The sequence below is a fragment of the Gymnogyps californianus genome, chromosome 1, assembly GCF_018139145.2.
Source record: "Gymnogyps californianus isolate 813 chromosome 1, ASM1813914v2, whole genome shotgun sequence".
In the NCBI taxonomy this organism is placed as follows: Eukaryota; Metazoa; Chordata; class Aves; order Accipitriformes; family Cathartidae; genus Gymnogyps; species Gymnogyps californianus.
In genome coordinates this window covers 115959775-116031863 of record NC_059471.1, presented here as the reverse complement: position 1 = coordinate 116031863, position 72089 = coordinate 115959775, and the positions used below count along the sequence as shown (strand labels likewise).

General features: G+C 40.1%; 2 protein-coding genes across 4 annotated transcripts; one reads left to right on the top strand and one right to left on the bottom strand.

Moving 5' to 3' along the window:
• Nucleotides 1-30385: 30385 nt before the first annotated feature.
• Nucleotides 30386-42209, top strand: POU1F1 (POU class 1 homeobox 1). Of its 2 annotated transcripts, none has more exons than XM_050911137.1 (6): nt 30386-30527; nt 33351-33416; nt 35450-35695; nt 37525-37689; nt 39166-39226; nt 41996-42209. In XM_050911137.1, exons 1-6 carry the CDS (start codon nt 30386-30388, stop codon nt 42207-42209), a joined length of 894 nt encoding a protein of 297 aa, XP_050767094.1. The 2 variants fall into 2 exon arrangements, with proteins under 2 accessions (XP_050767094.1, XP_050767089.1); XM_050911132.1 differs by having other exon boundaries at nt 33267-33416.
• Nucleotides 42210-49208: 6999 nt separating this feature from the next.
• Nucleotides 49209-61637, bottom strand: CHMP2B (charged multivesicular body protein 2B). 2 transcript variants are annotated; one of them, XM_050897025.1, is made up of 6 exons: nt 61564-61637; nt 58198-58289; nt 55042-55236; nt 52408-52510; nt 51251-51357; nt 49209-51093 (listed from the first exon to the last, which is right to left on the bottom strand). In XM_050897025.1, exons 1-6 carry the CDS (start codon nt 61595-61597, stop codon nt 50980-50982), a joined length of 645 nt encoding a protein of 214 aa, XP_050752982.1. In that variant the 5' UTR covers nt 61598-61637; the 3' UTR covers nt 49209-50979. The 2 variants fall into 2 exon arrangements, with proteins under 2 accessions (XP_050752982.1, XP_050752991.1); XM_050897034.1 differs by lacking the exon at nt 61564-61637 and adding an exon at nt 60210-60234.
• Between the last annotated feature and the right edge of the window lie 10452 nt (nt 61638-72089).

The window sequence follows — 72089 nt, the reverse complement described above, 5'->3', positions numbered from 1 at the left end:
GGAGAGATTTGGCTGACCATATCTGTTAGTGTGCCATGAGTCCTGATTTCTTGGCTAGTGGGTAATGGCCAGCTCATTCCCTGTACAGCTAGAGGATTTGCTGTAGCGGCTGAGGTGTCTTGTGCATAGGCTGAGGTACCTGCTGGAAGGTACATGCACTGTTCTGTATGTCCTCATGGCTGTTTCCCTGTGTCTTAGGCAGCCTTTGGTCCATAAGTAGTGAGAATTATTTTTGTAATTAAGTTCCCGATTCACAAACCTGGTTATTTGTTTAAGAGTATTCATTTTCTTTCTCTCTTTCTTTAAAGCATTCTAGATTCTGGTGCAACTCTCTGGAATTTTAATTATTTTCTTCATGAGCTGGTCACTTTGCTAAATCACTAAGATTCAGAAGATGTTCTTAGGGTTTGAGATACTCGGAGTCCCTGGTATTGCTACTACAACATGCACCTTTATTGTACTATTTTTCAAACTATAAGCACATCAATGAATTTCCAGAAGAGTAATTTCTGTTGAAGATCTATTTTCAATGCTCAGAAGAGATGATGATTTCTCACTGTGGAGCTGGGAGATCAGGCAGGAAGGAGATCACAGTGTTAAGGAAAGCAAAAGCAAAACTGATCCCTTATGGAAAGGGTCGGGGAAAATAGCCAAGGTTCAGGAGCTTTCAAGTCTAGGGAAATCCTCAGCAGGGGAAACCTGAGGATCAGAGTGCTAGAAGTAGGACAGATGGTCTTCCTTGTTAAAACCCTGGGAAGCTGTGAATTTCCTAGCATCTGTGCTTTAGTGATTATTCTCTTCTGTGCCTAGCAGTGTGTAATGTTTCCCCGCTCCATAACTGGAAATCACCATCCATCTTAGATGTAGTATCCCTCCAGTAGAAAGAAAACCGACCAGCCTTGCTTGGGAAAAACAGCTCCTTCAGCTAGTCATGCCCTTTAAAATCATAAAGATAGCCATCTGGATGAATAGTCCAAGGAGCAGAAGCTTAGGAAGTTGTCACGTACACTCACATACTGTGTCATCTCTTCTGATTATATAGAGTCAACCCTTGCTGCTCCTATGTTTTATATTCTGGAATTGAATCAGGAAGTTATGGGTTATTTTAAATCTATATGTAACTTCTTTCAGTGTCATCATCTAGCCGAGATGGAATCGACTGAAATATATTTAGACTACAGATCCTGGCTTATTGAACCTTAGACTGATTAGGTCACTAACAATAGCTGCTTGAAGTATAGAAGTTTCTCTTTTTTGATGTCTTTCTAGATGGACAAATGTCTAAATCAATAACTGAATATCAGATAAAGTATCAGTGGCAAGAAGACAGATTGTATTAATACGGATGCGGTCATGCATAAGAAAAACATTACAAAATAATGAAGGTAAATGCAAAAACAATTGAGGTGATCACAGGTTTATTGTCTCTTACTTATGGGTTTTTTTACAGTACATAAATTCTGTTTTCAGTTCTGCCGGTGAGATATCATACTAGGACTAACCATTTTCCTGTGACCATCAGATCCTTTCAGCAAGTATCTGTAACTTAAACATACCTTGATGGGTTTTAGACATATTAATAGTCAACATGACCCACAAACTGATTTGATCTGATGGCCTAAAAAATAATTTAAATGAAAGAGTATATTTAGGAACTGACAGAAGGAAAGTTCAATGTTAATCTGTCCATTTTCTGGAGGAAACTCCTTCATTATTAAGGGTAATACTTCCCTCCACCCCCACCCTGTCAACTTTCTGTTCAGATACTTACTGCAAACCTGATTCTCTGCTTATCATTGTCTTTGGAATGATTCCCCACCGTCCAACGCTCAATTTTTGTATCTCTCGCTTGCAAGTCCGGGCCCCATTGACTTCTCAAGCTCTGGATTAGGCCCTGAGTAGCTTTACCTGCTTCTGAAGAACTTGGCTGAAAATTAAAATCTTCATTATATTATTAGGATTAAGTGTGGGTCTAATTTTCTCCATGTATGCCTAGACTACAGAGCATTTTTAAAGTTTTGGTTATTCTTATGCAGAGAAGGGATTCAGTTGCTGAACACCCTCCTCTCAGCCCTCTACCTTGAGAATCTGCAGAGGAGGAGGAGGGGGGCCAGGAGTCAGCATCCCTAAATGGTCCTGCACCAGGGCCAGCCCTTGCCTGTCAATACAGTGCCTTTGGGCACCCTCTGTTGGGTTGCTAGAAGTCTCTAGTTAATGGCCCGTTCTTATCAGATTTATCTTCCCGACCTCATCCCTATTCCAGCTTCCTCTTTCAGCTGATATTCTGGGAAACCCAAAGAGGCTGTTTCCTGAATGTCGCAGTAGATGCAGGGAGAGCTGTACCATACTCCCCATTTCCCCACTACATAGACGAAACCAAAGCTTTACTTGTTTTTTCGGCTCTGTTTACAAACTAGGGTTGGCCATGAGAGAATAGTTAGTAACTGGTAACTGCTCTTCCCACCCCCCCCCCACCCCCCCCCCTTCCCTGCCCCCAATCCATCTCTGGTTACAGTGTCATTTTGGAAGGAGAATGTTTTCTGCTTCTTCTGAAAATTCCCTATACTTGTATAATTCACAAAATGAAAAAGCCATTTGACGTTTTTGAGCTTATGAGAGCCATGTTCTTCTTAAAATCCTAGGGTTTGATGTTATTTTATTGCCACTGAACTCGAGTGAACACCATGAATTTTAGGTTGTCATTTCTCTGGTAACAAAGAAAGCACACAGAATTTTGTGCATAAGAGATTCACTTAAGAATAAGTTATTGTGGTTAAAAAAAGTCAAATCAGAAAAGAGTGGTCCAGCTCTAGCAGTTAATGAATGTTGCAATACCTGATATATTATCTCAGACCAGTGATGTTTGCTATGGCTTATTATTTGTATTACAGGGCTGACAAAAGGATTGCAAATTATCCTGGATTTTTATTGATGCAGGCATTATTTAGGAAGGTAGAAAAGTTACTACCTTGTAAAGTCTGTAAATCTACTGGACAAGAAAAAAATGAAAGATTATTAATTTTGATGAAGTAAGGAAAATTAAAGGACTACCTGTAGGTTGCATAAGAAGCTATGAACTGAAGTGCAATCTGTCAGGCTAATCCAGATTTGAATATTCTCATTCCAGGTGCTTTCACATCTAATATTCTGGCATAAAAGAATGGAAAAATGCTTTTTAAAGTGTGGCTAGGTAGCTGGGTTTCCTAAAGAAATGAGAGTTTGCAGTCCTGCTGTTTTAGTAGTTTTTAAGCTCATTGGCCAATTTCAGTCCAGTTTGACAGGAGGCTGGCAGTCTTACAAAGCATAAGATTTAATGAAAATATTCATTCAGTTGAGTAAAATGAAGCTGCAGAATGAGCTTATTTGGTGTTAGACATTGGGAATCAAGGGAGGAAAAAAGAAAAAACTACTATTGCAGGAAGAGCTTCACACATAAGCAGGTAATCCATGGGAAGCCAGACTTCATTTGTCTTGTACAAGGAATGACTTGTTTTTCTGGAGAGACTGTAGTTGTTTGGTGCTGCTTGAACTGGTCTTCTCACTTTATTAAACTTGTATTTGAAAAAACTCAAGGGTGCGTTACTTGACCATGGTGGATGAGGGGGAAACTCAGGCCAGGCATGAGATGAGCCCCATGCTCTGCTCCCCCATATTTACTCCATGAGACTGTGTTGGGGCTACTGCAGTGGAGCAGGTCCTTCCCAAGGACACCCTGGCAGAGTGAGGGGACAGTACAGAGGAGGTCCTTGCTCAGCCCCAAGCAGGGAGTTTCAGTATTCACTGTGTCATTCAGTGTAACCTGTCCCTCAAGGGTCTCATTTTAAAGAAACGTGTGGGGTAATTTATTTTCTAAACCCCAACAGGCAGCACTTAGTGTTAGGAAAAAGGACTTTGAGAAGTATTGGTGACAAAATCTATGTGGCTGTTATACCTTAACTTACATTTTCAAAGTTGTCTTTTTAAGGAGAGGAAAATTAGTGGTGTCAGAGAACTCAGAACTATATTTCTAGGATCTCCAAAATTGGAGGGAGCCAACTACGACTGCAGGTTTCATGGTTTGATGGCATCCCCTTAAAATAACTTTGTTACTCTCTCCAAATGATTAACCACCTTCCTCATTTGATACAAAACATCTTTTTTTCCTGACAGTGTATTTCTAACACCTAACAGTGGAGATTTAGACTTCTGGGTTCCAGCCACTGTGAGAAGAATCAAACAGTAAAATTGCTGCTCATTGCTTTGAAACTGTGCTTTGTGTATTCTGTTATACCAGTGTCAGATCTGTGCTCAGATACTCTGTCACTATCACCCACTTCTCTGCCACAGACAGCCAAACACAGAGATGTATCAAGAGCTGCAAAACAGATCTGTTAACAGTACAGAGGTTTCCCTTTATTTGTCAAGTCCTTCTTTATTTCTTACCATGAAAGTCATGATTGACCAAAACAGCTCTTTTTCCCACGTGAAAAATAACAGTACATTTGCAATTTAACCTGGTAAACAACTGTGTGTGTGGTGGAAGCAATTGCAAGAAGGTCTGTGTGATCAGAGGATAGTTCAGAACTGATGTGAGAGTGGGCTGATTCCTTTAAAGAGAGGGTCAGAAAGGAAATTCTTGGACTTTTTCCCCTCAAATTAGCACACCCTAATCTTTGTTCCCTTTCAGTGGAGGAGGTTTACAGAGGGGGAAAAATGGAGGTGTGGAGAGCTTAGTCTGGTAACAGAATCAAGAACGGTATCTAGCTGTCTTGAACATTAGTACTGACCCTTAAATTAAGACATTGATTCAGCATGAATTTAGCAACGTGACACTGCAACTGTTGAAGTTTGAGTTGAACACGCACACACACACGCTCTCTTATGTGACACCTGGGTTGGGGTGGCTTTTTCCTACAAGTTGCTTGCACAGTCTGTAAGTTTGGAAGCACTGCTACAGTGATGTAGTGATCGCTATAGTGATAGTGCCCCCTTTTTGGCCATAGTTAAGTTTTATTCAATATTTAAAGTTCTCTTTCTGCCATGGGTCTGCAGAACAAACAATCAGTGCTGACCAGTGCTTGTTCATGTTTGTAACAGCTGTCCTACTGCTTTTAGAAAGTGAAGAATTGTACACTGTGCAAAATACCACTCTCTCCTTGCCCTTGACTCTACAATATGAGAAGTCTTTTGAATGGTTCACTGACACTTCCGTGACTTGGCTAGTTCTAAAGCATTTGATTCCTTAAGCTCTCTCCTCGCAAAAAGAGTATTCACAGCGACAGCACATGAAATGACAGTGTGCGTAGAAATCTGGTGGGGAGCCAGAACCATATCTGCCAACAGGTGTTTGGAAAGTCTCGCTGGTTATGGCTAAAAGTCTTGCTAAAGTTCTCTAAGGGAGAAGCTAAAAATGTACAACTCCCTAGCAGAAGTATCTTTTAGTGCCCTCTCCCCCATACCTTTCTAGGCAGAAAATGTGGAAGAAACTACCATGTAACAGCTTCCATTCACCAACTGAACCTAAAGGAGAAGCTAGAGCTAGCAAAAATTTGGCTAAGTTAGCTCCACTGGGGATGGACTTACAGATACACATTGATTAGGAGGAAGCCATAACCCACATGTGCAAATTGTTCTTGGGAACCTCTACCTTGAAGTGATGATCCTAGCACAATGGACAAGATTTTCAATAACAATAAATGTGAATGTCCCTGACTGCATTAGAGCTGGGACTGCCTTGGATCAAGAGTTTCCAGAACGCTTAGCTCATCTTAAAATGATGTTGCTGGGTGCTACTGTGATTAGAATAAATACTGTATTGAAAACTGGATGGACAAAGAGTTGTAATTGTGGTGTGATTAATTGAGATGGATTAAACTATTCCCACAGGTTTATTGGCTTATGCTCAATGAGATAGAAATGAATGTAATTAGCTAAACATCATGAACAAAGAAACTTTTCTTCTCAGTGAGCAATATGCTCTTCTGAGAGCAATCATGAGTTAGTTCTGCAAGACACCAAATAAATATAGCTTTGAGACCACTGGTGATGTTTAAGACTTTGGAGGATTGAACCCTTTGTATTCAGAACATCGTCAAAGGCTTAGAGTTTAGCCCACGAGAAAAATCAGTTCATCCTGTTGTTCTTTCACTACTTTTGCCATAGATATGTACATGAGACACTTCTATCAAAGGATCAAGTCAAATACTTAGAGGCTAATTCTCTCAGCTTTACTGAGGTAGTCAACTTGATTAATTGTTCTTGGCTTATACAGATAGCAATTCTCACCAGAGTTAACTTATTCTCTCAACAGGTGGTCACATACTTAAACTGGATTTTTATTGCAATTAAGTACTCCATATAAAGCATCAAGCTTTTCCTGTTTGCCAGGAATCGTTCATATTTTAAATCAGTCTATGAGAGCAGTAAAGTTATTTGGGGGTGGTGGTGGAAATGGCTTAAGAGTGGTGGCGAGATGTTTTTTTCCTTGGAGAATCTGACCTCTGCACATGGGCAGTCCCGGTTCTTCGACAGTCTGTCACACTGAAGTCTGAATGTTGGTTCCCTCAACACCTCACCATCATCTCTGCTGAGATGGTGCTTCCATTGCATAGATAAAATCGTGTTGCACTACATGTTTCGCTGCATTATTACCCCTTCAAAAGTTACAGCGATGAGTGACTGTTTGCACTTACAGTACCCATGAGGGAAGCTGGTAAAGAAAGGATCAGTGCCTATTGTGCTATGCACTGTGTATTTGTACAAATAACCTTTTAGTGCATTATGAAGATTTCATGGAAAAGCTCTCGTAATCTGGGGAAAGGAGGGAAATCACCACCTGCAAGAAGTGCCTCTGAAAGAAATTATGGAAAACAGGCCTGGGCCACTTCAGGCATGTTGTAGCCTGAGACAGTTGACCAACAGTAGGCTGGTATACCTTGAGTAGCTTCCAGAAATGCTGCGTTCATGTCCCAAAAAATAGTGCTAGGTTCACGCTTTCTTGCTTTAAAAATACAGATGGTGTTTTCATATGCCTCTCTTTCCAACACTGCACCTTTTAAAACCTTAACTGAAGATGCTTGTTTTTCTGGGGAGATGGAGAAACACTTCATAGGCATGTGGCTGAGTTGCTTCTGAACTGATGATGTTAATGGTGCAGAGAAGTGTTAATGGCTCTTCAGAGCTCCAGGGGAGGGAAGGTTTCACTGATAAAATGTGTATATAGGCCTATTATGTCTGACCTGGTTGTCCTGGGTCTGTTTTATGGCCAATGGAGAGAAACAGGCAGTTCTTGCTGCAATTCATCTCATCTGGGAAAAAAAGTAGTCTAAAACGGGTCAGATAATTGGTCTCTGAAGTACTTATTTCTCAATGTTGATTATGAAGAGAGTCTAAGGTGACAGGCTCAGCTGCTGACATCTTCGCTGTAAATTTCTGAAGTGAAATAAATCAGCCTTGGAAATAAATGGAAAATGAATCCCACTTTGGCCACAAACATCATTTTATTCCTGTTCTTGATTCTTTAGACTTTAACAACTAGGCTGTTTTATGTACTTCCCTCCACCCTGAAGTATCCACCCAACATTAGCCAGAGGATTAAAACCAAGCAAGCTCCGATAACGATGAGTCTTTCCACTGACTTCTCTGGCTTTGTATCTTTCTTATAGTCTGTTAGGTTTTTGTATTGTAGGGGGTATTTTTGGTTGGTTGGTTTATTTGTTTGAACAAATGAATCCTCTTGACTTTTGGTAACATTTTAGAATGAAATGGATTTGGAGGTGATGGTTTTGCCTCTGTGGTCAGTAGGCATTAGCATAACCCTCGCCTGTCCTGGAGGCTGGGGACCAGGAAGCATCAAATGGTCCTGGGCACAGCCAAAACAGTGTGTGCTGAAGTACGGATCGGTGTCTGGCATTCGAGACTCCAAGACCTGAATGAACCTGCCACAGTCCTGTGGCTTGTCAGGTCTCTAATGGGCTGAGCTCACACTGCACCTTCTCCCCTGCTGAGTTCTATGCTCAGCTGCTTTTATTTTGTAGTCAAACCTGGAAAAATACATATCACCGAGAGAGAACTTTTGATGTCCAAACAGATATGTACACATGCGCATATGCACGCACATGAAATGCAACTGCAGAAGCCCTATCTTACTGAAAAACCAAGATAGTTGCTTGCTAGCTTGTTATTTTTTTGGTTTGGGGGGTGTGTGTGTGTGTATGTGTTGGGTTTTTTTTTCCTAGGAGTAAGACGGAAAAAAAAATGCAAAAGTGGTAGTGCAGTAAATGTAATCACGAGGGGGATGCAATGCCATAGTGCTGTGCCTGTTTTCTGAACGTGACCCTGCGAAGAAACGGCATGTGTCCCTGCAGCATTTTGCCCTGTCTTGCTGGCTGCCTGTTTGGTGTTGCCACCTGCTGGTAAAAATACTGCATAGCTTGCTTTTTCATCTTCCTGGAAGGAGACAAAAGTACAAATGAGTTGCAAAACTACATGAGTATTTTTTTCTGATTAAATTATTTCATTTTTTCTTGGAAATTTATTTTGAGTGTGGCTATAGTTATTATTTTTCTCAGATATAATTTATGTGGGTTTACTGCTCTCTGTTTTTTGCAGATTATGCAAATTGCCAAATATTTAAAGAGCAATGCTTAAATTGTGTAAATTGCCAAGGCTCAGTTCTCATTTATTGCAGTTGTTTTTAACCACTATAACAATCCGTGTTTCAAAGGGACCTAAAGGACCTGAATTTAGCAATCTTGTTAAGGGTTTCAAATTGCCTACAGCAGCTTTGGAGAGCTCATCCTGAAACGCATTTCAAAAGCTGGTCAGGACAAAAAAAGCATTTTTGTGTCCACAGTTGAAGTCAGCATGCAAAGACACCGTATATTGCACAGCCTTTATTTTGTCCAAGGAAGATGCCTTTCTTGTTCATTTTTCAGTTTTTCAGTGCAACATCCTCCAGAGCATGACTGAGATGACACGAGGAGGTAGGTGCCCTGGATTTCCTCCTGGGATAGTAACCGCCTAACAGCCCATGTTGTTTCTGTCTCAAGCTCAAACTCACAGCTTGTGGTGATTTGCAAGTTGTCATATTAATAGTGCTACTGTAGTAACTGCCCGTGCATGTGTTCCTGCTCTGTTGGCTCCCTTTGTGTACATGATCTCTGCTAGCTTGAAGATCTTACGCACCACATAGATTTAAAAGCTTGCATCTCTGCTGTTCGAATGCAGAGATGTGTAGCAAACGTCCCAGAGGGGTGAGGAGATGTTCTTTGCTCAGAAAGGTGTAAGGACCCCATGGGAAACGCTGCTTGTGTGCACTACAGTTCTGTGCTGACCGCTGCCAGTCAACACGGACCTGCTAGTTGAAGTAGGTCAGATTCGACAAACAAGTGACTGGGAGCCCTAGGGAATGGGCAGTGGTGGTGATGGAGTTTGGTGGCCCTTTGCTAGGCCCCAGCGAGGGGGGTGTGCATGGGAGAGGGGGCCTTGAGGATCGTATTGCTATCTAAGTGATTACTCTAAGTAAGTCCCAGCTTAGTGTTGCCAGCTCATTTCAGGAACTAATCTCATTGTCTTCTGCATAACATGTACTTTTGCACAGTACAATAATTATCAGCTATCTCCTGGCAATTAATAATTTAAAACCCTGCAGAGTGTGTGCCATTTGCTGCTTAAGCAGCGACTTGATGACTTGTGAAGTGGGAGCTGGGTATGGGTGAGGTCTGAGAGGTCCTGTGGCAACGACAGGGAAGGGGAGACATTTCAAATGACTCATGTGAGGACCTGCAGGTCAGATGCTTGAAGGGGACTTGCCATAGCAGGGTGGTTTTATTGAAGGCCACGAAGTCTGTGCTGTCTGGTCCTGCTCCACATCATTGTACATGCCTGTCCTTTGCCCCTAATCGGCACAAAATTAATTTTCAGGTAGATTCAGCTGGATCTGTGTGTATGGGCTAATGGGGTGCTTCTGCAAGGGGACCTTCTTTCCCTCCTCTCTGCGTGCATATAGGGACAGGGCAAACATGGAGTTCCCTCTGCCTCTTTTTTTTTTTTGGGGGGGGCCCTCCCTCCAGTTCATGAAGGGGTTGTTTTCCACTTCTCTCTCCACTTCCCCTGTTGAGGTGTGTGGGGACTGGAGGTGGGGCAGGTGACTCCTTGGCCTTCAGCTTTGTTTCTTTCAAGGCATTATAAAAAACATCTATTCTGTTCCCTGATAAAAAATGGGTTGAGTTATAGCTAGGGTTGCCTGTTGTTAAGGCTGCCCAGCCCTTTGTCTGATTGTGTGTTGCTAGCAGTTATTTATAGCTGTCAGGCTTTGACAATTCAGGATGAAATTTTTCATGCTTAGTGGGAGTCAGATGAATTTTTATGGCCAGTTTTACCAGTTCCACTTTTTATGAGAGAAGAGCAAAGGAAATTACTTTGATCATATTTAAAAAAAGCCACCAAAACAAACAAAAAACCCACTTTTGAATTGTGTCTATTTCTTCCCCATGGTTAAAATTTGGAATATGGAGGGATGTGTTTTAACATCCCTTTGAAAATTGGCCTGTGCTTGGTCAATGAAATAGCATTGAAAAACTGTAACTTGCTCCAAAATAGCAAAAAAATTCTGGAGGTTAAAAGGATGCAATAATTGTCGTGGTTTAACCCCAGTCAGCAACTAAGCACCACACAGCCACTTCCCCCTTCCCCCTCCCAGTGGGGTGAGGAGGAGGAAAGAGGAAAAAAAAAGTAAAACTTGTGGATTGAGATAAGAACAGTTTAATAACTAAAGTAAAATATAATACTAACAATAGTAATAATGAAATATAATAATAATAATAGTAATGAAAGGAATATAACAAAAAAAGGAAGGGGGAGAAGGGAAAAAAAAACCCAGTGATGCACAATGCAATTGCTCACCATCCACTGACCGATGCCAGAGCTACGATCCGCCCCTCCCAGCCAGCTCCCCCCTGTTTATATACTGGGCATGATGTTCTATGGTATGGAATATCCCTTTGGCTAGTTCAGGTCATCTGTCCTGGCTATGCTGCCTCCCAGATTCTTGCACACCTGCTTGCTGGCAGAGCATGGGAAACTGAAAAATCCTTGGCTTAAGATAAGCGCTACTTAACAACAACTAAAACATCGGAGTGTTATCAACATCATTCTCACACTAAATCCAAAACACAGCACTGTACCAGCTACTAAAAAGAAAGTTAACTCTGTCCAAGCCGAAACCAGGACAATAATGAACATTTATGAATCTTCCCTCTTGAAGAAGGTGATGAGCAGTGATGATGAGCTGGAGGTATGAGGGTAAATATGAGATAGGGGCAGACTAGAGAAGACAGGATAAAAAGAGGTCAAACATATAAAGAATCAGCAGTGAAGACCGTGTATGTCTGTGCCACTAAAGCATTCTCCAGGATATGTTTATTTTGAAGAGGTTAGATGAAGGCATCCTTAATTTTGAGATATCCTCATTGTGAGTATTTGACTTTGCAGATAGGGTATGTGCCTAGACTAGAGCAGATAATTGTTTTGATTTGCTTATAACTAGTAGGTCTATGGTAAACAATAGAAGCTGACCTACTAACATGTCAGGAAAGTTACTCTGAAGATAGGACTTAGAATTTTTTCTTAAATATTTTTACTCTTTTATAATACAGTCGATACCACAAAGATTACTGTTCTGCCCGGAAGAAAATGCAGGTGCATATGACGAACCGTACACAGGACTGTGCACAGCCCTAGCAGAGCTGGAGGTCAGAGGCTGTATGTTAACACAACTGCATCGTGTTATAGTAGCATCTATCGTAGTAGCCGGTGCTTTAGCAGAGACCATAGACCCCTTACACTCCTCACTGCTTTGCAACTAAGGAACATGTATGACTGTATTGGGTTTGCGTGGCAAGGTTTTGGTAGCAGGGGGGGCTACAGGGGTGGCTTCCGTGAGAAGCTGCTAGAAGCTTCCCCTGTGTCCGATATAGTTAATGCCAGCAGGTTCCAAGACGGACCCGCCGCTGGCCAAGGCCGAGCCAATCAGCAACAGTGATGACTACAAAATGTTTCAGGTCTAGCATATGGCATTGACTTTGGATAGACACCGAACATGCTATTTGATCGAGGAGGAGGGGAATTGAAAGGAAGGGGTCAGGAAGACCTTGTTGCTGGCTACAGGAGAATGTTATGCACTCGCACCTGTATTTTAAGGGTCCGTGGGGAGGCAAATCTCTCTCTCCTTCACTGAATGCAGATGAGATACTGTTGAAAGCAGTGTAAATAGCTACCACTGAAAGCCTAAAGCTTTCGAAGATTATACCTTGGTGCCCCCTAAGAACTGTAGCTCACCAGGGAAATACACTCATCCTCAGACTCCAGTCCCAGGCCTCTAAGCTCTGAATATAAATGGCCCAATTTTAAAGTCTACAGTGCAACGAATGAGACTGCTGAGACCAGAAAGGTGATGCTTTCAGCAGCTTGCTTGTGGCTCTGGGGCTGCCCTTGGAGCATGCTGGAACAGCTACCAATTTCTCAGCTTTCAGAACAAATCAATCGCTCCAGGCATGGGCATTATGTAGGCTCCTGGCTTGATAGATAGGAGAAAAGGCATACGTGTTTTATCTTTCTTAAATAACAACTCACTTGAATTTAAAATCAAAGCTTTTCACCCTAAGATCAGAAAAATGAATAGAGATGGTACTTTACTCGTTTAGGATGTCAGAGCCCACTGTGGTGAGCAGCGCTGCACAAGAACAGCGGTGGCATGGTTTAGTCTTACTCACTAGTGACATGTAACTTAATGTAAGTCTCTGCTGTCAGTGGTGAGGTCCAAATCAGGAGCTGCCCCTGGTGAAGCAGGTGAACTTGAGCTATGTCAACAAGCCTCTTCACCTGTGCTAGTAGCTCATAGCTCTACTTTCTAAGAAGTGGATCTGCATATTATGAGAGAGATATTCAGACATACTAGCTTAAGTATGTGTGATGTTAGGAAAGAAAAGGTGTGGGACACTTGCTAAAGCAAGAGGTCAAGTGTTGAGTGATCTGAGTTTTCATTTCTGACTACCACTCATTATTTTGTGAATTGTGATCTAAATTCTGTAGAGAAGCTTGCAACAGCTCTTGGGTACCAATTCCTCAAATTGTGGGGTCAGCAGGTGCTGGCACAGCACAAAGAATTTGTTGCTTCTGCCTGAAGTGTTAAGCTGACATAAAATTAGAAGAGAAGGAAAGGAGACCGACCTATAATTAAGTTTTATGGTATCTGAGTTTGAGCACTGAAACCTTGCCAAATTATTTTATCCCCTGTGTTCTAAAATGAAAAGAATAATGGTGCAAATGTACACCTAAAATCTCTGGGGCAATTTTTCTGGCCTTCTATAGAAGAACTAGATGAAGCTCACATAGAATTGAACATTGGATTGACTATGAGGGGGTTAATTTATCCACTGTGCTTTAGTTTGAATATAGATATAAAATGCCTGCTGAAACAAAGAAACCTTACTTTTGTTTTTGATGTGCCAAAAATTCAAGCCAATGCTATGGAAAGAGTACAACGTAGAGATTTGTGTGTGTGTGCATGTGCGCATGAGCACACAGCTTTTCGTAATTGGTGTCTTTGTAACATCTGATTCATTTTTATGCTAATTTTTTCTATAGAAAACATTCAGTGTGTTGTAAAATCTGGCATTCAAGACATACTGAATGCTGCCAGCTAGTTCTTTTTATGAAAGACGAATCTCAAATCTGTTTCATTGCTCCTTTATTTTTCAATTACTAAGAAAAAAATCCAAGCAATTCCTTTTTATTAAAGTTTTAGTTTACTTCATTTAACCCTAATTAACCCAAGTTTTTTCCTAGGTATTTGATATGAAGGTTTATCTGTTACATGTGTCCACATGTCTGTACTCTCTCTAGAGGTGATCTTGATATTGCAGTATCTGAGCATCTTCCTGTATTTTATTGACCACTGTGGCTAACTGGTGGTGTTAATGGTGATCGTGTTTGTAACTAGTTCATTTAAAAAAAAAAAAAAATCTTGCAACAATTTAAGGTGTGGGGGAGTGTTTTTGAGGAGCTAAGAGGGAGTTTAAAAGTATGTGTAGTTTACATTAGAAAACTGAAAGTAGAAGTAAGTAGAAGTAAACTTACGGAGATTTGTGATCATTCTGTGTTGAACCAGTTGCTAAGGAAATTCTGTATGTTACACAAATAGCCTTTATTCCTTGGCGAATTTCATTCAAAGATTGTACTTAGAGATCACGTTGAACCTCAACTCCTGGTGATTTTTTTAAAGTATATTTTGAGGTATAGTATTTAAAGTATGCAATAGCTTTCACTACCAGAGAACACAAAAGTATTGGCTTAAATCCACATTCACACACATACTCTTATATGACTTTTTACTTTCCAAATTCCAGTTAAGAGAAGGTTGTTGTATTTAGACATTCTCAATAAAAACAGACAAATGCTCAAAAATGGACATGATACATTTCAAAAAATTTGACCTTTATTAAACTTTTTCCTCTCTGTAGGAATTCAGGTTGGCAGCTGAGGGAAGTGGAAGTAGCTGATATGTTTGAACAGACCCATAGTCCAGCTTTCACGTAATTCACTTTCTTCCAGTTAAGGAAAGCGAGGATAATCCTTTCCTTGTTTATATACAGGTTTCAGTGTTAACTTTCCAAAAGTGACCTGTATGTAGGATGGTGTTTGGGCATGCATGAAGTTTGGAACAGAAGCTCTAAAATCCCCAAACCAACTTGCTAAAGGGTGGCAAACTTTCAAAATGGAATTTTTTAACAGTATTTTCTCTGAAAACAGTAGTGAAAATCATTATTTCAAATAGTATTCCAGATTTAATTTGCATCCGTGTAAGAACAGTAAAAACCCCTTTCATGACAGTTAAGTACAAATGGATATTTATATTCTGTACCAGTTATCGTACTGCCCTGACATGCCCTGGTATCTCAGTGCTCTCAATACTTTTCAGTCCTGTGCTTAATGATATGACCAAAATGTGTCAAAGCATTTTATTTTATTGCTCCTAGTATGCCATTTTTGCTAATATTTTGGTTTCTTCAGCTTTTCTCAAAATGGTTAATATTCATGAAAACTATGAAATTATTAGTTCAGAGTGTCCTTTCATGGAATTAAAAAATATCTTAATTTTGAATGAGGCTGTATGGGTATTAAACAGCTTCTTTATTTCAGCTATATTTGTGACATAAGCACACAATCAGCTCTATCTCTCTGTCCAAAGCAAAGCTGTGAAGTATGTGTATGTATTTGTATATAAATAAATATATGTTGTAAACTTTTACCATTTTTTCCCATAGATTTCCTATGCTTACAAGATGATTCTTGATCATGGAAAAACTCTAATCTTGCAGACGTTACCTTCTGAGAGTTGACAGGCCTGCAGTGAGAGCTAAGCATGCTGCCAAAACTACTATTAGAATAGTAGCCTTATTTTTAACATGTAGTTTAATGTAAGAACATGGAAAATCTTACTGGATTATTTATGTGTTTAAATCCAAACTCACATTAAAATGGTGTCTTGCCTACCTCTTTTATGGCAAATAGTTTTGTGTCAACATATACCTCCTTTCTAATATCACTCTAGTATCTTTCACCGCAGAGGTGATACTTTTGAGACAGACATGACTTAATGTGATATTTTACTGGTTTATATCAGTTTTAACCATTGAGCAAATAGTGAAAATTAAATAAGCAATCTTTACCTAAGAATGATTATTTAAAGCTAAGCTATTAATAAAATCCTCTGACAGGTGGAGGCACTTAGTAATATCAATTAGTTCTCTCTTTAGAGATGAAGTATTCATTTTATAAATTTATTTATTCTCTATATAAAGTTTGTTGCCTCTTGAAAAATGGCTTGCTATTGGGAATACATCATGCTATTCATTTAGAAGAATATTCTGTAGATGATATGGACGTGCTTTCAACAGTTTGGGGAAAAAAGAACAAGTGGTTATGTTTTTCAAACATGAAGATGAGTCTGAGTGTTGGATTAAGAAAAAGATTAAGAGATGGCTTTGTGGAAATCTTCCGCTCAGGTACCGCGTTTGCTATGTGGAGACAATAGGCATTACTAGCAACATATGTTTTTTCTATAATGCCATATTTCTTAGTTAGCTTTCTCTGTTAAAGCTTTTGTGAACTCAAAGGTAATTTGTTTCAGGCTAGTATAAAGCAGTCACTGAGAGTGGTAGAATTTCATCATAAGGACTTAATTCATCATTCAGATTGCTCGGCTGATGATCTGCATGAAAGCTGTATAGCAGAACAAATAACAATAGCTGTGAATCACGTCAGCATGGGGATGTTAAAAAAATCAAATGTGTTTTTTCCCAGGAATTTGGAAAAGTCATTATGCTCTCAGTGAGCTGGAATAGAGACGAGCTATCTGATTTTGTGTTCCTTTTGCTCTGTGTTGGAGTGCGCAGTGCAAACAGGGGGGCAGACGCCTGCGTACTTTCTGGCAAGGAGCAGTCAGGTAGTTCATCAGCTTTTTTAAACAGCTCCAACAAGACTGAAAATCAAAAGCTGGTGTTTATTCAGATCTAATGAAGCCTCTCTCCTGTGGGGAAGGTAGCTATTTAGTCAGTTTGAGACAATCCAAAGGGAAGTTCTGGAAGAAATCAACTTACTGTTTATAAAACTAGTGTTAAATAAAAGTCATTGGAATATGGTGGTATTACTATGATCTGCTTCTAGTAAATGCCAAATGGCAGAGAAAATAGTGGTGGGTTTTACCTTTACTATAGTTTTGTGACAGGGGATGTACTGGGGTTTTTGTTACTTTCTTATTTTCATTGAGGAAACAATAATATATCTCCCAAATTAACTTCCAGTTAAATATAAAAAGGTTAGACTGTATCTAATCGCTGAACAATTGTGCTAAAACTGGCTTTCTTTCAGACATGCCAGCTCTTTTTTTAATATATTGTGTATTTTTGTTCAACTTGTAGTTTTAAATTTTACTGAGCAACAAGAAAAAGGTGGTGTCCTCTAATGCAAGTGATTTTGCACCATGTGATTCAGTCAACTGAGTAGTTGGAGGGAGCTTAGAAAAGGGAATTGTAGCCAGTTCCAAGTCAGGGGGGAAGCAGGGTCTGAAAAGAGGAGGAAACAACAAAGAGAAGTAACAAGGTGACAGAAAAAGGAAAAATTTCCTTATCTGTTTGGTCAGTCAGAGGGTGTTGGGAAGATGCACTCAGCTAGATTACATTTGGCAGGGTAACATGTTTCACGTAGATGCTTGGCTTGAGGTTTATCTTGTGGTTTATAATGGATTGTGTTATGGAACAGCTAGTAAAAGTGGCCTTTTCCTTCTCTCTTTTTTTCTTTTTTCTTTTTTTTTTTTTTTATTCTTCACTTGAACTGTTGAAGTCCACAACTGTAAATATATTTCATAGTGCAATGCTGGGGATATAGCACCATTATCAGTGTAGACCTCGAGACCATGCCGAACTCAAAGACGCCGTTAGCAAACCATCTCCCTGTGCTTGCTTCCCCTTTGCTTCTGAAAATACTCATTTGTACTGATCTGAACCAGAGAGGGTGAACAGGGAGGGGAATTCTGTTAGTGCTTTTCCTAGGCTGTGTTATGTAGATAAAAAGTTTCTTTCTTATATATTCACACCCTTTGTCCAGGTAGCGTGTGTAGGAAAGGGTAGTATTTCCTTGTGTACAGCCCTTTTGGAGTATGTAGTCTGCACAGAATCCTCTGTATTAGTGACTTGTTATTCAGCATCACACATGCATAATTATTATTCTTGTGAAAGAAACCCAATAGTTTGACAGTGACTTATGAAGAATGCTATTCGTGTTTCTTGGTGTTAAGTTACTGCAAGGGTTGGCTTATGTGTTCCTTGCGATAACTTCCTTACTTCCCCTCATCCACTGCAGTATTGTGGTAAAGGGTGTAAAAGGTGCAGAGAACAGCGGTCAGCTTGTGCGCCCTGTTCCTTCCCTACCCCATCCTTGCTATGCAGGGGAGGCTGCAATGGTGAATGGTGGAATTTCGCTGTGGTAAACTCCTTCCCCTTATATGAAGGAGTGTGAGGAGAAAAATCGTGTTTAAAGTCCCTAGGTTGTGTGTATTGTGCTCCACACTATGAGAGTCCCCTGACTTAATGCATCTTTTGCAAGAGTGTCCTAATGGAGACTTCCTTAAAAGCCCAGCTCCTGAGATGCTGTGCAATCCGAAGATGGGCATGGCCTGGCAGGTGAAGGAAAAGGGCATTGTCTGGGAGGATCTTTTAGGTTCCTTGCAGGGCTCTTGCAGGCACTGAGGAATAACAAGCTGGGGAGTGTTTGACTGCTCTGGAGGAGAAGAAATCCCCCTCCAAAAGGGAATTCCCATGAAGTTATCTGACTGCTGCACCTCGCACGTGAAATGTAAGAGTTCCTGGGTGGCCATGTCTCATGCTGATGATCTCTGGCTGCCTGCTGGCCCCACAGGCTGGCCAACAGCCCCGGGGGGGAGGTGGACACTGGCCAACTGCCTCTTCCTGATGGTGGTGGAGCAGGAGGAAGGCCACCACATTGCATGACAGCTTCAGGTATGGTACGAAGCAGAGGAGCTCACCCATAATTGAGCCGTGCTGAGAATCACGCTCCCTACCCACAGCCTATTGCTGCTCTCCCCGTAGGGCTTTCTTGCATGGTAAGAAAGAGGGGATTTCGAAGGTCTAAATGCTGTTGAGCTAAACCTAGGATTTCATTTGCCTGGAGTGATTCTCTGTAAAGAAGCAGAAAGGCTCCCCTTTTCTGCTTCCCCCCCTCTCATGTACATGTTTGAGTTGTGCTTGTTTGTTTTAACACCTGGAAAATGGCATGGTATTTTATTTAAATATCTGCTCCTTCAGGCCAGCACACCTGCTGGTATGGTGAGAAGCTCCTCACCATGTGTTACATGTGTATGCTGTTAGATTAAAATGTAGTGCTGTGATTTAAAATGAAATTTCAAAGCTCTGTTGTGCCTGCCTCCCAGCATGGTTTCCGTAAGCACAGTACTTGTGTGGTAGGGCTCTTTAAAAGGAAAATGAGGCCCTAGTTAGCAGAGCAGTGATGTTGTGAAAGGGCTGTAGATGCAGTTCCAACAAGAAGCATTAAAATACTTGCCTTGGGGAGAAAGGAACGCGTCCAAATGCTTTCAAACAATAAGTAATTTTTATAGTCCCAGGCAAATTATGACAATCGCTCCGTCGTTATTGTTTGAGTTTAGCTGTGTTTTGCTTTGGGAAGGTTCCCACTTTCCGACTTTTACCTGAGCAATATTTTAAGAGGGGTGCATATATGAACGAGATCATTTTACTTCTCACCTTTAAAAAAAACCAGAAAGCCCCCTCTCCCTAACCCCCATTCTCACTTATATTTGAAATGAGAGGATGATCTCTCAGCTGTCAACTTCTACTGAGGCTGAATCAGCTCAGATCTTGGACAGTAGCTTCTGAATTTGGACACTGGACAAGTATGGTCCTTTGCCCTTGGACGCACCTGGGAAAGTGCAAGTGGAATTTGTGAATCCTTATGTCCGCCTAGTGAGACATTTCAGGCTTTCCCCCATGGCACAGGAATATATTTAAAAGCTGTATAGTTTTATAAGTGAAGCACTGATCAAAATGTTGTTGATAGATCTGGCTGCTATCCCTAGGCTGGCCACTGGTTTTGTATTCTCTTGGGCGAGCTACTTAACACATCAGTTTCCTCACCCATAAAATGGAAGCAATACCCCTGGGGACGACGACGGGGTCTTTAGATGAAAGGAGATATCAAAGGGCGAAGTGGTGCTATACCATGATGATTATTCTTTTACTGAGAAGGTGCACTTTTCAGGTTTAACACTGCTTGGTAATGATTAATCGAGTTGTGTGGATTAAATTTTTAGTGAGAATCATGAAATACTTTCCTAAAGAATAATGCATTTTAAATGTTATGTGAGATTTAAGAATTAAAATTTTGTCTCATATTTCAAAGAATTTTAAATGACCTTCAGACTGTGCCAGTCAGTGGTTTGAATATGCTAATGAAATCACTTTGCTCGCAAGATGTTTTGTTTGGTAATGAAACTCAAAACTACTGACCGTGTTGAGCTGATGATGTTTGTCTGTCTAATACACTAATATTCATCAATGCAGTGTGTGCAGGCAAAGTTCAGGTATGAATATAGATGACTAGGATTTTCTGGGAGCTCATATAATATCTCTTTTAGGTCTTGATATGTGTAGCCAGCTGATGACCTTTATTTTACACTGATAATGAAAGCAAGCAGCATTATTTTATCACTTAGCTCCATGAATACAGAAATAATTGACTTCTCATCACTAATCATTTTAGCAAATTAGAAAGTCCCATTTAGCTCACATCTTGCCAGCTGTACTTGTACTGAATAGTGTTTCTGAAGTATTTTGAGACTGTTTACTGCTTAACATACTGCTCAGTGAGGATATCAAAGTCTGACCCTAATATTTTGAATGTATTTCAGAGTCTGGGGTTGTTTTTTTTTTTACTTGATTGTTGCTGTCATTTTAATTAGACTGAACCTAGATGAATGTAGGTAATTTTCCAGGATGAAGAATGAATGTTATAGTTATCTTGGTAAGAAAGAAAGAAATGTATCTGTATAAGCTGTGATCTGAAGTATTAGAGTTGTTCAAAAAAATAAAAGGCAGTAACCTCAGAAGATTCAAATTAAGTTTAGAAAAATCCACAGATTTCTTTTTTATCTTGTGCCTTTACTACTGTAAATCTTATTAAGTAACACTGTAATCCTATAAATTATAAAAAATTTGGATTAATCCCAAAAGAGTGGATGTCTAAAGTTGTAGTTTGTCTGGAAAGCTTTCCTCCCACAATTTATTCTATAGAAGCTATCTGTACTATCTGCTTTAAACAGCACTGGTAATACTGCAGATGAAAAATCTTTGAATATTTTATCTAAAACAAGCTCAGATAATTTAAAAAAAAAAGTATTTGATTTAATTTATGAAAGCTCATCAAAGATGCCCAGAGCATTAGGTGAGGCCTTTGATATAGTTTCTGAAATTCTGAATGACTTTTCATTAAAGATGAAACTTTCCATTTAAATATGTTGATTTTATTTATTTTATGCCAAAATCGTTGAAACTGAAGATTTTGCTTTTAGTTTTGGAACAATTTTATAATTGAAAACTGTTCATCAGTTCTGCTGGTCAGATATTCAAATATAATTGGGAACATACCAACCTGTTCCTCTTTCCCGTAACACATAATGAGGGAGGAGTGGGGAGTAGGGACAGGAGGCACGGAGCAGAGAAGGGAAGCAAATGAGCACATCAGAGGGTGATTTGTTATGCCAGAGGGAGAAGAAGGAAAAAAAAAAAGAGGATCCTCATTATTCAGTACATTTCCCATGAGTTTTAACTTATCCTTGTCCCAAGTTTCCAATAAAGTTGAGCAATGGGCAAAAGCATTAATCAGTCTCCCCGAATGTGATTTCAGTTGTTACCTACTACATGCCTCTCACACTTCCTTAGAGAGCCTTGGGCATATGAGGCATACATTTGCCTCTGGCTGTGAATCCTGTGAAATTGTTGGCAGCTTATCGTAAGTGTTTAAACTACCAAAGTTTCTTTGATATTCATTCTAATTAAATTAATTGTAAAGTATTGGAGATGAGGTCACATAAAGAATGTATGGTAAAACACGTTCTTTCACTATGTGGCATGAAGGGGGTGAAGATGCTCATGAGGATGGTTTTGCTATAGCAGAAACTTTGCTGTGATCCACCAAGAGCTGGAGATGGGCCTAAACCCAGATTATGAAATTCATTTTCCCAGGAAAATACGGAAAGTGTATGTTGTTCAAAGAAGGCACAGGCTGTAATGTTGAAGGCATCTTGCTGTGATAAACAGCCATGGAAGAACGTTTTGAGCCTTTAAATGTCCTCTGATCCTTTCAGGATTTTTGACCTCTAGAAGGAAATTTCTGAAATCCTTTCAAAAGATAGTGAGGCTAGTGTTCAATGCCCTCTCTGGGAATTAAAAAGAAATTTTGCTTTTTGAGATACATGAAGTGAAAGATACTTTCAAGAAAAATATTTGGGGGTCTTGTTCATTGTTTAATACAACTGGGCTTAATTGTATAAGCCAGGTTTCTGAGAAAAAGTTGTTTGGTAGATTTTTGCACTTTGAATAGGGGAAAGCTTGTACTGCCAGTTAGATTCTGGCTTTTCTGACAGATCTTGTCATCTTTAAGAGTTAATAGACTAATTCATAGCAAAGCTGCAGAGATTAGACGATGTAGTCTTAGGCTATACGTAATGTTGATAAATTTCAGTATTGGGTTGGTAGGTATTTGGATGGCCGATCTGGGTGGTTCCAAGGCATTTTCTGGGGAGAGCTTTATGATCTCAGGGATCTGGGTTAGCAGCTTTACCCTGGCAAGCCGCCTCTCTTAGGTCTGATTCATTTGCTGTACTTTCTTTGCCCTGGTGTGCTTACACTCATTCCTCTACACTTTTTTCCTTCCGTCTTTGTGTCGCTTCAGGGTGTAAAGGGGCATTTCTGTAACATTTCAGACCTGGAGCTGGTCAATTCTCCTTCTTTCCTTTTTTTTTTTTTTTAAACTTATTTTTTAAATAAACATGACTTTTTGATTAACTGCATTTGTGGAGAAACCATTTTGCTAATGAAAGTATAAACTGAGAAGCAGGGGTTGTATATGTTTGCACTGTTTTGGGGAATGTGAAGAGACCTTTAAAGTACAAGTGAATGTAACTCATTTCTATGCTATAGTAACTTTTAAATGTTAGAGTTTTCCAAATATTTCATGTTACTATCCAGCAGGCAAAAACTCCCTATATCTAACCATTATTTGTTTGCCCAGGTACCATGTTGAGAGCTTTTCTCTTTTTAAGAAAGTATTGTGAAATCAAAGTCTTAGCAGGTGATACCATTTTACAATGTTTGACCCTTGCAAAACTACTCTGTTTTTCTTGTTGTTTGTTTTAACTAAGTTCTAGTAAACGTATACTATATGGTATGGATGAAATGATCTGATTTGTTGAAAGTAGTTTTTTGTAGTTGGACACACTTTTGAATCTGAAAATATCAAAAAATATGACTTCTGACCACAGAAGTTTGATTCATAATTGACAACTCAGCTTAGATGCAGCTAGATAATGAAGTACTTCAAAGCTGTGAGGCAACGTTGAATTTGCAAGATTCACCGTACCATTTACTCTGTATTCAGTGTACATGCATATTTACAAAAGCTTTGTGAAAGCAATGTTTATCTTGTACTACGAAAGAGAAAACTAGGAAAGAATTCATGCTCTGGCTCCTGTAGCAAAAGCCCATGTTTGCATGATAAAAGCTCCCTGGTGTTATGGACACCCTTTCTGAAATGGCATAAAAATCGCAATAAGTCACTTGGACAGGAATAAGAGTGCTCACTGAAAAGTTAGGTTCTTAGAAATAGCACTGTGTGGATTTAAATTCATAACCAGGTACATGAAAATCTTTTTCTGTGTGGAAAAGTTCCAATTTTCCAAATGAAAAATTACGTGGAAAAAAACCAGACTTTTGCCACTGAAAAGAATGTTATGTGGTCCTGAATTAACTGAAAACGAGTCAATCATAACACATCTGAGTTTTAAACCTGGCCTTTAACAATTGTGAAATCGTTACAATTAGTAGTATTTTGTAAATGTTTTAAAGATGTGAACTATAACTTTTTTTTCCACAAACTTGGCTAAATTCATGCCTGGTATAGGTCCACTGGCTGGGCCCAGTCATAACTGTTTGCAGCCCGATCCTACACTACTTTTCACTGGAGTTACACTGGAACGAGCTTGGACCACTGCCATGAAGTGTCAGGGTCTCTCTCTAGCAGTGTATGTGCAATGTGTAACATTTTGAGAAGCACCAGTCTGACTGGGAGCATGAAACAAACCAGTGGAACTTGTATATCTGTGTTATTTAAATTTGTAGATCTTATCTATAAGTTTAAACATGTTTTACGATGCTCCCTGTATAGGGAGCTGCTGACAACAAGGCTCAGGTTGTTCTTTGAGAGCCGTGGGAACAACACCTTTCTCTGCAGATAACAGATCATGTCTGTGCTGTGCGTTCAGGGGCTCTTTTCTGCGGAGATGATCTAACGTTAAGGACAGGTGGTTCAGAGAAACAAATAATCTTACGTTCTTTTTGGTCTTTATCAGGTAGTCCCATTTGGTCTAAATCAGGCTTTAAGGCTATTGTTTGCTCTAATGCAATTACACATGTTTTTTACTCAGACTCCAGTGAACCAGACTTTGGCAGCAAGACCGGATAAGCCTTCTATAGGTTTTTAAAAGTGAATTGCATTGTGCTAGTCCCTGGGAAAGTGTCTTCCTTGAAAATGTTTAATCCACCCTCCCTCCCCATCATTTGTGGATGAAACTATCCATGGCATACACTGACAGTCAGTTTATGTCTTACCTGAGAAAGATTTTTTTTGTGTGCACACTGTAATGTACTTAGAGATGTCTTTTTCATTTACAGTGTGGGAAGTAAACCATAAATCTATGATATCCCTCTGACTTTTTAGTATTTCAATAACATGAGCATAGTAATTTCAGTTAAAGATCTTTCTGGATAGTAAAAATAAGGCAAAGAATTGTGTAAACAAGAAGATCTTCACAGTAGTTGTGAACTACTGAAAATATTAAAATGTTGCAAAAATTTGCAATTATATCACTAGTGCTTATTTCCATCCAGGTGACTAGTTTTGTGTGATAATATTGGCATATTTAATGTTTACATTCCAAGACATGTGTCTCAGCCTTGCCTTTTTGTGATGCTCAGTACTTCCAGTTCCTGTTGATACCACCTACCGTTGGGACCTCTCATTCTGTGAAGGGAAGTCCTTGAAAAATAAAGTGCACTTGTGATACTGAGGAGCAGTCCAAGCATCTGTATTTAAGGGGTTACCCTCGCCATTACTGTGGGCTTCACAGACCAGCTTTCTGGTGCAGCCTGCGCAGCAACGATAGAGTATTTCTGCCTGAGAGCTGAGGTGCACGTGTGGTGCCGCATTGACATGGGGAGAGGAGGAACCGTGCACCTACTGTTCCAATAAGGATCTTCTAGAGTCTGTGTGCACGTGAAATGGCCTCCACTTTGTTTTGCAGATGCTCTTGTTATGCAGCATTGAGCAGGCAGAGCTTAGATGCTTCATGCCAAACAGTTACAACAGACTCCTCAGCTTTGCATGATTGCTGAGCAATGCCGAGTGTGCCAGGAGTACAATGAATTAAGAAAATACCCTACACAGAGGAATGATACAACTGAAAGCCCCAGTAGAGCTGGGACTCTCTGGAAATCCGGAATGCAGTTGGAGCATGCTCAACCCGTTGTTTTATCATGTATCTGCAAAAGACTGTTACTGGCAAAATAGAAACAAGACAGAAGAAAGTTTTCTGTTTCCTTTCTATTTATTTTCTAGTTTTTACCCAACTCAGTAAAAACTAACCATGAAATTGTGGAATTAAAACCTGTGAAGTTAAGTATTCTGCATAAAAATGAAACGTGACAGAGGAATTTTTACATACAAGTACATCGTGCAAAAACGTACAGGGGTGACAGGATGCAAATTGTAGCAGTATCAGAAATAGAAAGAGTTAAAGATCCCCCACCCCGTGTGCAGTAAAGGCAAAAGTGAAGCTTACTCCCCAAGGAACCAGAGATTCTCTGAGATGCTTTACTGGGAAAGAGGGATACATGTGTGTGTGTGCATATATATATATATCTACACATACATCTTCTCCAGAGTGCAAATGTACACGTGAGTGATTATTTGAGTGGGATATGTTTCAGCCTTAGGAGTTTCGTAGTGATTATGCTTGTAGAGACTTAGATCTCTACAAGCTCTTTATTTGAACAAGCCAAATATTTGCAACTTAGCTAGAAGAAGGTCTTGGAGACCCAAGAAAAGGCATGAATGAATGGTCCTGCCAAGACCTGCATTGTGCCTGGTTTCCTTTGCAATTATGTAGTGCTTGGCAAAGGTGAGGATGAAAATCCACGTTGTCGATCAGCATGGGATCATCCCTTGGGAACAGAGATGCTGGGCTCGTGTGAGCAAAATGATGGTGCCTTCCCTGGCTGTCTCTCAGCCAGTCCTAAGAGCCTACAATGAGAGGCTATCTCTGAGCTGAGAAAACAGTATGAAGGGATCTTTCTGCCACGAAAACAAATAGCTTAATTCTGTCTAAACAAAAACTCAAAGGTTTTTTGAAGGCTCTCTTTAGTATTTTGGGATTCAATCAGAACAGTTTTAGGGGGAAAAGAATCAGACTCCTGACATGAACTAAAAATTGGAGATAACTTAAGGGAAGAAATTAAAGTGAGCTCAGCATTATCCCATAATGGACAGTGTAAAAAGGGGCTCAGTCATTAAAAATCTTAATTTTCCCTAGTTCTGCTTATAGAATTAATAGCCACTTGAAAGGCCAGTTTCAACTGAGGATTCAGGGGGGGCAGATGGGCTTTACTGTGACATGTATCAACATCACATCACCATCCAAGTGAAGAGTGGGATCTGTGTCTCGGGGCAGAAAACCCCCACTGAATTTTTGAGAGCACTTGTAAGTGTAGGGAAGGGACAATCTCTTTCAGTTGGTGGCAGCAGGTCTGAAATTGCTGGCAGAAACCCTCAGCTGAACTGTTACTCTTTCACTTTTAACTATGAGAAGACAATTCAGAAATAAAGGAAGAGAGGGCTCTCTGGGTGATAATAACTTCCATGTGTATTTCTTGGTCCACTTGAGTACGTTCAGTGAAGCCGTTCTCATTCATAAGGCACTCTCTCAGCAGAAAAGGACACATGCTTTTGGTTTCCATAAGCTGTCCAAACTTGGGACGCTGAGTGTTGAGATTCAGATGGTGATTGGGATTTATTAGTACATAATTAATGCAGTCCTGCCTTTCTTTTTAAGATCTGGCCAAAGACTGCAGTTTGGAGGGAGGACAGATATAGGTCATATAATGAAGTAAGGGGGAATATTTCTGCTCTAAGGTGGTAGATAAGCTGGCACATTCTGTTAATTTCTGAGGAGGAAAAAAGGACCTTGGGTAGCCTTTACAGTCCTGTAAGATTAAGATTTTAAAAAAAAAAACAACCAACCAACCCCAAAAACCCCCATCACTCCAGGTCTCCCATTTGCGGTCTACCAGCCTGGAACAACTTGGGTCTTCAGTGAGTGTAGTCAGAAGAGAGAAACTGCTGTTAGTTCCACCTGACTTCTCCAGTCCCAAAGTCTGATTGCTTCTTGACACAGGAGAGGAGCACTGTATCATCCTTTTTGCTTATGATTAGCATGTTCTCATGGCCAGAATGGAGTGTCCTTGGACAAAGACCTGGCACAGGTTCCTGAGATGTCAGCATGCCAGTAAGGAGGCGCTTCTCAGGTCCATGTGGCCCCAGGACCTCCCTAAACAAACAGAAGAGGTATCTATTACTGCAGTTCTAGATAGGAGCTGGTATAAGAAGAGCAAATGCTGGCAAAATCCTTGTGAGACAGAGTTTAAAATTGACTATGAAATTATTATCTACAGAGTCATAGGGTAACTTTGGGTAAGACACAGTCTGAAGCCCAACCAAATAATTGAGTGTGGCTGGCGTGTCAGGGTTTCACCACCAAGGGATTCTTGGCAGAAGAGTAGTAACAGATTAGCACAGTATCCACAGAGGGATGTAACAAAGATTTAGGAGAGGTGCTATTCTCTTTAGAAATGAGCTCCATTATTCTATCTGATGAATGTGAAATTTGTCAAATGCCTAGTATTGGTAACAGAGTCCAGCTATTCAGGATCCTCAGAAATGCAGCCAAATAACTTTATTTTAAACCGAATGCAACTAAAAACTCAGTCATAATCAAAGCAAAAAGAAAAATAGTGAAGTGGTTACCTGTAGTGAGAAGTAGGTAATGTGGTACAAACACATAAAAATCCAAGTCATTCAGCAGTATGAAACACAACATTAAATAGCAGTGGCATGAAAAACTTGTTTGAGGTGGTGTCTGGGATGGTGTCACAGAACAGCTTTTTACGGTACTCTGAGGAAAAGTTCAATGCCTCATGATTGCTGGCTGCACGTTCTTTCCCAGTCTCTCTTGGTCCCAGCTTCTGCAGGTGGGCACCCTTCATGAACCTACTACAACCTCCTCTAATGAACTCTATAGGTCTGGAAAACTTGAGCACCTGGGCAAAGTTAGGTAAGTCGGACCTCAGGAAGAAATGGAAATCTGGAAGTGAGCTCCATCTTGCACTTGGGGACGGGCTACAACCTCTTTGCATCTAGCTATGAGTTTGCAGTAGAAATATTACCTGTTAGGATTTGAGAAAAAAGAATTGTCAAGGACAAGGCTGTAAAGTTATTCTCAGTGTTTCTTTTTCTCTCATGGCTTCAAGGCCGCAGTAGGTAGGTGGACTATCATGCTCCTTGCTGAGGGAGAAAAGGTCACCAGAGGTGAAAATGCTTAAAATAATTGTTGAATTTCCACTCAACTGAGTAACAGTTTATGCACTTTCTATTAGGTATAGCACTCTGGCCAAGTGTGCTATACATCTGCCATTGGAGCTAACAAAATTTTGTGTGTCATAAGAAGGATATACCATTTGAGAACTGTTTATAGTCTGTAAGGTGTTATAAGGCACTGTCATCATTGTTGACTTCTCTCCTAGTTTCCTTCAGTGCCATGCTCTGATCTGAGAATTGTATGGGTTCCAAATATACCCTTAGCTGAATGAAATACTAGAGTTTAAGACTCAGTTCTCATTCATTAGTCAGTGTACTTATGAGTCCACAGGTTTTCATATATATCAGACCAAGCCCAAAGTAATATAGGTGGCAGTTCATTTGATGACAGCATCTTCCATAATATTGCAAGGATTATTTCAAAGTTTTTGTATATTTTGCAATACAGAAGTGAATATATGGATAGTAGTTAGGAGCATAGAGCCTCACCACTGTTAGAGCATATGTGCAATTTGCCATACGCAGTACTGCTGAAATTTCTCAACAACCTCAGACGCACCTGTCCTCAAAACACATTTAAAGATAATATCAAGAATTCTACAGAATGGCTCAACGCAATACCACTTTTCTGCAATAATCCATGAAAAACAATACAATAACATGTATGATTGCTTCCATATCACATATCTGAAGTCTATGCTATCAAAATCCAAATTTAGACATTTGAACCAGTTTGAAATACCAAACACACAAAAAGTATCGTCATCTTTACATAAATAAAAGGTCCGACCCAACCATCTGGTCACAAAACACCAAAAAAACACCCTCCCAAAAACCAGACCACAAAACCCCCCTCCACATCAATACATTTTACCTCCTAAAAAATAAAAATAAATGAAATAGACAATCTGTGTCATTGTTTCCTTCAAAATTTATGGCATATACCTAGAATATGTGACTGTGGTGTACTGCAGTAATTTTCATCATTTTTAAGGTAACCTATATGTTCTTTACTGCTCCAAAGTAATTCCAATCTCATGTCAACAAATCGCTTAGTAAATTCTTTGGGAAAAGATCCTGCTTTTACTTAGTGTGTAGCACAATGAAGACCAGGACCTTCTGGATGAGACTGTAGATGCTGTGCTAGTATAAATTAGTAACAGGAACTGTGAATGAGTTTTGTGTGACACTATGGGCTCTTTCAAGAGTTTATCTTAGATAAACATTATGCTTATGTAAAGCTATCTGTTCAGAAACTTTCTCCTGGATACAGCTGCTCCATATTACACATCTCTGATTTATACTAGTGTATGTTAAGACAAATGATCACTGTGCAACTGCTGGGAACTAGGTTAATTTAGATTATTTTGCTATAGGTTCTTGACTTTTGCAGACTTTCGACTGAGCTCTCAGCCGGGTTGCCTTCCACACAATCGCCCGGATGAGATTTTGGGGGCAGGTGTTAACTGTGGAAACCTACTTAGTATTAAACGTACCTGTCTCATTGCTGCCGACTTTGGAGACGATACTTTATATTTTTTTCTGGTCATTGTTCTTCACAAAAGACCTAATTGAAAATATCTGTCAAATAACGTCTCTGGTTTCCCTCTTCTTCCCCCCCCATTAATTGGACAGGTATTGTGTTTGTGTGGGAAGGAAGGAGGCTCTATAGCAATATAGCAATATTGCTGGGAAAAGAACATTAAAATGGATAAAGGGATTTCCTAGTGGTATAAATACCTGCACACGACCTCCCTGTGCTCTGGAGCCCTCCTGTATATGTATATGCAGGTAAAAAGCCTAGCATAGAGTTTGAGCTGCCGTTAATCGTGCAGGATCTGTTCTGTTAGAAAACGGGGGCAAGTGGCTCTTTTGCCTGTTGGAGGGTATGACTTGCCAAGCGTTTGCTTCATCTGACACCTTTGTACCCTTGAATTCTGACTCTTCTCCCTCTCTGCCTCTGATAATGCATCACAGCGCTGCAGAGTGCCTGCCGGTTTCTAACCATGCCACCAATGTTGTATCTACAGGTACTTTTTAAAAATAATCTTGCTCTCAGTAACTCTCATTTGTAATGCTTTTGGATGATACGTGTTCATCGAGTTCTGCAATATTTAAAGTATTTGGTATCAATGCTATGTGTGATTGAGACTACATTAAAGGGGAAGCATTTTCACAAAACTCTGCATGATGAGTAAATCAGAAAAATCCTAAAAGTTTGTGTTTTAGCTAAATTTGCAGCTTTCTTTAAATTTGTTACAAGATTAAGCTCAAGTATGTTACCAATGCATTAACTTAGAACAAGCTCAAACACTGTCACTGTTGTTATGACTATATAGACTTCAATGTCAAGTGTTATGTAAATTAATTGAAAGTTTGTTTATTATGTAACCACAATTTAAAATAATATAAATTAAATAGGAAATGTATTTAAAAAAGGTCAGGTCTAAATATCATTTGGGGAAGCTTTCACGCAGGAAAAATGTTGCTTTACAAAGCATATTGCATACTGAATCAAGACTAAGATTTAAGTGGGATGTTCAAAATTGGTGGCAGAAGTCTCATCGATATTTTTGAATTTTATGTGTTTGTGTATATAATCCAGTTAACTGCATTTAAATACTAGGACTATGTAATCATTGAACTATCTGAGAGAGACAGAGAAAGAAAGAGAGTTTTCTTGCAGCCTTAAACATGAAGAAGTGGGATTCTGGAATACAGGAATTGTTGACGGAAAGCTTTCAGGAACAGAGAAAGAAATAGTTTTGGTTTATTTGAAATTGCATTAAGGTAAGAATTTTATTTGGAGTCTTAACAAGAAACTAGCCTTCTCCTGAAATGCATTGGTAATAAAACATTTTAATAATGAGAAGCAGCATGTAACTAATGAAAACTAAGCATTGGTGATAGATAACAGGATCTTATACATTAAGCAGGAGGCTCAAAATATCCTAATATGATTGTTGGTTAGCAGTGGTAGTAGGGAATAGGAGAATTTAAATTTTGTATGAGGCCAAATTTATGTATCTGTATCATAGTAGTATTTTCTAGATTCATCTGATTCATAATAAAAAGTATATGGTGACAGCCAGCCAAAAGCAGTTGTTTGTCTGCTTCTGATTTGGGTTTCGATACTTTGTAGTTACCACTCAAGGCCAAATACCACTGTAGTCAGTGCAAATTTTGCTTCCAGGATCACATCTAGCAGGTGACCCTGTGAGAATGGAAGCAGTGACAGAGGGTGCTAACTGTAATGAGTAAAGGTTTACAAATTTCATACATAGATTCAGAAATTGTAATAATGCCATTCTGGTAAAAGCATCTAAGGAGAATTTGCACACAAAGTAGACGTGAAGGAATTTTGAATAACGACTTATGTTAAACATCAAATTTTTTTAAAATACATGTAACAATTCTACATCACAAAATAGAGGTGAATATACTTCTGTTCAAATTCTATACCCTGTCATACAGCTGATGTTCTGCAGTATCAACACTTTAATTGTTATTATTTAATTTAAATAGCATCATCCTCACTATTTAATTTTAAATCCTTATTAGCAAGTTGAAAATGCTATTTTTATGCATAAAAATTATAGTCTATGGATTATGAAATAATAGGAAAAAAACACCAGTAAACACTTAGATCTTACCTCAACAGAAAAGTTGCATTGCTCTAAATGCATTAATACTATTAATGCAATCTTTATTTTGGGTGCATTTATACCAGTATAAGCATGCCTGTTCTAGTAGATTTTATATCTGTATAAGTGTATCTAAACAGGACATTTTACTGTTATGATTACAGCTGTAAAAAACAGATTCTAATCCCCAATTAATTACATTGTTTTGAACAACTGGAATGTGTGCTCTAAAGTGCAGTTTTACATATCTGAATGTTCACGAACATTAATTTTTAATATTATACTTTATAGCAGTTGTTAGAGGGGACAGTATATGCATTTCTGTGCCTACTTATGCACAAGAAACAACCGTATCTCTCATTTTGCATTCAGTAAAAAATTGTCTGATTCTTCAGGCACTGGCAATTACTGAGCACATCTGAAACACCCCTGTGAAAACACTAGAGATAAATTAATTATGTGTTTGTTGGTGCTGATGATGGAAAATGTTCATCTAGGCCTAACTTTTTAGAAGAGCCTGGAGTCTATCATTCTGTTTCCCTACCACCCTGCCAAAGCACTCTGAAATGTTTTTGGTGGCTTGGCACTGAAAAAAATGTGACTTCTGGATGCCTCAAAGCAAATGTCCCAAACTGCTGCTTTTGGAAACCCAGATGTTAGGCATGCATAAAATACTGCCCTCCTTGATGCCTGCGTTCACTGTGGGGTTTGCACGGCAGTGAAGCCAATCAATTTTCTGGGAACATAGAGGAATTTTTATGTAAGATTAAATGAAATGGTGTGTGGAAGTTGGGTGGGGAGAGGAACCAGTCTCCTCCTGGAGAGTTCAATGCTTCCCTTGCTCAGCAGTATATGTAAACTGGCTAATGTCCATGGATTATACTAAAAATAATGCATCGAGACCACAGCATGATATTTTCTGGTCTTGGCTCAGAGGTTATCTCACTATTTATACTGGCAGTCTCATCTGGTGCGACCTGGCCAAGTGTCTGGACTTCCAGCAGTGTTAACCTGATGGTTATGGCCCAGAGTTAAATGGTTACTGAATGCACACATAAACTACATACAAGATCTGCCTCTGATCTTAAAGGCTGTGTCTTGAATCCTCACTCAGTTTCTTACTAGTTCCATCTGTTTTGTCTTTGATCCAAACTCCTATACGCTACCAAATCCACTTTGCCGTGACAACTTTGGGAAACGCTTTGGCAGGCCTTCATTACTCTGTGCCTTCCTGTCATTATGGAAATCAACCATCTACCTATGGGGTGATGGCAGGTAAGAGACATACCCTCAGTTCGGTGAGCTATTAGCATGTTGATTTTGGTCAGTTTTCTTTCAGAAGGACTGATTAAAGACAGTTGCTTAAAGAACACAGGACCAGGGTTAAGGCACTAGAAAAGGGGTTAGGAAATTAGGAGTCAGTGCCCAGAGTTTCCCCAAATCTCTGCATCTCTTGGGAAATCACACTGTATCTTATTTCTCTCTACAAGACTGGGACAGTGCTGCTCTTTTTGCTCACATATGTCCACTTCCCCTGGTGATCATCACTTTTTGATGGACCAGGAGTGAGGTACTCAATATACCTGTGTATTACCAGTACCTGGGGTGATGGAGCACTGACTGGAGCTATAAAAAAAATGGTGGCATAATGGATGGATAGCTGAATTCAGCAGGCAGATCATATAGATGATCGTGGATTTTTACACTCATGAATGTATGCTAGCATCCTGCTCAGTTTTCCATGTTCCAGGCTGAGTAAGAAAGAGGAACTGTTATTCCATGCAAGTTCAAGTAGCAGTCAATGAGATAATGCCATGAACCAAATTAACACAACTCCCAGGAAATAATCGTGACGCAGAGAAAATGCAAAATAAAACTCAGCATTTTATTTCACTTAAGAATGAAGGCAATATTAGAGTAAGTCAGCATAGATTAATATATCTGCAGAGGGACTTTTTAGGGACAAAGTGTAGACTTCCTTCATGGTGTGCGAATGTCCAAATGCTCCTATTTCATTGTGCATCTACGTGTCTGTTGCAAACATTCCTGGCATTGTTCAGATCCCCAGGAAAAGTTAATAGGTATTCGGAAAAAAGTATTGCTCAGAAGTTCATTTTGTTTCATCCCAAAATAAATACATCTTCATTTTTCTCCTTTCTTTTTTTACCCTTTTTTTTTTTAGGCATCAAGCCTGCAACTCCAGAGATGCTATCAGCAAGTCTCTCCCAGAGTCGCATCTTACAGACGTGCAGCATGCCACATCCCAATGTTGTAAATGGTGTCAGCACCTTGCAAAGCAAGTCCTTCTCTTTTTTAGTCTTTTCCTTTATTCTTTGAGAAAATCTTATTTTTGTGGTTATCCTGTGTGAAGCGTATAAAATATTGTTATGGGGTGTCGTGGTTTAACCCCAGTCAGCTAGAACCTCCAACGCTGGTAAGAGCAATCGGGGCAGTGAGGACAAGAAAAGTAAATGGAGGAAGGGGTGGGAGGTTAATGAAGTTCTGAGTTCTGCTACAAAGTTTTGTGTAATTTAGAAAATTGGGAATGATGTCCTGAGAACCTGGCATTTACTGGCTGTTCCAGATACACTGAAGAGTGTTAATATTTCTCCAATGATTTTTCCCCCCCACCCCCTTCAGGTCAGAGACTCTTTAGCTCTGTGTACAATATCTAGCGAAAAAACAGCCTTCACTCTTAACTGAATCTCCTTGTTAAGTCTGATATTTGTGAACAAAAGGTAGCATGAGATAGTTTTGTTTTGTCCTTGAGCAATTTCTTTTTGAGCCAGAACAATCATTCTGAATGTGTTCTGTTTTTTTTTTCCTTTGACCTCTTACCTGTGTACTTTCCTCAAACAAATTTTATGCTGAAGCTAAACTAAGATAGTAACTTGTCTGAGCATCAAATGGTATTTACACGGAAATATTCTTTGTACCAGAAAATAGAGACTGGCACATTTTAGGTGGCTCAAAATGACATAGATCCATCAATCTTGTTGTGCCACTTAATTCCAGCTGAGACCTTGGATTGTTATTTGTTTAAGTTTGGACCATTTACCATCTCACTTAAGTGCATCACAGTTTGCTAAGAAATAGGATGGCTGTGGCCTGTGAAAGTGGCTGTTGGTAGGTTTTCATGTATTGGGACAAGAGAGAGACCGTATCTCCTAGGAGATCCTCACTCTTGGATACTTTCACATGTTATATAACAAATATTACAGACACGGATTATGAGATGATGAAGGCATGTTTTTATTGTGTAGCGGTAGAGAATAACTGTACTGAGTTTTCTTTTTGGTGTTGCTCAGGTAGCCTGACCCCTTGCCTTTATAAATTCCCGGAGCACGCCCTGAGCGCCAGCTCCTGTGCCCTGGGCCATGGCTTCACACCCATGCACCAGTCCCTCCTCACAGACGATCCCACCACCGCAGACTTCAAGCAGGAGTTCCGCAGAAAAAGCAAGTCTGTCGAAGAACCTGTCGACATGGACTCCCCTGAAATCAGGGAACTTGAGAAATTTGCTAACGAATTTAAGCTGCGGAGAATTAAGCTGGGTATGTGCTTTATGTCTGTGAAGAAAAGGCTGAAAAATTCCAGTGAAAGCCCAATTATTTCCGAATGTTTTATGATCTAGCCTCTGCAGTTGTCTAATCATAACTCTAATCCTGCCTTGCACTGCCAAACCTTCTCCGTTCCTAGAGGACTTGCACGGAATTAATGAACTTCAGCTTTTTGCAACTTAGTACGCAGAAAGTGACTTTAAACTTTCCTGCCCTTAAATTATTTGTCTTAAGTGCAGAGAAAATTGTTGCTGTTCATTAAATTACATTCAGTAGCAGGTGCATTATTTTGCACAGCCCCAAATTTTCTGCAACTTAGGGCAGCACATGCTCTAACCTCTCATACCCATCCTCTTCTCCATGAAGTGGTTCATCTGATGGTGCAATATCATTTCAGTATACAAGATGGGTGACATCCATGGCAAATCTTTCATACCAGTAGGAAGCTTCTGTTCCTGGTTTATTTTCTTGTGCCAAGACACAGGTACAGCAGCAACTGATATTTTTGTTGCTGTCTGATATGTACTGGGGCTGATGCGAGATGGATTGCATTAGAGGGTCTCCGGTGAGGTGCTTGTCTTTCACTGGACAGTCTTAGCTGAGGACAAAGGTGGACCGAGCCCTGTTTTTCTCACCTGTAGGGGATAGAGGTACATTGCAAAGTAAAAGCCTGTCTCACCCTTGTTTGAACTGTACTGAAAAAAAAAAAATATCCAGCGCTGCAGATTCAGCCCACTTATGAATATTGGGTACTCCGAATGAAGGGTTGCAATTTTGACATTACCGCTTATAACATTACTTTGTATCATTACAAAATAGGGCATCCTTCTAGCTTTATAAATGTAAAAAAAATTATAAGGTTATTACAGGTATTTATGCATTATCTCAACAGCTAGAAAGCTAGTGTACTCCATTTGCAGCGTAAAAATAAGTACTGAAACAAAAATTCAGGGTTTAAAATAGTATTTGCAACTTGGTCAGTTTTGCTGTATATCATGTATTTAATGTCATCCACAGCAATGGAAAGGTTTGCTAGGCCCCACACTGTTACTCACTGTAATTATTACTGCATCTTCATCCTGAGTTTGTGAGGGAACAAAATTTCCTCTGACACAAACAAATGACACAGAGCCTGTAAGACTGGGCTTAATGCTCTGATGGGAAAAATGCAATTTGCACGGGAAAACTAATCTGAAGTTGAGCTTTACAAGGGAAGACAGAGTTAATATGGGCTGTGGGTCTGAGACTGAAAGACACAGAGTTAGTGCAATCAAAATGGAGATAAAAAGCTGCCTCGTGAGATATTCAGCATCTAAAGAGATCCTGCCTGTTCTGGCACAGAGGCAGAAAGGGAGGAGGATGAGCTAGACCCCTGAACATGGCAGATACACATTCAGAGCACTGAACGGGAAGCTGCTGTTATAAAGTCAGTGTCTGCATGGAAACTGCAGCATTTCTCTGATAGCTTCAACTTAGTTGTAACAAATAACAGGAGACCAGCAGTGCCGCCAGGGATTAGCTTATTGCCAATGCACCATCTATAGAAAGAAGGATATGGAGTGTCTGGATCCTTCTCAAATCTCTAATCTTTGAGTGTAAAACTCCACTAAATCAGTGTAAAACCCCACTGAAACCAACAGGAGACTGAACACCTCTCTGAGGTGAGCTCAGTCAGCCACAGAGACCTCTGCAGAAAGCCCATCCTGAAGACACTGCAGGCACACACTGTTCATTAGAATCAGCAGTGAAGGGCTAAGTGTCTCAAGGAAAGTAATCCTTTCTAGAAAGCTCCAAAGTGACTTTTTTCTCTTCATTTTTGACAGGTTATACACAAACCAACGTCGGAGAAGCACTGGCTGCTGTGCATGGCTCTGAATTCAGCCAAACTACTATTTGCCGGTTTGAAAACTTGCAGCTGAGTTTCAAGAATGCATGCAAACTGAAATCGATACTGTCCAAGTGGCTGGAGGAAGCAGAACAAGTAGGAGGTAGAGAATTGAAATCCTCTAAATACTGATTTGCATTTACACCAGAACCCTACAGATATGTTGAAGGACTAGTATGTGTCTTCCATAGACTAAAGTTTTTGTTTTACCAGTTTTAAATACTAAGGTGTGCTTATATTAAATTCTGGTTATCTTTGTTGGGTGAGCAAGGAGGGGCAAAATGAAGCGTATGGAGGGTGCAGAATAGCAGAAACATTACTTGACCTACTGGAAGTAGTTTCTCTCAGTCCCATCCCAGCAAACTAGCTTCACTCCTGTAGCATAGGTCAGAGCTGTTATTAGGATCTGCAGGACAGCCCATTTAGCAGCGTATGGGGATTCTTCACTAGCAAAGGACGCTTCCTTCCAACCTCTGGCATATGAGATGTGGCCATGGGGGAAAGGATTTGAGTTCAGCGGAGGCAGTGGTCTTTAAACCCTGAAGAAGAATAGCACGGCATAGAGGTTTTTGATGTGACCTTTTTGCTGCTAGAGGATTCCCTTCCTTTTGCCCAGTTACTTTCCAGTTGCAGGAAGAGTCATGGGGTTCACTGGGCAAAGTGTACTTTAGAACAGATTGGTTGATTTAAAGGAAATGGGTTGCCTTAAAGAACAGCCTTTTCAGCTGGATGAATCGGGATGCTGGGAAGCAGTATGCCTGGAGGTGACAGCAAAAGCCAGGACTACCACTGTGCAGCACTCACCTAGCATGGGAAGAAAGAGAAGATGATCTTAATGCTACTTTTTGGATTTGCCATTGTATTCAACAGTAGGAAAAGTTGTTAAACAGCTGCTTCTGCCACACATTTCAGTTTCCTTTGAAGCAAATGTAGAAAGCTTCCTTCCCCTGTAACTGCACTAGAAACCAGAGGCTCTCCTAATGTGGCCGGCACATTGCAAGAATCGCTTGTGCGGGGGTTGTGGTGAGTAGCAGCTGCTGACTGCCTGAGCAGCGTTACAGGCTTGAGCTGCAGGGTAAGATCGTGCATGCAGGCAGCGGCCTCTGAGAAGCAAGGGGGGACTTGTCCATCAGAAAGTGGGGTGGAAGAGGCAGATGAATAAATGGGGTTGGGGGCCAAGGCTGTATTTCTGAAGAAAGAGGGTTAGGTAGCCGAGGGGTATGGAAATGAACTCCATCTCCCTAGACTGTACCCCACAGGGTAGAAGGAAGAAGGTACGTCAAAGAAGGAGGCTGAAGTACGGCTCCGCAGGTACATAGGCGCAGAGTCAGCGCTGTTTGCAGCTTTACTGGTGGCACACGATTTTTGCTTATAACCATTTATAGCTGGAGGTAAAACCATGACCAACCATCTTAAAGAAGGAAGTGCTCCTATGTGTGGTGCTGCTCTTATTCAGTGGCATTATCTGTTAGCTTTCTTCTGTCTTCAAAGAAAGGTACTTTTTTTGTGGAGATGATTGTGCTTGTTTTCCATTCCCTGCAGAAGGTAACTGCTGAGTTTTGTTTTGTTTTTAATACAGCTTTGTACAATGAAAAAGTTGGAGTGAATGAGCGGAAGAGGAAGCGCAGAACCACCATAAGGTAATAAATATTTAGGGCATTACATGTTAGAAATGACTTTGGCTAAGATGCTTCTTTTTCTTGGGTTCAAAATCAAAGTGCTATTTTCTATTAATGAATCTCTATAGCTAGTGTTTCAAAATTTTTCACTATTTTGAAACATTCTAGTGAAAAATGACAGCATAACCCTCCAAAACTCTGATTTGCTCCAAATATAATACTTTTCCCAATTAAAGACTTTTTTCAACATATGATAACACACTTTAATATGAAAAAATATTTCATTCCACTTCTGCCCAAATTTTATGATATCTGTCTAGTGAATAAGGTATCAGAGCATCCTTGTCTTAATTTTGGGAGGTTCTACATTATACCAAAATAAGTTGCATTATTTTGCCAGAGAATTGAGGTCTGGGAAGTTTGAGGGCAAGGTTTTGCATGTAATATTGCATCCCTGTCCCTATCCTCTGTCACTAGATTCTTTGGAGTTCCCAAAGAAACACTTTAATGAGCTAAAGGGAAAAAACAGGGAGTTGTTCTGGGAACCTCCTTCTCCTGTTTCTCACATGTCTGGTGGCCAACATCTACCATCTATCTAGCCTCAACTCCATGTGGAAATCAGGTAGGCTGGTAAATCATATTACAAAAACAAATACCAAATAGGCAAAATGAGAATGTGGGGTATTTCCTTCTCCTTTAGATTTCCCAGGCTCTTCTAACCTTTGGTGAAGAAGAATTCACTCGGGGCCCTCCAAGGAGCTGTAGTATTCTTCCACAGGAAGGGAATTTGGCTGCCTCTGGGCACAACCCTGGTGCTGTTGGGTCCTACCTGTTACCGTGAATTGCCTGTTCTTGCACAGGGATCCTTCCCGATGTGCAGTGCCACCTCCCAGAGACGCAGGCTACTCTATAGTCCCACAGCCACAACATGTACCTTCTCCTCTCACATTCAACTTGAGACTTGTTTTTTGAGTCCTATTGCCTTTGATATAAGGAATAAAATGAAGATGTGATTTCTCTCTGACTTTTGAATTAAGTATTCCTCTGAGGGGATGCTTCTCAATTAGGAGTGAACTGGGGATGGGAGATGCTTCATAGCTTGTTTGCTCATCACAGCACCTCACAAGGGATGAAGCTTTACTCTTGGGAGGCCAGTTTCTCCTCTCAGCTTTTCTACAAGTCAGTAAGGACTTGAGCAGCAGTGCCAAGACCTTGCCCAGTTTATGTAGTATGGCCTGTGTGAGAGCTGTGAGTTGAGAGCATCTATGTCCTAGGTGTTTTCTCCTGGCTAGAGGAGCCCACTGAAAACTGCTCATCTAACATTGTGGGTTTTGCTGTTTTTTAACAGCTATTGAGGAAATCAGTCCTCATATTAAGCATTTTTAAATTATTCCTGCTTTTACCTGTAACCCCGCTGCACTGGGAGTATCAAATATGGCAGGTTGTCAAGGGCACAGATAATTGAGGAGAAGTTCAGGACCAAATCCCATATAGTAAGAAAATACTAATTGTTCCTTTGAAGGCATATAGGACCTCAGTTTGAGGACCTCAAACTAGTCAGGACTTTATCTGAACTGCAGCCTTACTTTTAGCAATTCTTAATGGATGTTTGAAGGCAAACTAGAGGTAAAACAAAAGTCTCACCCAATTAGGTTAGTCATACCCTGAGCAAAAACTACTTAATTGGAATTTGTGGAAGCTATTTTATTTCCTACTTTGATTAGAAAATCTAAGAAACTGTTAGTCAAAACTAATGATGTTTCTATACTTCTGTGTGTGCAGAACATCATGCTATTAATAAGGTAGTTTTGGTAATGTTACTAAATATTGCAGAATAGACCTATAAATGACAGACCAACAGCATATTACAGATGAATTAATGAAATAACTAGAACTCCAGCAGATACTTTGTATATTTCTGTAACAGAAATACTTGCACCTCATTTCCAGAATAATGCATGAAGTGCCCTCTTGTGTCCAAAGAAATTACAGCTACTGCTGAAGCCAGTTTTGGATGCGTCCTGTTGGCACACAAGCATGTTGCAGATACTCTTTGTTTTCTGAGAATATATAACACAAACGTGAAGGAAATTCTATCTAACAATAAGAAAAGATAGGAGTCTTAACTTATTTTGTTTATTGAACCACTCAACTTTGGTCACTACTGATTGTGAAGAATAGATTAAGGCAGACTTTTAGAAAATGTGATGACTGCTAAAACAGATTGCCGTAATCTCTGTCATTTCTAGAAATACTAGTGCCCTCTCCATAACAAAATGAAATGCAGAACTTGAAACAACATACAACATTTCTCCAACTGTAACTGATGGAGCTCTTCCCCTTTGTAAACCCAAATGATGTGACACAACCAAGTAACCCCAGTAACGTGCATTTGCTGAACCCCCACAACACTGCTGTGACCGAGGCAGAACGGGTGGTCAGGCTTGTTCCAGTTCCTGTGATCCCATTCATATCTAGCTAGTAGCTGTATCTCCTCGAGAACATCAAGAAGCACAAACATTTTGTGATTACCACTGAAATTGCACCAAACATGATGCTGGTTTTGCCTTTAAATTACTCTGTGCTGAAATTCTGCATGATGTCATGCTGTTCATGTCAGCAAAGAAATAGTGTACTTTAAGCTCTGTGGGTTTCCTTTACATAGAAAAAGAGGAAACAAACCAAGTCACTATCTTCTGTGCTCTTACTTGACCCTTCTCCTGAAATAATGGTGAAAGCCTGAATGTGTCAGGAAAGTTTTTAAAGGTGACATTTTATCCCTTTATCCAGTATTGCTGCCAAAGAAGCCCTAGAGAGACACTTTGGAGAGCAAAGCAAGCCTTCTTCTCAGGAAATTATGAGGATGGCTGAGGGGCTCAATCTTGAGAAAGAAGTTGTGAGAGTTTGGTTTTGCAACAGAAGACAAAGGGAAAAAAGAGTGAAGACAAGTTTACATCAGAATGCCTTTAGTTCTATTATCAAGGAGCATCACGAATGCCGGTAAAGCTTTTCCATGCATAGATGTGGATTTCTGTTTTGCTTTTTGTAAATATTGTAAATACTATGTTGTTTAAAAAAAAAAAGAAAAGAAAAATCAGTAAACCACTTGTTTCTCTTACAAGCTAGCAAGCTTCAGATGTAGTCTGTTTTGGAAGACCCGATTTTAATGTAAAAGGTTGGAAACAAATTAAATGCTACTGCATATATGTAAAGAGTTGGAGGTCTCTGCTTAACTGCAAGGAACATATTATGCATTATTCAACTAGAAATGCTTTCCAAGTTGCACAAGTAGTTGCAGTTTCCCTGCGCTGTGCCTTTCTTGTATCTGTGGTACATTTAATGATTAATGGAGAACCCCAACTAGGTACCTTAAGCAGCAGGAAAAAAAGCCTTTGCATTGTATGTGAAGAAAGATTACAAAGCTTGATATCAGCAGCTATAGTATTGAAAGTATTTTGCCTCTGCATGTCCATGCATGTGCTTCCCCCCCTGCCTCCCCATGCTAACTAGGTAACTGCGCTAACCTTTGCAAGATTGTAAGCCATTAGGCACATGCCAGGGTCCCATCTCCAGCGGTGAACACTGAGTATCAGTGAGAAATGAGAACTTCAAAGAAGAGAAGGTGAAAAAGCGACCTTAAACAAGCAGTGGTGACACTGCTGAATATCTAGTTATGGCCAAGGATGGGATATACCCGTGGGATCTTGTGGGACTGCCACTAGATCTGAGAGCCAGGTAGAGGAACACTAGCTGAAGACCTGCCTTTCCAAAGAACGGCTCAAACTCAGCTACCCGCTTACAGCAGCTGTACACCTCTGAGTGAATCATTTCAGGTAAATTCCTTGTGTAAGTTCAAGACAAAGCCATTAGATATGTGCCATAATTGCTATCATTATTTACGGTAGAGTAAGCTTACCAGTACGCAGGCATCAGCACCGTTCTTACTGTGTGCCCAGTCTCAGCATACCATTTGACTGCCTTAAATGGGTGCCAAGTAGAAGTGACTTTTTTTTATGCTTGTTATCAAAGATAATTCTTGCTAATTTATTATATGCCTTGAAGTTTGATTTGGATAGGCTTAGCTATAAAAATTGGGATACACTTTACCTTACCTTAAGACTTTGTGACCTGAGGGGAAAAAACTAGAGAATTATCAGGGTTTTTATTACTTTGGGCTTTCTCTGCATTGTATTTTTTTCTGATTAAATCCTTGTGTGGACATACTTACACCAGAGATAGTGTGTTAAGCTAAAAAAAGAAGGCCCTTGTGCTCTGAAATAAGTATCCACACAAAGCATTTATTGCACTGCACATTCCCACTCTCTTACACCCCACTAATTGAAAATAATCCCTTATTTGTCATCCTCTAGCCTAGAGAGATAATCGGGGGGAAAAAAACCCAGTGCCAGAGCTCCACCTATCAGAAAGTCAGGCACCGAGAAAACTGAAATTAATGACTGTAGTACTCACCAGGGATAGATTATCCAGCCATCTCATCAGCCCTGCTCATTGTTATTAGAGTAGCCCATTACCATATATGTATTTTTGACTGTTTTCCCAGGACTGAAATTAAGTGAGTACACGCAAGTAGTACTGGCCAGATACATTTTATTCTTCCATAAAACAGACCTGATGATTTAGAAAATGTCTAGATAATAGGCCCACAGAAAGCAAAAGGAGTTTAATGTTCAAGACCACTTAGAAGCAGTGTGTACAAGTTAAGTGCTCTCTCTCTAGTGTACGTTAAATTATCTCTGATACCTATTACAGTCACCATAGGCATATTCAGCTATGGAAATCAGGCTCCTGGATTTAAAAAAATACATTTTTATGGATGAATGCATTGCTATAACCCCTTAATTTAGAAGAAAACTTCAATTTAATAACTCAAAGGGGAGAAATTGTGTAATGTACTCTCTGCAGGCTGTTCTCATCACTAGCATAGCGCACCCACTATAGCAGAGAAAGACCAAGCTGTAGCCTTTATCCACCACATGTGTATCGACAGACCGTGAACTTTCCAAAAGGATGAAAGATAAATACAGTTGAGAAGACCAGCACTCAGTGAAGGTGGTGGCATGCATTTGTGTACCTTTCATGTCATGTGGTCTAATGTTATGTATGTTGAAACTACTATCTGATATATATAAATTTTATTTATATTCTAAATTATTTTCTTTAATGATAAAAGGCTTCCTAGAAATGCATAAGCCTGTACTTCCCAACCCCCCCATCCAATAAAGTATTCTTATACATTTGGTATTCCAGGTAATGGTTTGTAGTTCTGTTTTGGTAAAACACTACTTTTTTCAGTTGTGTATCATGCTGATGTGCTTATTCATTTTAGCGTGCTGTAGTAGTTAATTCAAGAGTAGACTTACCATAACATTGCAATTTCTAGTCTTACATAAAGTCTCACAAGTGAAGGCTAATTGCAGAAACATAGCAAAATAAAATGAAAGGTGACACATAATGCCATTTTCTTGCAAAAGAATGACAAAAGGCTAAGTGGAGGAAGCAGCCACCCTTTAAACACATCTAGCCGTTGCTACGGAAATACAAACAAATTAGAGCAGAATTCTTTAAAGAAAAAAAGCTGGATGAAATCAATTTAATGTGCTGCAGCTGCAGCCATTAGACTTAGAGAAAGTGGCAATTCATTTTTTTTCTGTAAGAACAACTCACTGGGTAATTGCCATCAATCACTCTTGATTGGGGAAAAACCCCTAGATAAGGCTTCTGAGGGGTAGCTTTATGAACCTGCAAGTAAGAGTTTAGTTGGCCATTTGACTAACATGGGCTGCACTATTTTTCTTTGAGATGTTTGTGGGTTTTTTTTATTGCTCTTACTTTTCCCATAGTAACTTTAGGCAGGGTGTTAAAACTAGAATAGAGGATAAAACAAGATGTTATGATAATGTATAAATCTGTGGTTCACCTGTCTCCGAAGTACTGTGTAGCATTCTGTGCTCCTCATCTGAAGGATACAACAGGCCTAGAAAAGGTACCTATACAGGCAAAGCTGATGATCAAAGGTAAGATGAATAACTGTTTAAGCTACTGTCTCTCTTCTAGATTTAATGTGTGTGCATTGAATGCTATAGAGGCCTACTGAATTATGAGCTGTATTGAAAGGCTGGATGGAGGCAGGCTGTTCACCATCTTCCCTTATGTAAGAACTAGGACTAACATGTGAAGCTGGAAAGAAGATTAAGAAAAAAACAAAAATGGTGGTTCCTAACGTGGTGGGGAAAAATCTGTGGAACTCCTCTACCAAAAAATGTGGGTGCCAGAAGCTTATTTATATGGACAAGTTCACAGATGAGAAAGCCACTCAAAGCTTTTGTATATAGAGGAACTTACATATGTGTACTGGTTTTGGCTAAGGTAGAGTTAATTTTCTTTGTAGTAGCTAGTATGGGGCTGTGTTTTGGATTTGTGCTGAAAACAATGTTGATAATTCAGGGATGTTTTCGTTATTGCTGAGCAGTGCTTGCACAGAGTCAAGGCCTTTTCTGCTTCTCACCCCACCCCACCAGCGAGGAGGCTGGGGGTGCACAAGAAGCTGGGAGGGGACACAGCCGGGACAGCTGACCCCAACTGACCAAAGGCGATATTCCATACCATATGACGTCATGCTCAGCATATAAAGCTGGGGGAAGAAGAAGGAAGGGGGGACGTCCGGAGTGATGGCGTTTGTCTTCCCAAGTAACTGTTATGTGTGATGGAGCCCTGCCTTCCTGGGGATGGCTGAACACCTGCCTGCTGATGGGCAGTGGTGAATGAATTCCTTGGTTTGCTTTGCTTGTGTGTGCAGCTTTTGCTTTACCTATTAAACTGACTTTATCTCAACCCATGAGTTCTCTCACTTTTACCCTTCCAATTCTCTCCCCCATCCCACTGAGGGGGAGTGAATGAGTGGCTGTGTGGGGCTTAGTTGCTGGCTGGGGTTAAACCATAACAGTCCTTTTTGGCACCCAATGTGGGGCTCGAAGGGTTCGAGATAAACAGGTTTGATTGGAATGTGCTAGATTAAATTTATAGCTGTTATTGCTTTTTAGTTATTGATTGGCAGGCTCCTGTGCTTGCCATGGGGCTTGCTTGCCTTACTGTATGTTAGTCTTGTGCTTGTTAGTGGCTGCTTTTTGCTTTCGCTGCCTGCTGTACTGCTTATCTTACTCTGCTGTGCCTGGGAACATTTTGATAACAGCAATGGTGATGCGCCTGGGCTGGCAGATGGCCACGGCATCGCTGCTGTTCCTGTGTGGCTGTACTGGACAGGCTGGAACTCGAGTGTGAACTCAAGTAGAAGGGACTGTGACCTGTGGATGAGTCCACGCAGGAGCAGGACCCCCCGAAGCATCTGTGGCCATGGATAAGCCCATGCCAGGGCAGGTACATCTTGAAGCGTCTGTGGCTGTTGTTATGTCTGTGCCGCAGCAGGTATACCTCTGAAGGGATTGTGGCCCAAGGATAAGCCCATGCTGTTGAAGGTACACCTCCAAGCATCTGTGGCTGTGGCTAAGTCCATGCTGCAGCAGGTACGCCTTGAAGCATCAGTGGCTGTGCATGAGGTCCTGCTGGAGCACCTCAAAGCATGTGGCCATGGATAAGCCCACGACAGGGCAGGTACACCCCTGGAGGGACTGCAGCCATGGGTAAAGCCATGTTGGAGCAGGTTCACATCTGAAGGGACAGTGGCTGTGGGTAAGGCCACGCTGGAGCAGGAATATCTCTGAAGGCATTGTGGCCATGGAGAAGGCCACGCTGGAGCAGGTGCACCTCAAAGTGAATGTGGCTGTGGGTAAGTCTATGCTGCAGCAGGTATACCCCTGGAGACTGTGGCTCATAGTAAGCTCCACTTGGAGCAGGTACCCCTGGAGAGACTGTGGCTCATAGGTAAGGCTCCACTTGGAGCAGGTACACCCCTAAGGGACTGCAGTCTGTGGAGAAGTCCCAGCCAGAGAAGGGGCAGGGGGAGGAGCTCATTGCAATGTCAAATCCTATGGTCTGGTCCAAAGGGGCCAGGGGTGGAGATTGTAATGGAAATGCCTTTAAATTGTTGTAATTTGGGATTGGAGTTGCACGTTAAGGGAGTTACTATAGCAGGAACCACCTGAACCAATGGAGCACAAGCCTTAGAAGAAGCAGTGCAAGTGCAGCAGTGACCCAGCCTGAGCTGGCTTTGGTGCCCAGTAACTCCACACAACAAACCACCTCTCCTGTCCTGAGTGACTGCCATGACAGATGGAGCCCAAAGTGATGGACTAAATGAACTCAATGGACATTTTCTGGACATTTGTGGACATTTTACAGGGGTGGTCGATAAACTAGGGGAATGATACCTGTGTATTATATCAAAGGATGGGAAGGGGGGGTGGTGGTTAATGAGGATGTATTGGATAGTGTGGGACCTGAGCATGATGTAAATGGTATGGAATAAGGGGTGGAGAATGTGCTTGTTTTGGCTGGGGTAGAGTTAATTTTCTTCATAGTAGCCAGTATGGGGCTATGTTTTGGATTTCTGCTGAAAACAGTGTTGATAATTCAGGGATGTTTTCGTTATTGCTGAGCAGTGCTTCCACAGAGTCAAGGCCTTTTCTGCTTCTCACCCCACCCCACCAGCGAGGAGGCTGGGGGTGCACAAGGAGCTGGGAGGGGACACAGCCGGGACAGCTGACCCCAACTGACCAAAGGGATATCCCATACCATATGGCATCATGCTCAGCATATAAAGCTGGGGGAAGAAGGAAGGGGGGGTAACATTTGGAGTGATAGCATTTGTCTTCCCAAGTAACTGTTATGTGTGATGGAGCCCTGCTTTCCTGGAGATGGCTAAACACCTGCCTGCCGATGGGCAGTGGTGAATGAATTCCTTGTTTTGCTTTGCTGGCATGTGCAGCTTTTTGCTTTACCTGTTAAACTGTCTTTATCTCAACTCATGAGTTTTCTCACTTGTACCTTTCTGATTCTCTCCCCCATCCTGCTGTGGGGGGGAGTGAGCGAGTGTGGGGCTTAGTTGCTGGCTGGGGTTAAACAACAACAGTATGGCTCCGGAAGTGCTCTAAATTGAAAGTAGGTAGAGGTTGGAAGAGTATTAGGGGAGGAAGTGTCATCTACATTTATCTTGTTCTCATATTTTCCTCGCATTGCTTATGGGCACTTGTAGAGTAGGTTTCTGGGTGAGATGGACCTTGGTCTGCCCCAACAGAGCCATTCTTAGGTGTGTGCACAATTGCATTGCTGTTCTTGGATGGAACTTTCAGATTCAGTTGCTACTAAGGTATCAGCAAGGATAAAGGAGTTTAAGGATTGAGTGGGGTTTCTTTTTAGTCTGCTAAGTGATTTAAAAGGAATTTTTTTCTAAGTAGGGGATGCAATTTTGTTATAGACAGCTACAACATACTAACTATAATTGCAATAAATATAAGCAAGCCTGCAAACCTGCAACACTTCTCATTCTGCTACTGAAAGATTTTTATACAGATTAGAGCTGCAGGACTTAAAAGGTAACTGTTAACAGAAACACTGGATAAATATTGATAGTAGCCCTAGTTCAGCAGTCTTACTGACACCAAAAAGCAATACCTTTATCCCTCTTTGTCAAAGACCCTATAGATAAAGAACTCGTAATAGAATTATGCCCAATTTTGACAGTTATTAAAAGGATAAAGTGCACACTTCATTCAGAAAGAACATAAGCCTTGGTGTTCAACCAAAATACAATCAATCAGTAACATTTTATACCTAACTAATTTCACATTATAGTTTCTCCTTCAATGCCTAAGAGCAGTACTTGGGCACCCAGTTACAGACAGAAGGGAATGTAAACTTGATCAAGTCTCTACTGAATGTTGAGTTTAAGTCAAAGGCCCACAAGCAACTACAACAAATATGCTGCTTTATAGTTTGGGTCAAAGAAAAATTTATCAGTGCTAACAGGAGTCCAAAGAAAGCCAACTAAGACAGATGTGTAAGACTAACCCTACAGACAACAAAGTCATTGCGGAATAAAAAGCCTTTTATTAGATTTTTACAAAATAACTTGTAAAAAAAAAAAAGAAAATTCACCTCATATCAGATATATGCAATATATAAACTTACACATTCCTACCTACTACCTCACAGATTCATAGGTTGTCCATTACTTCCTTCAAAGAGAAAGAACATGTGCATTTCTGTGCCAAAAACCAGATGAAGGGTCACCTATGTTTTTTTCTTTCTCTGCTGACTTCAATCCTAAAAAGCAGATGGTGCAACAACAGTAGATTCATAGAGGTTATGGTTTCCTGCTACACTTTCTGTAGCAGCAAAGTCTCTTTATGAAGTTTGTCCCCCCGCAGTTATCCTGGTTTCGCACTTGGGAGGTATTTTGCTTTTCTCTTTTTAAAGCCAAGATGATTTTGTTGTTTCTGTTCAATGAACAGCCCCACTAAATCAGCACAACTGAGGGGCAAATAATCTCCAGCAGAGTAAGGGCTGGGGAACTTCACACCATCTGAGAAGTCATAACTGGGAGCTGCATTCTCAGACTTTGTCATCTATTTAAAGTATCAACACTTCTTATTTCATTAGCCCAATGCATTCCACTTAAAGCTAGAATCATGCTGATGCAGTTCAGAGACCATAGAAAAACCTTCATAGAACCAGAACGCTTTTATTTTAGTTTTTAGACAAGTAATTATCAGGTATCATCCAAAATTGTTCTCAAAACTAAAATTTAGATTTAGCTTATCAATGTGATCAATTGCATCTTAGTAAACAATACAATTATGCACAGTTATCTTCCATTAAGAAATACTGTAAAATATATACAAATTTTGTTTCAGGCAAATGTCCTTTTTGCAAGTGCACAAGTTGCATTTCTGAACAAGTGCATTTCTGAACTTCAGCACTGAGTCCCATCAAGTGTACACAGAGGTCTCGCCATAGTGTTTTGTGAAACCATCTTCATTACAAGTTTACTCACCTTTCAAAGACTCATTCTGGAAAAAAATCACAAAGGTACAAGATTTATATACATAAAGGCACAGCAATTCTGTTGAAATCAGCTATATTACAGTACAATAGAGTTCGATCAGTGCCTTTCATGCAACAAAGTTCACTAACAAATTTAAATCCTCTGCCAGTAAAATTAACTGCACAAGGACTGTATCCTTCCCTTTCGGTAAAAAGAATAACCAGCTATTATTTAATCAACTCAAAGTTACTACAGGAACTTGAAAGAAATACATAAAATGCTTTTTCTTTCTGCCTAAATTTGCTAGACTTTCAAGGCTATTTCTCATCAAAAGAAATAGTTTCCAACTAAGAGCAAAGGTGAAGTTTCATTTGTGCTAAGATGACAGACTAAATTTTTCTATAGCGACAGTTTTATAAAAATTATATATATTATATAGGTGCTGTCCTAGGAGGCATCACCACCAGCCACAGAACAGCCAATTCTAAAGACAGATCAGGAACTGAGACAGAAGAAAACTTTGAATTCAGAGGACAGATTCAGATCAGGTATAAATTAACTTATCATTAGAACTACATCCCTGGTTGGTCCAGTGCTCAAAAAGACTCCATGCAATGGACACACCAAGTGTACTTCTTCCTGTAAACTGATTCAAAACATTCTCCCCTTCTCCTTCCCCCAGTACCAACTTCAAGCTGTCATTTCTGAAGCTTCAGAGTTTTCCTAGACACCAGTTGCATTGAAAGAGTATTTGCACTTTTGACATCTGTCTGCAGCTGAATAATTAGAAGGCAGACTGTATATTGCCATCAAGCTAATCAACTCCCAAAGCTTTGAGCTGTCGTTCAATCTCTTCATCTGATATGGTAGCAGCTTTTGATGTTGATGCAGATGGTAAGCCTCTGGCAGCTGACGGAGCTTTGGCCATCTAGAAGATGACAGAAGTTTTCTTCAGTCAAAATAATACATGTTATGACAAGCTGACTTCTAGAATAAGACTGTAAGGTAAAGGCTACTAGAATGAACTATTTAAAAAAAGGGAATGAAGGGGAAGAAGCACATGAACAGGGTAAAAATAGCCATACCTTTCCAGAGATTTCAATTCCTATCTCATCCAGCACTTGGTTAACAATATCTTGGCTTTCTTCCTCTTCATCAGAAGCATCAAAAATATCATCCAGAGTATCATTAACTTAGAAGAAAGAAAAAAAAAATCCACACTGCATTAAGCAAAAAGGTTACTAAAATAACCTAGTACCATCTTTCTACGCTCCCAGAATGTAGTAGTAACACCACTGTATAAGATACCAACAGAAAGCACCCATATATTGGAGAGGCTTTCTTGCCTCTGTCTTGCAAAGCCTGTGAGCACAGCTAGAGCAACAAGGCAAGGCATGACTGTTTTTATAAAAATGTTCAGTTTCACCAAAATAGAGCAACTGAACTATCTCCCCCCTACTAGATCTTAACATTTCTTAAAAACATCTTCTACAGTTCCATAAAAATCCCTTTCCTCTTCCTCCTCTAAGTAAGTTGCGAAATTGTTAACTACTCAGCTAATTTCTGAATTGCAACAATACAGTTCTGCGCAGTTGAGGTGTTCACATCTTGCTCAACAATATTGAGTCCATGCTACTTACTATGGCCAACACAGTGGCAGGGATTAGGATAGGAAGGAAACTGTGCTAGCAGCACCAGGAAGTTTGGGATTATCTAGTTGACAGCGCACAGATGCAATCGGGAACAAGAAACTTGCCACCTCCCAAGAAGTAGTTTGTGGCTTAAAAAAAGGAGACAAAACCATCCCATACCACCATGTACATAAAGCTGAGATTATCAATAATATCTAAATTAAGTGTCCAGTCCCAGAAGAAAAAGCACATGCAGAACTATCAGCTACAGAAAGGGCAATTTTTCAAGTCCCCCTACCAGTTACGCCAACAAGGTTTTGAACCGGTCTCAAACCCTCTTCCCTTTCAGTATGTTCTTTCTAGAAGTATGATGGGTGTTTTGCACAAAGATGGGAAGGAATGGATTCTAGATTTAGTATCTAGAACTACTAAAAAGCCTAAGGCTCAACCTCCCTGCTCAGACATGCATTGTTTTGTTTACTCTTCATTTTTGCTGTCAGTCTCATTAATTGTAAAAATAAAACTTCAAGCATCAGTATTTCTAGACTTGTTCTACCCTTCCAAGAGCACTGTGGGCTGCAGCTAGTTGTTCCCTGCAGTGCAGAACTTACTCATTTCTTCAGTCATTTCCATCTTCATGTTTTCCTTCTGGAAATTCTGCATAGTTTGTAGTGTCTTTTGTGGATCCATTTTCTTATTAACTGCTTGCATTGTCTATTAATATTGAAAAAACCCTTAATCATACAATGAGACATTAGTAAATACCAATATATACACTAAGAAGGAATAAGACTTTTCTAATAAAAAAACCCTTCAGTCCAAGTTTCACTTTCCTTGTCTCTTTACAACCCATGAGAACTGTAGATACACAACAGATCAATAGTACAGTCTGCACCTAGTAAGAAATATCGCTGTCTACTACCCTAATAGATATGCTTTTAAATGTATGTGTCTTTCTTGCACCATGACCCTTCTCCTGGCCTTATATTAGGAAAAATCTGCCTGACCTAAATGAAAAGAATGGGACAATATTTCCTAACTTGCAGGCTATACACTTTGAAGAGGTAAAGGGCTGCAGGTTTTTTATTCAGTAAGGAACATTTATTTGAACCACCACTAGAGGACAGGCATTAAATTGCAATTGTTTCTTTATGTTATAATTTAACGGAAAAATTACTTTTCTCTGGAAAGCAAATATCGAAGTGTTCAGGAAGTACACATTAGTAGGGTGAACCTTTGTAATGGGTAGAGATCTTTCTGTGACGCTGTAATAAACTTCACCTGTTTTACTATAAGTATGCAGCACTGCCTTTGCAGGCACCAATATTTAATACTTTCTTCTTTCCTAAGCAGCAAGCTACTGCATCTCTCATGGGATGTCAAAACCTAAATATAGACATGAGCAATTCAAACGTAAAGTTTAACCATCTTTGAGAAGATAAAAGAGTTGGTTAATTAAAAGGGATGCTATCAAGCTACTACAGCCGCTACTGGCTTCGTAGAAGCTCTTCTGCCTTCATGTTTGAGTTTGTTTAAAGTGATAATGTATTATGCTTCTAATGTTACTTGAATTTCAAAGACTGTGTTCATAGTCACATTATTTGAATTTAAAAAGTTGTTCTGGACTTAGAGGGTGTTGGTTCCTTAGAATTCTTTTACAAGAGTTATAAATGGATATCAAAAACATTTGCACTAAACTGATACAGAGATTATATATCTTCAGAAAATAAGGGTCAGATGCATGATTAAAAGAAACAGGTAACTATTAACTGGACTTTACTATGTCCAAAATTAATGCCATACATGCTAAAAAGTATATAGAAAATACTTTGAAAGCTTCGCATTCATGTATTTGTCTTGCTTGTTGATGCAACTGATTCCATATATTTTTCACTGATGGTTGCATAAGATTAAGAATAGTTTACAAGCTTCAAAATGAATGACTGAATACTTTACTTTTTTAAGCTTCCCGTGTTGATAAGGCAAAATACTCACTTTAAAAGTGACCAAAAGAATTTAACACCTTCTCTTGATAATGTTACACAAACCAGTCCATAGAAGTACCTGCTGTGTTTCAAAAAAACATCACTTTTGTGGATGCTGGTTAATTTATTTTTTAATATTTTTGTTTTTTCTACTGACTTAACCTTCATAATTAGCCTAGTGACACTTTGATTTTTCAGAAATTTAATCCAAGATGTCTCATAGATAAAAACAAGTCGACCATGTAAAAATTAAAAAGCAAGACCAACTTGTTCACATGCAACACTGTTGTAGGAATACTAAGCTGTTTAACTTGATCAGTTGTACAGTCAGACAAGCCCCCCCCCCCTTTGTGGGTTAGTCATGGAGGATGGAAAGTTTGCTACAGAGCCATGAGTTTGTGTCACTGAACAGCTGATACCTGCCAACATACTGCTTCTAAAAGATATCTGACAGCAAAGCCTTAGCAGTAATTACTTTCTGCACTAAGTTGCATTGCATTACTGTGTTTAACTGGCACGTAACTGGATTCAACTTGGACTGTGATAAAAGCATAACTTGTCTACAATGATGCACGCTAATTCTGTTTCCTACACCTCCAGCTGAACAATCCTCCTTGCCAAAAGCAAACTCCCTGTTTATCAATTCAGGGAAATAGGGGAAAGTTCACAACTAACTCAGATAACTGAGATTTTTCAGACTCTTTTATGAGATGAGATTTGTGAGAAAACTTAATGCAATACTGTTTCCTTAGAGCACGGTGAGTGAGAATGACAGGGAACTCCAGATTAGATTTCCTTAGGAACTTAAGATCTGAAGCAATAACCTACTTTTTGCACAAGCCATAAAGCTACTGTGACACATTGCCTTGATTTCTAGACGAAGCATGCCCTACTTTTTCCCAATAAAAACTGCTCGTGACAAGATATACAGGCAAGACACTGTAGCGGCATGGTTTGGGTCTTTTTGATGTATTAAAAGAGTTCTTCCACTGGCATTAGAGTTTATTTTTACCATGCAAACATTTGACAGATGTCTAGCCCAAGAAAATATGCTTAGTTAGGTGCTAACTGGCTGGATTGACTAGACAAAAAATTTCATAATATGAATCAAATTACATTTCCCTACTGTATCCTCAACACCATTTGGGGTATTAAGCAATAAGTTTTATCCCTTCAGTTATCTTATACAAAATAACACAACTTAACTTTTGCAACCATATGCTGCATTTTAATGTGAAAGAATGTCTTGTAACGCCTTACTTTTGCTGTAGTTGACATAGCTCCTGCCATCTTCATCTGAGAGTTCATGACCTTTGTTTGAGTCGACATAGAAGTGACTTTAGAGCTAACAGCGTATGTTCGATTCTTCTGCTTCCGCAGTTGTACAAGCTGTTTTGCTAGCACTTTACAGGCTTCTTTGTTACCAGTCTTAGCCATTTTCTTTATTTCCAGTTCCTGTTAAAAAAGGTGTAAGATTAATTCTACAGAATTTTCATTCAAACAAAGACTACAATTAAGCCTTAACATTAATAATTAAATTCCAAAAGTTAACTATTCTCTTGATTTTTTTTAAGACATTTAAAGTTATATGAATAGTCTTCCTTGCTTTTCTACCAAGGCTATTTAGTAGAATAAAGGCAATGCTGTTAGGATTTGACCAGAAGAAAAAAACACAACAGAACTGAATTATAGTATGGTAGCATGCAGTTCCCCAAAGACTTCAACTTCTGCATAACGTCACATTCACTTATATGTGCACATTCAATTCCATATCCGGATAGGGAGTAACACTTCAAAAAAACAAACGCAAAAAGTGAAGAAATTATTATGGCCAGCCAACTATTAGTGCCATGACTCTAATAATCTTTGACTTCTTGCATTCACGGGCAATCAAGCCATATCGCCCATGGAAGAAATGTGGAGTTTATAGGTTCTTTTTTAACACTTTTTCAGCCTTGAGAGAATCTCATAACCTTTTGGGGGAAGAAATAGATAAAATTACATGACCAATAATCATAGGCTGTTTGCCCACATAATTTAGCTGGACTTAATTTGGCACATAATAAAGGTGCGATCATTTGTCTACAACAACATGTGCTTAAACCTTAAGAAAGACACTTCTATCTTATAAAAAAGAACCCAATCCCCAATCTATTAATTCAAGAAGAAATAGCAAGCTATTTAGCACAGAAGTACCAGGAAAAAGTTGGGCTCAAATAATCTTGTCAACTGGGATTGTTCAAAGTATGCCTTCTGATTTGTGACTTGGTAATGTAAACTTTTCAACTAATTTTTCCTTTTCAGCCTTTTTAAGGAGGGCTTGCCACAGTATCTCAGTTCTTTGTATATGTCCAATCATACATTTTGATTTTTACTATTAAGTAAAAGCAGCCTTTAAAGACTAGCTTTCTCCTGTGATTCTTCAGAAGAATATATCTGCTACAGGAATACGGTTGCTTCACCTTATGTGCACTGGTAGTCCAGAAAACTGTACTTAGAAGATATGTTGCTCTGAAAAGGTAAATACTGGTCACCAGGATATGCAAAATGGTCATGTTTAAAGGCAAGTGTAAACTGACCCACTGCATTACCTTTACTACTAGGAAAGATCATGGTTAAGTTTACTACAGAGATGGCACAAGATCTCTGTAAATCCATAATTTCTTAACAGCTGTGTCATACATGCTATTTTTAATCCAAGAAGGTACAAATCAGCAAATAAGGAGCATGAGACTGTTCAGACATTAGAGGCTTGAAATATATGTAAAGCTGTCCTCTTTGTAAGTAGCTCACAGAGACCACAAAAACAAATTTCTATAGCATGCCCAGAATATTATCTCCTTTTTTCATACTTCAAGTATTGTGAAGGATAGGAAGGATTAGTTTGCACACTAGCAAACACTAGTTTGCACCCTAGTTTTAACAGCAAACATTTGAAAATAGGGATTTTCTCACAGAGATGAAATACCTAAGTAGCATTTATAACCTGATTTTTCAAAGCAAAGTACAAACCTACGCCAATCATTGCTAAATCACTGCAGGTAATCCAGCTGCAAAAATCAAACCCTATACACAGATGATTTTATTCTTATTTAAGAAGAATTTGGGTAAAGAGCTGCAATACATTATTTGCTTTTGAGAGATTTGAGGCAAGCTTATTAAAGTCAGTCATGTTCTTTTGGGAAAAAAAATTAAAATTCATACAGTCACATGAGGTTACTGAACTGAAACAGAACTCTCTGCATACTTTAAGGTATTTTTATACACAGAATTAATAGAACTAGGTTTTCACACAGTAGTACCTCATAGTTAAGGAAAAAAAAAATCTTTCTGAAGAAAGTACATAACAAAATGTTCTGAGATTGACTGACAAGCCCTTGGACCTTTTTCACCTGATCTGTCTCTGAAAATTAATATTTATTGTCCATTGATTGTCTCACCCTAACAGCAAATTTTAACTTTTTCAAAGACATATTTCACTTCTCCTTTCTTCTTCTCCTCAGAAATCCAACATTTCTGAAACAATTTACTGTAGTAAGTAATCAAAACTTCAGCCTGAGTATTCATGAAAATTAAGGTTATTTCCATCAGATTTCATACTGAAAAATGTCTTATCTATGAGCAACCTATTCTATCTTACATGTTCAAGGCTTCCAGAAACAATTTCTCTGGCCTCTTTTAGTTTATTATTCCCAGCTCCTGGTATTCACGCGACCTGCTGCCATGAAACACCACCTCAATAGCTACTGAAACCGTGGCTGGATTTGCATAGCTTTTCCCACAGTCTGAGCATGTCTTCATGCATCAAACCCCACCATCTGTCACATCCATTTATCCAATTATACTGCCACACAGGTGCAGCATCCATTCACTGAATACTTGATAGCTCAAACACACTAAGTTTTAAATAGATCTTAATTTAGGCTGATAGTTTTACTATTATTAGCTAGTTTTAGGGAAGTTCTGTATGAAAGAAAATACCAACCCTATGGGGTATTCATGATACCCTATGGTTTTTCAAGTACTCTCTCCCACTGGAGAGTCATGGTAACATATGATAGCACTGACACTTCCTTTAGTTCTTCCACCACAAGACCACTGACTTACAAGCCTGTTAGAAAAAACCTTCTGAAGGCTAGAGAATGCTAAGAATGGAAGGGAAAAATGAATGTGGTTATTTAATCTAAACACATTGTTTCAGGCTTTTCCTATGCTAAAGACTGAGAATCACACTTAGACAGTAAATTTTTTCCAACACAATTTTAATAACTGAAAAGTCAGAAAGGGGAAGACAACTTTTTTAGCGTTCAATTATTATACATTGAGTTTTAGCTTTAGCACTTTACAAGTTTTCTGTTATATTGGGAGCATGTGTTTGTTTTTAGAGAGTAAAATAAAGTTCCCTGCTCTACTTACCAGTTGTTTTTCCTGTTTTTCGAGTGCTGCTCTATCTCTGGTTATAGCCCTCTGTGTACCTCTTAACTCTCGATTTTGCTCCTTTATTATATCTGGAAAGAAAATATTTATAGCTGGGAAAAGTTTTCAATACTACATAAACATCTTATGTGCTAAGCACTGTGCAGATCTGCAGTATGTTTGACAGCCTCCCTTTGTTGAGAATGAACTGTCAGCTATCAAAGAATTGTCAGCATTTCAAATATATTAAATATTAGCAAAATACAGTTTTATGTATACAACATGATTATGTTTCAGCAGCATAGGCCATATCCCATAACAAGAAGGCTTTTTTACCTAGTATGTTTCTTTGCACCACAACCATAGCAAAAGCCTTAACCACAGAGTAAGAGTTAGGTACATACGCTTTTCTGCAAGTTCAACCCTAACTCAGCAATAACATATTCACTGTGAGCCCACTGCTTTTCAACCAGTCAGGCCTAACTGCAACAGGTAGATCAGCTGAAGAAACCTTATATATGAGATCTCAGAGCAGTTAAGGAGTTCCCAAGTCCATTAAAACAGTGAAGATACTCCTAGATCCTGCTCTTCTCTGTCCTTATTCTGGTTCGATGGAGATTACTCTCCTCCACAAACGTACCACATCTGTGCAGCCCAACTTCAAGTCAGACTACAAAGCAATAGTGTTCAAACTTTTTCAATTAGCAAATGCTTAAGAATATTAAGATATGAAAGTGGAGGCCTTTATAGCAAATTTAAGTTTCCTGACAACTGCTGTAGCCAGCAGAAGCTTGAACACTGTCTGTCAGGTGAAAGATATCATCCTTCATAGGAGTTTTGTCCACTGTACCATTTAAAAATTATTTACCGGTAACATTCACTTATTGAGCAAGTATTATTTACAATATAGGCATCAATCATGCTAGTTGCAATTAACTTTTATTAGAATTTACAGCATGTGCTTAGGTGTGATTCACCTGGGCAAAGGTAGAGAGGTCTGCATCTGACTCAGCATCCTCTGACCTTTACAGAGGAAAGAAGTTAGTACTTTTAGGAAGAGATTCATCTGCTCCTAATGTATGTGTCTACACGACATTAGATAAACTTTGGGCGGGAGTTTAAAAGGAGCAGACTGTCACATAAACTTTGTTTAGAGCTCCTTCTAATCCACAGAAGTAACATCATGGCAGGGCACTGCTGTTGTACTTACAAAGTTTGAAGCACATGAAAATCAATACAAACAGGCAGAGTTATTAACAGAAATAAAGGCATGAAGGGTAAATTCTAGAAACCGCAGCCACCCTTCTCATTTTTTTAAGGCTTGCAACAATTTTTCTACAAACAGAAAGAATCATTCATGTTCTTCATTCCCACAATCAGAAATTCTGTAAAACATCCATTGCTGAAATTTTTTCAGCCTTAACAGTTTTGAATCAGAAAAACCCCAAACCTTCAGTGGCATTTTAAAGAGGGCATATACACTACCCCCTCCCATCAATTATTTTTGGCCAAATAATTACATATTCCAAACAAACCCTGTGAAAAAGAGACCTGTTTTTACAGTGCTACTACTGCTCCAAGAACTACACAAAAAGCATCTTCAGGAGATGTAGACTTTTCAATGGACAATAATGAAGAGCTGAAAGATGACACAGAATATAACACTGCGTTCTTAACACTGGCAAAGCAGCAGTGAAAATTATTCTGAAAACCATGCTATAGGCAAGCAATTTTGAAGGTAGACAAATGTATATTACTTGCACAGCTGCACTGGCAAAAATGAAAGAAAAAGCTTAATAGCTACATACAAGACTGTCTTTCCTAACTAAAATAAGTATTAAAAAAAATCCTTTATTGTAGAAAGCTTAAGAAGTAGGAACTTCAAGACAATAAGAAACAAGAACTGTACATATTGTCTCCTGACTTAAGGGCGAGCATAATGTTTATTTCTGTTGTTTCTGATCTCACATAGTGGCTCAAACTAAGGATAGCAATAAACTGAAAACAATAACTATCTGCAGTTACAGACCCTTTCATTTGTTTTTGCAAGTGAAGGCCAAGATGAGAACTTGGTCCTTGTTTCTCTGTGATAACTGACGCAAATTCCTAGCTTTACTCCAGCAGACAGAAGAAGAAGGGGCAGTCCTGAGACAGCCTTTTGCCGACAGCCACTCCCGTGTGTCATTGCCGCCGCCTCGCACACCAGGGTAAGGAGGAACAACCTCCATTCCTTAAAACAGGTTGGACAAGAGACACCTAGCAGGGCTTGACCTGGCTCCTACAATCCGCCTTGGTCATGGAAGCTTAGTGCCATCTCCCCCTTCCTCCCCTTTCAGGTGTTACACCAAAAATGGGAAGAGACAAGTGGGAAACATACGTATTCTCCCTTGGTGACATACAATTGGTTGATGCACAGCGTCATTTTTGGCGAGCTGTTTTCAAACGAGGACCCACCTGATTTGACACAGGGCACCCAACATGCCAGACAGCCAGCTCTGGGGCTCGCCAACCACCAGCCAGCCTCTGCCCCACAGCCACGCCTGGGGCACACCGATTTGGAGGGCCGACGGTCGCCCACAGGACTGTTGTCAGGTAAGCGATCTTTTTTGGCTTTACTTTAGAGATCGTTACTTCTGCATAAGTTCAAGCGTTTTGTTGACTGACTGACTACAAAAACATCAAGACCAACTTGTTTTAAGACCCGCATACAAAGCCAAGGGTGCAAGCGGTGGGGCTCAGCAGCTGCTCCAGCTGCTCCAGCTGCTCTGCGCAGCCGGGCAGCGGCTCCCCGAGCCTGCGGCCATGCTCGGCCGCCTTCTCCCCGCCGCAGAAAGCTGGCTCCCGCGGACCAGCACCGCTCGCGTCCCTGTTCATTCTCGGCTCCAGCAACTCTTCGCGGGCCTGTTTTGTTCCCTCGCTGCCAACGAGAGACGTTGTTCCTCCTCCTCCTCCTCCTACTCCCTCACCCACAAACCGGGATCACCAGGGCCCGGCTCCCACAGCTCTCCCCGGCCCGGCCGCCTGACAGGGCCCGATGCCCCAGGAACCTCCCGCCTCGCTGTCCCATGGGGCCGGCCGGCCCGGGTCTCTCCCCGCCGCCCCGCCTGGCCCGAGCGCCGCCGGTGAGTCGTCCCGGGCGGGCTGTGGCCTCCTCCTCTCCCTACGAGTTCCCGCTCCGCCGGGACACAGGGCCCGAGGCCGCCCCGCAGGCATCGCCGCCACCCCCGGGCTCCCACTCCCCCCGAGCCCGGGCCGGGGCCAGCTCCGCGCCCGGGACCGTACGAGGGCTGGGGGCAGCCGCCCCCGCTCTGCGAGAGGGGCGGCGGGGCCCTCCCCCGGGCGCCGGCGGCCCCGCGCCCCACTCACCGTCCACAGTCTTCTTCTTGAAGAGCGAGGCCATGGCGGCAGCCAGACCCGGAGCCGCCGGACCCCTCACCGCCGCCTCAGCGGGCTCCTGCCTCCTCCTCAGGCGACCAGGAAGCGGCCGGGCCGCGCAGACCCGCCCGGCTCCGCCTCCCCGCCGGCGAGGGGCGGGACGGGGCCGGGCCGGGCCGGGCAGGGCTGCCGCGCTGCCCCCACCTAACCCGCGGCGGCGGCGGCGGCGCCTGACTGTGCGGGGCCCGGGACGCGTTCCCCGCCGGGGCTGCCGCAGCAGGGGGGCCGCGGGGTCGCTTCTCCCCCCGAGGGAGTCACTGCCTGGGGCGGGACGGGGCAGCGGCAGCAGCACCTCCCTGCCGGGTTTCTCTCCCGCGTATGGGTTTGGTCATCCCGAGCCGCGGGAGAGGCGCTCCGGGACCGTCCCGGGCACCGGGGTTGACGGTGCGGTGCGGCGCGGCGCGGCGCGGCGCGGTGCGGGGGGACGAGCCTGGGAGCCGGCTCAGGGGAGCCCCGGTGGTGGTGTGCGGGCGGGGCGGGCCATCGAGGCTTCCCGCTCCATGCCCCGCTAAATGGTTTAGGTTTTCTTCGTGTACATTTAATTATTAAAAATTAATTAAGTTCAGCAGTGTTGTGCTCTTCGGCTTCGCCGCCTCTGCCCGTGCAACTTCGCGCGTGGGCGGCTGTAGGGATTTGGGCTCAGATGGCAATTAAACAGGCGTGGGGTGAGTTTCTGTCTGTGCTGTGTGGAGCGCGGGGCTATAGCACACGCGTGTTGCTGAATGAGGTGTGCATTGAGCACAGCGCTCCAGCAGCCTTTGCAAGCACACCGTGGGGTTTTTGTGTTTTGTTTTTTTTTTTGTTAAGGAGCATCCCAGCTTTGAGCCCTCGTCCAGAGCCATTGCCGTGCCTAGGGAACTGATAACACGTTAATTTTCTAAGATAAGCCTTTGTCTGAGGATCACAGCTACCATGGTGCACAAGATGTAAAAGTATGGAAAAGGGAATAATAATTTTCTTGGTTTTCAGTGTCTAATTACAATCCTTAATTTTTAATAAGGTATTTTATTATGTAGCTGTGGTTTCATCATTGGCAATTACCTACATACACATTGTGACCTTAGAAAATAAAAAAGGAGCTATAGCAGAAAATACAGAGCTATTGGTTTGAGTACTAGCTAGATGTACCTTCGCTTTAAAGTGTTGGGGAGTTTATGTTAATTTGCAAGGAAAACCAAGTGATTGGAATGTAGTAATGCATTTTGATATCTAGATATAAATTTAACCTGAAGAAAAATTGTAAATTTATGGTGGCAGTACCCTAATAAACCACGCTTTTATAACCTTGCATGAAAGAACAATCTATTAGAATATTATAATAGCAATATAAAGAGGTATGTGGACATAGGAAGGTACAAACTATGTATTTGGTGTCAGTATTTCTTGATTTTCTGAAAATACTAATTTTATTGCAGATAGCAAGTTTTTATTGTTTCTCACATGGCCTCTTAGTTATTTTTCACTGATTGTGCTAGACTGAAATCCAGATCATGTGTGATGACGTAGGTACTATGGAAGTTTAGCGATATGCTGTGAGATAAGTTAAAACACCCTTTACAAGTTTATTCCTGTATGGCTGTACTGTCTGTTACGTCAGATCAGTCAGAGATGAGTTAGTAAGCAAAACTGAAATCCTGGCTTTGAAAATGCACAGATGAAGGGGAGGAGAGTGCTGGTAATTTAGATTCAGTTCCCCACTTTCCTTGAGAGGGAGGTCAGGCAGCTTAACTATGGGGTACTCTTAAACTGTGTTAATTAGCTATGAGACCAGAAAAGTGTTTTTCCACAATAGTTCTTCATGAACGTTAACTTGTGATGAGGTAAACAAAGATGTCTGTAACAGGCTTCATGATTGCAATAAATAAAGTATGTCTGAGCTATTGCTTGCCAAGACTTACTTTTTTGTGCTATAAGCCTGCATGCTGGGATGCTATTGTATACTTGATTTCAATCTTTTTGGTAGTAGTGATAGGATAAGAGAAGGCCTTGAATTTATCTTTTAAAAAAATAATGCTTAAACTTCAGTGTTTCTTTTAGATTCTCAATGTCCTGTTTCAGGATCCATTTGTGAATCAAAATGTAAAAAGAGTATCTTAGTCCTTTATCCTATAGACAAACTTTAAAAATCAACCACATGGAATAAATAACCTTTCCTTAGTGACTATATGCACATATCAGTAGCAAACAAAAGCAGGGACTGTGTATTTTCTGTTTGTTGGATATTGAGTAAAGTGGGACACAAAAACTGGTTCAGAACGATGATACGATATCCTGTATTAATTTGAAATTGAGCACCTTCAAATCAAAGTGTGAAAAATAAATTTGGATAATAAAAGCAGATTAACAGCAGGAAAGCTGGTCTGTGTTCCAGACTTGTACTTAGAAAAAGGTGGTGTGTGTTTGTATGTTTTTAAGGATATATATAAGCTACTCCAGCATTGGTCGATTGGAGTATTTAAGCATATTGTTAATTTAAACCAGGTGACTAGGTTCAATCTGTTTAAAGGTAGACATGTTCAGGTGCTCAGATGAAATGGCTGCTATGAAGAGACCCTTGCAAATGGGTGCTTTCAGGTACTGTTCTTTAGAATAGTAGATAAAGTGGCTGATTTGGAAAAATACTTTTCTGACACACTCTCAGGAGAAAAAGGAGAGGTGAGCTTTCAGGCATATGAGTCTTGAAGAAGCTCTCAAGGTTATACGTTAAATCTTTTCAAGCTTTCTAGCTATGTCAGATGGTCTAATGAAAGTTATTAGTCTTCCATATCTCCCTTTCTAGGGTGAGGGAAACGCTGCAAGTGAACTTTCGCTGACAAGCTAAGGCAGACCGTCTTGGGATGCTTTGTGGATAATGACCCAAATTCAGTACTCTGTTTGATCTATTCTGGGCCTGTCTAATTTCTCATCTGCAGATGTAAAGAAATTAAATGAGGCCATGTGTACTAAAGAATGAAGTGGGTCAGCTGAAAATTACAGGAGCCTGAACGAGATAGATAAATGATGAAAGACTGATATAAATGTATTATTATATGAAACATACAGCGCCTAACATGTAAAATAAGGTTATGAGGAGAAGTGTCTTTGGGGCCTCAGCAACTGGCCATCTTCCAAATCCTGCAAGGACTCGCTAACGCTTTACTTTATCCTGGAGGAGCTCCACTGAAATCAAATGACATGGCACTTAAATGTGTAAGAGTTTGTGAGATTGTGCTCTAAAGGCTACGTGACCTTATACCTTGTCATATGAAGGTAGGCTGAGTTAGGAGGGGGACAGAAAGGAAAAGGCAGGGAGAGAATTGCAGACCCTATAGAAGCTCAGGCTGCAGTGCAACTCAACACTTGAATTTCTTTCCTGAGTAAGAATCTGCTGTGGCACAGGCTGAATGTTATGGCTGTGTTTAAATGCATGGCTTTGCTGAAGTCTGCATGTGTGTCATGGTGTTATCTCCAATTGCATTCATTAGTAATGGTACTTGGAAATTGGAGTGTGCTCTCCAGGCTGGAGAGGTGATGGCAACGCACTCCGTGGGCACAAAATGTGAGATGCTGGGAAGAAGGTGAAGCAGAAAGGGACAGGGGAGGATCGGTGGTCATCACAAAAGGTGTGTGTGGAAATTTTTGAAGAGCAAAGAGTTAGAAACAATAAGAATAAATGAAGAAGGGCCTAGAGGAGAGGATAAAGAAGAAGAAGAGCAGTGGGAATGATGCAGCTGTAAGATGCTGGAGGTTCCCTCCGGTACTGTGGTTCTGAAATTCATTTTCTCTGCTTTGTTCAAAATGAAATCACTTATTTATGCGTACAAGTATAAAAAAGTGTTTTATACAGCACATCTCGCCCTCACCTTGCAGATTAGACAACTTTCCAGCAACTTCTGTGGAAAGCTCACGAGAACTGAAAAATACCTCATTCATAGGAGGAAAGGGAGAGTCGCATCTAGCAAACACACAGGTATGAAATAACCCTTAGAAACACTGAAAGTAAAATTATGAGAGAGATTTCATAAGGGAAAACTATTTAACTGTCTACAAATAATGGTAGTAGTGAATTGCTGTCAAGTAAGAATAATGCCAAAATAAATGAGGTTGCAATGGGAATCAAGTCAGTGAGCTACAGAACAATCAGTGGATTATCTATTTGGAAATAGTTTATAATTCTAAAAACTTTCATTTTCCAAAAAAAGGATATTTTTCATTAATTTTAGGAAATATTGAGGAATGCGGTGAATCTGAACTATGAGTCAATGTCTTGCTTCCCATCTTTTCACAGTTTATGTTGAATTGGGCATATATGTGAAGCAGAGCGAGTGTATTGTTGGTCTTATGAATAACTTAATTGTTTGTTGCTTTCGCTGCCTAAAAAGGATCAATTGCCAGTAGACCGCTACACATCTATGCCTTACAGCATACAAGGTGTACAGGATAGAGGGAAATACACATTTAGGTGTGGAAGTATGGTCTGATTTAATTTGTTCTTGTGAGGACTGTATGACATCTATGGAGACTGAAATTGTCTTTTTATGCGAGAGGGGCTTTGTAATGTGTATGTTTTGCCTGATAATCCACTGAATTCACTTAACAGACTTCTGAGTAAGTAAAAAACATCAAGAACGAGTTAAAGAAAACCTGTAGTATCTTAAATGTGAAATGTTACTGTAGAGTTTGCTGAAGAGCTTTTAGTGAACTGGAACTCTGAACATTTAAAGGATGTTGTCTTCATCTTAATTTCTTACTCCTGAATTTATTTGTGAACAATTCTGGAAAAAAGCAAAACAAAAAATCCAACCATCCTTAATATATGTAAGACAAGTAAGTTTTTTCTGTTGCATGGAAACAGCATATCAAAGTAAGATACTTATGTATGCAAGATTACACCTTAGTTTCAGTCACTTTCAGCATCTTCTTAATAAAGTATAAGTACTTTGCACCATTTAGTATGTGCATGAAGTTCAGTACTTTGTGAAACCCTCTAAATGCCTAACCCCTCCTTATGGAAATCTGGTTTTAATTATTATCTTGATTGGTGATAATAAGACACTTTTGAGTTGCAGACTACATCTTTTATAACCTTCACATCTGATTGCAATGTTCTTCCTTGGTGAAAGAGCAACACTTCGTTATAAAATAGTGCCATTACATTGTACAAGCAGATTTAGTTTTGCTTCAGTAATCAAGTAGAGGAGGACATCATATTTCTGTAGGGCATTCATGAAATCAAGGGTTATACTTTTAAAAGCATTTGCTTGCAAATATTGTATCTTTAAATGACTTTGCCCAAGGAGAAAAGGAAAACCAGGCTAGCAACAAAATAGGTAAATACTGTTAGCATTTTATCACAAGCTTCAAGAACTCCTCAAGGCATCAAGTTTAGAAAAAAGAGCGAGAGATTATGGGGAGGATATTTATTATTACAAACCACAAAGTCAACAGGGACTGCTAAATGTTCTTACAGTCATAATAGCCTATCTCATGTTAATTCTAGCCCGAAGCTCTGTGACTCTTTATGTGCAGAGATAATGGGGGGTAAAACTGTATTTTTAGTTTAGCAGCAGATTCTTCCCAACCATGGAAAATAAATTAGAGAGCTTTGCAAACTAAAAATGATTTGGGCTTTGAAGGAATTCCCACCAATAATATACAAGACGTATTACCCCAGGTAGTTAGAGGGTGCCTGTATGTTTATGGCTGATAGTAGTCATTTTGATTGAATATTGCCTCAGTAACTTGTTTTCAAATAATTTGCCTTTAACCCAAATCTGTTGATCCTAAAGAGAAGACCTTTTTGGTAATGTTCTTATTGTCTGTACTTCCTATGTGTATCTTAGAAAATATTTTGTGTATGTTGCCCAGGCAAAATGCTGCATTAATGGTAAAGCTGTTATATTTAACTTAGCTGGAATTCACTACACATCAAGATTTAACACATCAAGACCTGTGTTAAACAGGTTCAGATCTGAGAACGTGTGTACATTTTTTTCCAAGTAAAAGACACTACAAGTAGTTGTTCTAAAATAATGCATTACGAACCTAGGAAATTCAGTTTAAGGTTATTACTGTTCATTATTTGTTTTACATTATTATCTAGGAACATGACTGCTTTGGGTTAGGAATGCTATAAAAGTGGGGAGGAAAAAAAAAAAGCACTCCATCCCCCAGAGAACATACTGTCCCAATATAGTAAGAAATCATATATGGACATCAACAGTCTGGATAGTGCAAAGAAACCAGAAGTTTCCTTATGTAGCCTCACATACTGTCTATGCGTAGGTGTCAAGGTAAAAAGCTGTTAAGCCTTTGAAAAAAGACCTTTGTGTCAGTTTGTGGAGAAGTCCTTCCAACAGTGATGAGTAGGTAAGAAGACAGAAGATGGTTGTCAGAAGCAAAATTAATAACAGGTTGCTAAAAGTTAGAGTTAATGAGAACTGAAGGAAGGAGTCGTGAACTGTGAATGTGTGGTGGTATGGAGGTGGTACGGAGATTGGGATAGGGCAGGGAAGGCCTTGAATAGAGGCGCACTGTTTGTGGTGAATAACCAAAGGAACCACTTGGAAGGAGGCAATGAAAATGGCAATGTGATCAAAGCAGTGATCTAAGAAGATGGCCTTTTGCAAAACATTTTGAAGGAGCTGGGTTGGAGTCATCAGGGACATGAAGAAAGATGTTGCACTCATCTTGCACCACAGTAATGAATATCTGGACTGAAGCTCCAGCTTTGTGCCTCGATAGGAAAGGCTGGTCTAGCAGAGCTGCTCTGCAAAAGGGAGTGGTAAGATTTTTATACAGCTAAAACAATGTGTATCTGGAGATGACACTCAGCTGACCACCCTCAATAACGGAGGTGAACGTGGTGGTGATCGTATTGATTAGGAAAGGGTGAATGTTGGAAGCACTGGGCAGGTGAAAGATTGGAAACACTGCCCTGTGGAGCTGAATATCTATAAGCTAATGGTAGACAAAGAGACTGACATTTCAATTCAGATTCTTCAAAAAGAAGTCTGGAGTAGAGGAGGAGAGCTATAAGTTGTTAGAATAACTGGGATAGTGGAGGTTTTGTACTAATGAATGAGACCCTTTAGAAACAGAATAGAGAAAAGGAAACAAAGGACAGGGCCTTATGAAAATGAAAGGGTGCATCCTTAATGCATTTATTTATTTATTTTATTTTTAGCATTTTTGTAATTATTTTTATGGAGGGGATTTTTTTTTTTGAAGTTTGATAAAGTGGAAGTACTTTAATATTAATTTTATTCTAAATAAAGTGCATGATATTCTTCATCTCTTAAGAAGGTAAGATTTTTTTTTAGTTATGATGATTTTGCAATACTTTAAAACAATTATTATATCTTTTGATAGCTGTGAGAAGAAACAAACATTTACTTAGTGGAGTTTTGATGGTATTCTTACATCAACATGAATACAAAGTAATTTTAATATTTTTAGAAAATTTAATGTTTCTTTTAAGTATAAAAGTAATACAAAATTATCTCTTAATACTGGAAATGTCAAATCAAGGATTTCTCATCTTGGTCTTTTTGTTAATGATTTATATTTTCACTGGGGTTCAGAATGCTTGTCGCTTATGCTGTCCTTTGAGAATAGCTATAGCTACCTAATGGTCCAATCCAGCAAAAAATATGTTCAGTTCCTGTATCGCAAAAGTGTACATAAAACTCAAAATCACTAGAATCTGCTCCCAAAGCATATACTGCCAGAAAGCCAGATATATTTTATATTGCATTGGACCCTAAAGTGTTATAAAAAATGGCATATCCCTTTTTTTCGTAGCTTTATGACCAGCAAGACAGCATCAAGCAGTTTATTGCAGACCCTGTTTATGCCTTGCAAGAGTGCAGTGTAGTAGACCCTTGTGCATGCTTTGTTTTCAGCACCAACCCTGGAAGCAATTTTTAATCTCATTTGATTTTAGTTGAATCTGTGTTCTCTTTGTTGTCTGTGTGTGAATCAGTATTGAAAAAAATAGACCAATGTTGTTTTCACTCTTTAAAAAGGCATTCTGTTTATTTCAGATTAGTTCAAACTATTTTTACATCATGCTTAACAATTTCTTTCTTAACCTTTTAATGTCATCGTCACTTTATTCAGCTAGGGTAAAACATGTGCCATTTCCAGGGATGGGGGGGAGCTCAGCCACATGTAAATGAGGATTCAATTCTACAAAGCCAGGAAAGACATTTGGCCACATGAATTTCAGTGAGAATTCATATGGATAATCCCTTTATAAGTTAATTGGGATGTTTCATTGGTAAACAAGGTAGCCAGGATCCACATGCAAGTGTCTGTAGCCTTCTGGGAGACTCGGCTGTTGCTGATGGAAGCAATGTTGAGGAGCCTCTCCTTTGCTCATACAACATCAAGTCTCCTGAGCTGAGCCTTTGGATCTAATTAGTCCCCCCCTATTCAGGGGACTTGTCTGGCTTAACCTTTAAATTGTATCTGAAAAAATGTGTCTCTATGGTGGCTCTTTTTTTCTTAACTTGTATCAAGTTGTTGAAGTGACTAACATAGCAACTGTTTGCTTGTAAAATAGTATCACTAAGTTAACTTGCTCCTTGATTCTGATATGGCTATAGTTGCCAAAAATGTGTGTGTGACAATTATGGATCTTGGTCCAACGTTAGAGGGAGAGCATGAACCACAGGTGGGTTTGATGTCCCAGTTTAGCAAAGTTCTTCTGAACCTGTGTGCAAGTGCTTGATCCTTCTTTCAGCAGAAAAGTCCTTTTACCAGGACTTGCTCCAGTTTTGAAAGTGAATCAGAGATACGGCTATTCTGCTGAGAAGGAAGACTTGGTGACTGCCTCTGATTTTGCTGTTTTGTATAGTGCGCAAAGTGTAGTATGCTGGAGTCTTGCTACGTGGAGCACAAGGGAAAGAAACTCAACTGCGTTTTTCTCTCTGCTGCCCAGGAGATTGAAGCCCCTCCAAGTAGGAGGGGATCCTGTGGCTGGGGGAAATACAGCTGGCTGGGAAGTCAGGGGAGAGCAGCTCTGTGTGATGTGCCTTTTTTGCAATAGTTGTTTCCGAGTGTAAGCGCTCCTGGGAATTACAGATATTTTGGTTTTAGGAGTAGTCCCTGTACAAGAGGTATTTTACATGATGGTGACAGAATTCTGAAACGGGCTGTTTTGTTCAGAGTTCTGCTGACTACATCACTTAATAAATGAGGTATTTTTTTATTAAGTGCCTGATCAGAACTACTGAAATTTGTAATGTTAGCCAAATTCACGAATTTGCAATTTAGCTCTCACTGCAGTATCAATTACAGCTGGTTCTTGTGTTTGTTGTTGCCATTCATGCTCATGGAATGCCTTAATAAAGGGAATAAAAAGACGATTATCATGTGCTTTCCTCTTGTACGGAAATAGATGATACAAGCGCACCAATTTTGTCTCACTTATAAATAGCTTCCAGAAATAGTGGTCTGTGAGGGAATAGAGCTGATTGACTCATTCGTTGTGAATAATTTAGCCTGAAAAATTAGCATTTTTGTACATGTATTGTCCATGGAGAACTGAATTTACATTCATCTATTTGTTATTCATAATCTTCCATTTAATAGTTTATGAATTGCTGTCTGAATTTTTTTGAGATGTGCTTAATTCACTGGTTTGTTATATGTGATGTGTGATGGTCCTCTGAGTCATCTTGACAGTTTCTGGGTCCTTACTGGAGGACTGAAACTTTTAGGTAGAGAACAATTACAGCCATCCATGGTTCTTTGTGGTCACATGAGAAGACGGCTCTCCTCTGTGAAGAGGACTCATGTGCCAGCATTTTCTCAGGAAATGGATGTGATCAAGGGGGGCAGATATTCAGACTTGCAGAGGTTGTGAAGTCTGTTTCACAGTGATTTTTTTAATTCAAGTTTGTGCAAGAGCTTGTAATCTGGCTTTCTTATCAGAGCAAATTCCCCTTTCTTTTGCGAGCAGGCAGGGTAGTACAGAGTCAGTGTGGGACCGGGAAATGTGATGTCCATAGCTACAGCTCCCAAGCATGAAGCAGTGCATGTAGAGATGATGGAGAGCTGCTGAGTAAAGTAGTGCAAGTGCCAGAAACAGTGTGTACATTAGCATGGTATTCTACCTATAAAAAAACCCCATATATATGTATCAGGCTTCTAGTTTAGGAATTTCTTGGATATCTCTACTGAATTGTGTTTTGTGTGTGTATGTGTATGTGTACTTACATGTGTGTATGTATGTCCACTGTATACATACACACATATGCTGTATACGTGCCTCAGTTTCACTCTCTTATTCATTTCTGCTCTGTATGCGAGTGGCCTTGCACAGGTCTGTTTCTCATCAGCAAATAGGAATAGCAATCACCTCCTACTTACTTCTCAGGATTGTTGTATTTTATTAGTCCATGTTTTTGAGGTGCTGTGAGCATGCTGACCGTCTGTATGGAAAACTCAATAGTGCTGGATTGCCAGGGTGC

Coding starts and splice junctions, on each gene's coding strand:
- CHMP2B (XM_050897025.1), bottom strand. CDS start 61,597: ATGGCCTCGCTCTTCAAGAAGAAGACTGTGGACG. Junction 58,290..61,563: donor CAAGAAGAAGACTGTGGACG/GTGAGTGGGGCG, acceptor TTTTCTTTCCAG/ATATAATAAAGGAGCAAAAT. Junction 52,511..55,041: donor CTATGTCAACTACAGCAAAA/GTAAGGCGTTAC, acceptor CAATATTAATAG/ACAATGCAAGCAGTTAATAA.
- POU1F1 (XM_050911132.1), top strand. CDS start 30,386: ATGACTTGCCAAGCGTTTGCTTCATCTGACACCTTTGTACCCTTGAAT. Junction 35,696..37,524: donor GCTGCGGAGAATTAAGCTGG/GTATGTGCTTTA, acceptor CATTTTTGACAG/GTTATACACAAACCAACGTC. Junction 37,690..39,165: donor GGAAGCAGAACAAGTAGGAG/GTAGAGAATTGA, acceptor TTTTTAATACAG/CTTTGTACAATGAAAAAGTT.